A 72,089-nucleotide genomic window follows, 5' to 3' on the forward strand; every position below is an offset into this window, starting at 1 on the left:
TTTTGCAGCCTAGGTGCGCTAAGGGGCCCAACGTCCTATTCACGGGTCATTTTGAGGCATTTGTTTTCTAGACTACTCCTCTCGGTTTAGGGCCCCTAAAATGCCAGGGCAGTATAGGAACCCCACAAGTGACCCCATTTTAGAAAGAAGACACCCCAAGGTATTCCGTTAGGTGTATGGCGAGTTCATAGAAGATTTTATTTTTTGTCACAAGTTAGTGAAAAATGACACTTTGTGAAAAAAACCCAATAAAAATCAATTTCCGCTAACTTTTGACAAAAAATAAAATCTTCTATGAACTCGTCATACACCTAACAGAATACCTTGGGGTGTCTTTTTTTCTAAAATGGGGTCACTTGTGGGGTTCCTATACCGCCCTGGCATTTTACGGGCCCAAAACCGTGAGTAGTCTGGAAACCAAATGTCTCAAAATGACTGTTCAGGGGTATAAGCATCTGCAAATTTTGATGACAGGTGGTCTATGAGGGGGCGAATTTTGTGGAACCGGTCATAAGCAGGGTGGCCTTTTAGATGACAGGTTGTATTGGGCCTGATCTGATGGATAGGAGTGCTAGGGGGGTGACAGGAGGTGATTGATGGGTGTCTCAGGGGGTGGTTAGAGGGGAAAATAGATGCAATCAATGCACTGGGGAGGTGATCGGAAGGGGGTCTGAGGGGGATCTGAGGGTTTGGCCGAGTGATCAGGAGCCCACACGGGGCAAATTAGGGCCTGATCTGATGGGTAGGTGTGCTAGGGGGTGACAGGAGGTGATTGATGGGTGTCTCAAGGTGTGATTAGAGAGGGGAATAGATGCAAGCAATGCACTGGCGAGGTGATCAGGGCTGGGGTCTGAGGGCATTCTGAGGGTGTGGGCGGGTGATTGAGTGCCCTAGGGGCAGATAGGGGTCTAATCTGATAGGTAGCAGTGACAGGGGGTGATTGTGGGTAATTAGTGGGTGTTTAGGGTAGAGAACAGATGTGAACACTGCACTTGGGAGGTGATCGGACGTCGGATCTGCGGGCGATCTATTGGTGTGGGTGGGTGATCAGATTGCCCGCAAGGGGCAGGTTAGGGGCTGATTGATGGGTGGCAGTGACAGCGGGTGATTGATGGGTGGCAGTGACAGGGGGTGATTGATGGGTGATTGATAGGTGATTGACAGGTGATCAGTGGGTTATTACAGGGAAGGACAGATGTAAATAATGCCCTGGCGAATTGATAAGGGGGGGTCTGAGGGCAATCTGAGCGTGTAGGCGGGTGATTGGGTGCCCGCAAGGGGCAGATTAGGGTCTGATCTGATGGGTAACAGTGACAGGTGGTGATAGGGGGCGATTGATGGGTGATTGATGGGTAATTAGTGAGTGTTTAGAGGAGAGAATAGATGGAAACACTGCGCTTGGGTGGTGATCTGATGTCGGATCTGCGGGCGATCTATTGGTGTGGGTGGGTGATCAGTTTGCCCGCAAGGGGCAGGTTAGGGGCTGATTGTTGGGTGGCAGTGACAGGGGGTGATTGATGGGTGATAGGTGATTGGCAGGTGATTGACAGGTGATCAGTGGGTTATTACAGGGAAGGACAGATGTAATTAATGCACTGGTGAATTGATAAGGGGGGGGGGGGGGGGTCTGAGGGCATTCTGAGCGTGTGGGCGGGTGATTGGGTGCTCGCAAGGGGCAGCTTAGGGTCTGATCTGATAGGTAACAGTGACAGGTGGTGATAGGGGGTGATTGATGGGTAATTAGTGGGTGTTTAGAGAAGATAACAGATGTAAACAATACATTTGGGAGGTAATCTGACGGCGGGTTTGCGGGCGATCTAATGGTGTGGGTGGGTGATCAGATTGCCCGCAAGGGGCAGGTTAGGGGCTGATTGATGGGTGGCAGTGACAGGGGGTGACAGGGGGTGATTGATGGGTGATAGGTGATTGGCAGGTGATTGACAGGTGATCAGTGGGTTATTACAGGGAAGAACAGATGTAATTAATGCACTGGTGAATTGATAAGGGGGGGTCAGAGGGCAATCTGAGCGTGTGGGCGGGTGATTGGGTGCCCGCAAGGGGCAGATTAGGGTCTGATCTGATAGGTAAAAGTGACAGGTGGTGATAGGGGGTGATTGATGGGTGATTGATGGGTAATTAGTGGGTGTTTAGAGGAGAGAATAGATGTAAACAATGGATTTGGGAGGTGATCTGATGTCGGATCTGCGGGCGATCTATTGGTGTGGGGGGGTGATCAGATTGCCCGCAAGGGGCAGGTTAGGGGCTGATTGATGGGTGGCAGTGACAGGGGGTGATTGATGGGTGATTGACAGGTGATTGACAGGTGATTGACGGGTGATTGACAGGTTATCAGGGAAGATAGATGCATACAGTACACAGGGGGGGGGGGTCTGGGTGGGGGTCTGGGGAGAATCTGAGGGGTGGGGGGGGGGGGTGGGTGATCAGGAGGGGGCAGGGGGCAGGGGGGGGGATAAAAAAAAATAGCGTTGACAGATAGTGACAGGGAGTGATTGATGGGTTATTAGGGGGGTGATTGGGTGCAAACAGGGGTCTGGGGGGTGGGCAGGGGGGGGTCTGAGGGGTGCTCATACAACCTACCACCTAAATTAATTTTGGCTCCTTTTCTTGTCACTAATAAAGCTTTCTTTTGGTGCTTTTTGATTGCTCCTGCGATTTTTACTTTTTATTATATTCATCAAAAAAGACATGAATTTTGGCAAAAAAATGATTTTTTTAACTTTCTGTGCTGACAATTTTCAAATAAAGTAAAATTTCTGTATACATGCAGCGCGAAAAATGTGGACAAACATGTTTTTGATTAAAAAAAAAACATTCAGTGTATATTTATTGGTTTGGGTAAAAGTTATAGCGTTTACAAACTATGGTGCAAAAAGTGAATTTTGCCATTTTCAAGCATCTATGACTTTTCTGACCCCCTGTCATGTTTCATGAGGGGCTAGAATTCCAGGATAGTATAAATACCCCCCAAATGACCCCATTTTGGAAAGAAGACATTCCAAAGTATTCACTGAGAGGCATAGTGAGTTCATAGAAGATATTATTTTTTGTCACAAGTAAGCGGAAAATGACACTTTGTGACAAAAAAAAAGAAAAAAAAAAAGAATCCATTTCTTCTAACTTGCGACAAAAAAAAATGAAATCTGCCACGGACTCACCATGCCCCTCTCTGAATACCTTGAAGTGTCTACTTTCCAAAATGGGGTCATTTGTGGGGTGTGTTTACTGTCCTCGCATTTTGGGGGGTGCTAATTTGTAAGCACCCCTGTAAAGCCTAAAGGTGCTCATTGGACTTTGGGCCCCTTAGCGCAGTTAGGCTGCAAAAAAGTGCCACACATGTGGTATTGCCGTACTCAAGAGAGGTAGTAGAATGTGTTTTGGGGTGTATTTTTACACATACCCATGCTGGGTGGGAGAAATATCTCTGTAAATGACAATTTTAGAAAGAAGACACCCCAAGGTATTCCGTTAGGAGTATGGTGAGTTCATAGAAGATTTTATTTTTTGTCAAAAGTTAGCGGAAAATTGATTTTTATTGTTTTTTTCACAAAGTGTCATTTTCCACTAACTTGTGACAAAAAATAAAATCTTCTATGAACTCACCATACTCCTAACGGAATACCTTGAGGTGTCTTCTTTCTAAAATGGGGTCATTTGTGGGGTTCCTATACTGCCCTGGCATTTTAGGGGCCCTAAACCGTGAGGAGTAGTCTGGAAATCAAATTCCGCAAAATGACCTGTGAAATCCTAAAGGTACTCATTGGACTTTGGGCCCTTTAGCGCAGTTAGGGTGCAAAAAAGTGCCACACATGTGGTATCGCCGTACTCGGGAGAAGTAGTACAATGTGTTTTGGGGTGTATTTTTACACATACCCATGCTGGGTGGGAGAAATAACTCTGTAAATGGACAATTGTGTGTAAAAAAATCAAAAGATTGTCATTTACAGAGGTATTTCTCCCACCCAGCATGGGTATGTGTAAAAATACACCCCAAAACACATTGTACTACTTCTCCCGAGTATGGCAATACCACATGTGTGGCACTTTTTTGCACCCTAACTGCGCTAAAGGGCCCAAAGTCCAATGAGTACCTTTAGGATTTCACAGGTCATTTTGCGAAATTTGATTTCCAGACTACTCCTCACGGTTTAGGGCCCCTAAAATGCCAGTTCAGTATAGGAACCCCACAAATGACCCCATTTTAGAAAGAAGACACCCCAAGGTATTCCGTTAGGAGTATGGTGAGTTCATAGAAGATTTTATTTTTTGTCACAAGTTAGTGGAAAATGACACTTTGTGAAAAAAACAATAAAAATCAATTTTCCGCTAACTTTTGACAAAAAATAAAATCTTCTATGAACTCACCATACTCCTAACGGAATACCTTTGGGTGTCTTCTTTCTAGAATGGGGTCATTTGTGGGGTTACTATACTGCCCTGGCATTTTAGGGGCCCTAAACCGTGAGGAGTAGTCTTGAAACCAAATGTCGCAAAATGACCTGTGAAATCCTAAAGGTACTCATTGGACTTTGGGCCCCTTAGCGTACTTAGGGTGTAAAAAAGTGCCACACATGTGGTACCGCCGTACTCAGGAGAAGTAGTATAATGTGTTTTGGGGTGTATTTTTACACATACCCATGCTAAGTGGGAGAAATATCTCTGTAAATGACAATTGTTTGATTTGTTTTACACACAATTGACCATTTACATAGAAATTTCTCCCACCCAGCATGGGTATGTGTAAAAATACACCCCAAAACACATTATACTACTTTTCCTGAGTACGGCGGTACCACATGTGTGACACTTTTTTGCAGCCTAGGTGCGCTAAGGGGCCCAACGTCCTATTCACGGGTCATTTTGAGGCATTTGTTTTCTAGACTACTCCTCTCGGTTTAGGGCCCCTAAAATGCCAGGGCAGTATAGGAACCCCACAAGTGACCCCATTTTAGAAAGAAGACACCCCAAGGTATTCCGTTAGGTGTATGGCGAGTTCATAGAAGATTTTATTTTTTGTCACAAGTTAGTGAAAAATGACACTTTGTGAAAAAAACCCAATAAAAATCAATTTCCGCTAACTTTTGACAAAAAATAAAATCTTCTATGAACTCGTCATACACCTAACAGAATACCTTGGGGTGTCTTTTTTTCTAAAATGGGGTCACTTGTGGGGTTCCTATACCGCCCTGGCATTTTACGGGCCCAAAACCGTGAGTAGTCTGGAAACCAAATGTCTCAAAATGACTGTTCAGGGGTATAAGCATCTGCAAATTTTGATGACAGGTGGTCTATGAGGGGGCGAATTTTGTGGAACCGGTCATAAGCAGGGTGGCCTTTTAGATGACAGGTTGTATTGGGCCTGATCTGATGGATAGGAGTGCTAGGGGGGTGACAGGAGGTGATTGATGGGTGTCTCAGGGGGTGGTTAGAGGGGAAAATAGATGCAATCAATGCACTGGGGAGGTGATCGGAAGGGGGTCTGAGGGGGATCTGAGGGTTTGGCCGAGTGATCAGGAGCCCACACGGGGCAAATTAGGGCCTGATCTGATGGGTAGGTGTGCTAGGGGGTGACAGGAGGTGATTGATGGGTGTCTCAAGGTGTGATTAGAGAGGGGAATAGATGCAAGCAATGCACTGGCGAGGTGATCAGGGCTGGGGTCTGAGGGCATTCTGAGGGTGTGGGCGGGTGATTGAGTGCCCTAGGGGCAGATAGGGGTCTAATCTGATAGGTAGCAGTGACAGGGGGTGATTGTGGGTAATTAGTGGGTGTTTAGGGTAGAGAACAGATGTGAACACTGCACTTGGGAGGTGATCGGACGTCGGATCTGCGGGCGATCTATTGGTGTGGGTGGGTGATCAGATTGCCCGCAAGGGGCAGGTTAGGGGCTGATTGATGGGTGGCAGTGACAGCGGGTGATTGATGGGTGGCAGTGACAGGGGGTGATTGATGGGTGATTGATAGGTGATTGACAGGTGATCAGTGGGTTATTACAGGGAAGGACAGATGTAAATAATGCCCTGGCGAATTGATAAGGGGGGGTCTGAGGGCAATCTGAGCGTGTAGGCGGGTGATTGGGTGCCCGCAAGGGGCAGATTAGGGTCTGATCTGATGGGTAACAGTGACAGGTGGTGATAGGGGGCGATTGATGGGTGATTGATGGGTAATTAGTGAGTGTTTAGAGGAGAGAATAGATGGAAACACTGCGCTTGGGTGGTGATCTGATGTCGGATCTGCGGGCGATCTATTGGTGTGGGTGGGTGATCAGTTTGCCCGCAAGGGGCAGGTTAGGGGCTGATTGTTGGGTGGCAGTGACAGGGGGTGATTGATGGGTGATAGGTGATTGGCAGGTGATTGACAGGTGATCAGTGGGTTATTACAGGGAAGGACAGATGTAATTAATGCACTGGTGAATTGATAAGGGGGGGGGGGGGGGTCTGAGGGCATTCTGAGCGTGTGGGCGGGTGATTGGGTGCTCGCAAGGGGCAGCTTAGGGTCTGATCTGATAGGTAACAGTGACAGGTGGTGATAGGGGGTGATTGATGGGTAATTAGTGGGTGTTTAGAGAAGATAACAGATGTAAACAATACATTTGGGAGGTAATCTGACGGCGGGTTTGCGGGCGATCTAATGGTGTGGGTGGGTGATCAGATTGCCCGCAAGGGGCAGGTTAGGGGCTGATTGATGGGTGGCAGTGACAGGGGGTGACAGGGGGTGATTGATGGGTGATAGGTGATTGGCAGGTGATTGACAGGTGATCAGTGGGTTATTACAGGGAAGAACAGATGTAATTAATGCACTGGTGAATTGATAAGGGGGGGTCAGAGGGCAATCTGAGCGTGTGGGCGGGTGATTGGGTGCCCGCAAGGGGCAGATTAGGGTCTGATCTGATAGGTAAAAGTGACAGGTGGTGATAGGGGGTGATTGATGGGTGATTGATGGGTAATTAGTGGGTGTTTAGAGGAGAGAATAGATGTAAACAATGGATTTGGGAGGTGATCTGATGTCGGATCTGCGGGCGATCTATTGGTGTGGGGGGGTGATCAGATTGCCCGCAAGGGGCAGGTTAGGGGCTGATTGATGGGTGGCAGTGACAGGGGGTGATTGATGGGTGATTGACAGGTGATTGACAGGTGATTGACGGGTGATTGACAGGTTATCAGGGAAGATAGATGCATACAGTACACAGGGGGGGGGGGTCTGGGTGGGGGTCTGGGGAGAATCTGAGGGGTGGGGGGGGGGGTGATCAGGAGGGGGCAGGGGGCAGGGGGGGGGATAAAAAAAAAATAGCGTTGACAGATAGTGACAGGGAGTGATTGATGGGTTATTAGGGGGGTGATTGGGTGCAAACAGGGGTCTGGGGGGTGGGCAGGGGGGGGGTCTGAGGGGTGCTGTGGGCGATCAGTGGGCGGGGGGGGGGCAGATCAGTGTGTTTGGGTGCAGACTAGGGTGGCTGCAGCCTGCCCTGGTGGTCCCTCGGACACTGGGACCACCAGGGCAGGAGGCAGCCTGTATAATACACTTTGTATACATTACAAAGTGTATTATACACTTTGTAGCGGCGATCGCGGGGTTAACATCCCGCCGGCGCTTCCGTATGGCCGGCGGGATGTTACGGCGGGTGGGCGGAGCCAGTTGCCGGGGGAAGCGCGCGTCATCAATGACGCGATCGCTCCCCCGGCATGCCTAAAGGACGCGCCGCCTGAAGGCGTATTGCGGTCCTTTAGGCGTCCACTTTGCCGCCGCCCATGGGCTGTGGGCGGTCGGCAAGTGGTTAAATACAGAAAGCAAATTGAAGCCACCCGCCCAGAGGGCTGAACCAATCAGCAGCGTGTGATTGGCAGGACGGTGTCAGCTGACCACAAGATCAGCTGACCCGTCTCCTCAAGTTATAAAGGTACTGCCGCGAGCGTGCTGACCTAAACTGATGTGCAGAATAGAGGCCTGTCCTTTCAGAGCCGAGCAACGATGTCTGTGACGGTGCGACGGCGGATTCCGTGACGTCGGACGCGGAAGCAGCTGCCGTGCTGCTGTCCGCGGCAGAGGTAATATTGCTGTACCTGACATTTACGCTCTCATCAGGACTCTGCATAGGGAAGGAAGGCGCTCGGGTAGGGGAGTAAGCCGCCTTTCCATCATCAGGTGCCTGTAGGCATGTGCCTACAGTGTCTTATGGTAAATCCGGCCCTGATGGACTGTCTACAAATCTTTATCTGCAAAACCTTGTTGGATTCCTTATCAGTGACTGATCAGATTCAGTCATTAGAACAATTATGCAGAGAGCAGAAAGTTTTTTTCCTCACCGTGCCCTTAGTTGTCAATCTCTCAGGACAGGGAAAAGAAACTTCTCCCCTCCGTGGGGCCCCCCTGTGGCTGCATCCCTTGCAGGGTCTATTGTTACGCCCCTGACCACGATTCAGTGACAAACGCTGTGACAGCTACATGAGGCACGATTAACATACCTTTTCTTTAGTTTCGCTTGCTGGAGGGGGGAGCGCAGACAATATCTGCACAGGCATGTCCGTGTGTTTCTGGCATGGGACAATCAGCACGCGCACACACACACACACACACACACACACACACACACACACACACACACACACACACACACACACACACACACACACACACACACACACACACACACACACACACACACACACACACACACACACATATATACACACACACACACAGATACACACGCACACACACACATATATACACACACACACACACACACACACACACACAGGCACACACACACACACACACACACACACACATATATATACACACACACACACACACACACACACACACACACACACAGACACACACACACAGACACACACACACAGACACACACACACATATATACACACACACAGACACACACACACAGACACACACACACAGACACACACACACATATATACACACACACACACACACACACACACACACACAGACACACACACACATATATACACACACACAGACACACACACACAGACACACACACACAGACACACACACACATATATACACACACACACACACACACACACAGATACACACACACACACACACACACACTAATTTGGAATCCATGGAAAGGACATTCTTTTTCGTTACACTTTCAGCAGATATCCCCCTCCCCTTCCGCATTCAGTCAGGATTTTCCCAGCCTTGTCCCTGCTCCGCACTCTCTGGGGGACACATGTAATGAAGACCAGAGTGAGGAGATCATGTCAGACATACAGTCACGTGCTGAGAAGTTACTTTTTTTTCCTGAAAATTCAGTTCCAGGAAGGAATCTACACCAGTGTCTAGTTCAGAGAACTGAGTTCCCAATACAGGCACTTTCTTGTGTCCGACTGGTGTTCTGCTGCCACAAATCCTGATTTATTAGGGCTTATTCACACTAACAGAGCTTTTGGGGCACTTGCTGATCCTGGGCGATTGACAAAGCGTAAGTACACTGTAACCCTATGCATAGCTCCCATCTGTCCCTCTTTTGGAGGGACAGTCCCACTTTGGGAACCCTGTCCCTCTGTCCCTCTTTCTCCTTCATTTATCACTCTTTCAGGACTGAAGTACAGATCTGTGTAAATACATGTATTTTTCTAGTGAAAAGATGTGTTTCGCTGACTCTAAATGTTATTCCGATCAATTAAATTGATATATTTCTTATTTTCAAATATTAAAATGAAGAAAATTATGATAAAAAGGACCAGTGTGGTTTGAATGATAACACGACATCTTTTGATTCTGAATTCTTTTTGATATGCATGGCGAGCAGGCCTGGATTTACATCACAGGAGCCTATAGGCACAGATGGCCTGGCACCTGACTTTGCCTACCATTAACCTACAACCCCCCACCGGACCACAACACAAGTGTGCTGGCTGTTCCCGCTGTCACTTCTCCCTTACTACGCTTGCCCATCATATGAAGCTACAGGGGTCCTTTAGCATTAGTTATCCAGAGGTACCCTCAGTATTAAGTAGTTAGAGGTGCCCCCAACTGAAGGGAGATCTCATCAGTGGAATGCAGAGACCCAGGTGAGTAAACTCTCATTTAAGCTCGGGACTCTGCATAGGGAATTAGGGAGGGAGGCTATGCGGGAAGTGGAGTGAGTCGCCTTTCCATCATCAGGGCTCAGAGCCTGTAGGCATGTGCCTTCAGTGCCTTATGGTAAATCCGGCCCTGATGGTGAGGGATGTGGTAGTTAGAGGAGTGGCAGGGGGTGTGTCTTAAAGTGTCCCTCTTTCTTATTTCAGAAAGTTGGAAGGCATGCCTGTGAGGCCTGGTTCACATTTAGGGCTTGTTCACACTATCAGAGTTTGCTGATTTTTTTAAGCGCTGGCAATTTTGCAAATCGCCCCTAAAAGCGCTTGTGCAATGATTTCCTATGAGAGTGTTCACAAGTAAGCGTTTTGATTCCATTGAAATCGCAAACGCGCTACATGTCCCATTTTCTGAGCGCTTTGGCTTAATGGAAAGTATAGGGAAGTCGCAAAGCGCTTAAAAAATCGCTTTGTATAGGTATTTCCCATCAGCTTTTATGAATAAATACATTGTATTTATTCATTCCCGGGTTAAAGAGTTCACTTCCTGACTGATGTCTGGAAGTGAAAAAAATCATCGCTGAGCAAAAGCGCTTAGAAAAGTGCTTTTCTAAGTGCAAATCGCAGGGAAAAGCTCTTAGAAAAATCACAGTATAAATCGCTCAGAGCTTGCGTTAGCGCTGGTGATTTATAATGTGAGCAATGCCTCATTGAGCTTTTTCTAAGTGCTTAAGATTTTGTAAGCTCTTGCTAATGTAATGCTATAAGTCTGTTTTCACTGGAGTGATGTGTGTTTATAAAAATCCCCCATAGAATTTCATTAGCAAGAGCTTTTCAAATGACTAGCGCTAAAAAAGTTCTTGCAGTCTGAACCCGGCCTGAGGATGATCCCACTGCAGCGTTGCGATTTGTATTAAACTGTAATTGAACTGCATGCAGCATTTTCTGAGTTACTGCACTTGAAAGAATGCTGCAAAATCGCAAATTCCTTCAAAATTACTTGCAGAAAAATCGCAATTAGTAAGTTTTGCATTTTGCTAACTAAGCCTTAACCACTTGCCGACCGCGCACTCATACCGCGCGTCGGCAAAGTGGCAGCTGCAGGACCAGCGACGCAGTTCTGCGTCGCCCGCTGCAGGCTAATTAATCAGGAAGCAGCCGCTCGCGCGAGCGGCTGCTTCCTGTCAATTCACGGCGGGGGGCTCCGTGAATAGCCTGCGGGCCGCCGATCGCGGCTCGCAGGCTAAATGTAAACACAAGCGGAAATAATCCGCTTTGTTTACATTCGTACAACGCTGCTAAAAGTAGCAGCGTTGTACCAGATCAGTGATCCCCGGCCAATCAGCGGCCGGGGATCGCTGTCACATGACAGGCAGGAGCCTGTTAGAGGCTGCACAGGACAGATCCGTTCCTGTGCAGCCTCCGATCTCTCGGGGAAGGGAGGGATGAGAGGGAGGGGGGGAATTTCGCCGCGGAGGGGGGCTTTGAGGTGCCCCCCCCCCCCGCAACACCCAGGCAGGCAGGAGCGATCAGACCCCCCCAGCACATCATCCCCCTAGTGGGGAAAAAAGGGGCGCGATCTGGTCGCTCTGCCTGCACCCTGATCTGTGCTGGGGGCTGCACAGCCCACCCAGCACAGATCAGCTAAAACAGCGCTGGTCCTTAAGGGGGGGGGGGGGGGGTAAAGGGGGGGTCCTCAAGTGGTTAAGGTGGCCACACATCATACATTTTTTTAAATATCTGTTCAATTCAAGAATTGCAATCAATTTTTCTGACTGATTGTAACATTTCACCAAATATGACCAATGTACCACACACCTGTGTTAATTTTTTCCCCCAATTATGATAAAAAATGATTGGAAACTCTGAGAAAATTGCTAGGGTACGTTTACTAATAAACTGACAATCTTAGGCCCGGTTCACATTAGCGGTTGTTTGCCAAACGGACCGGATGACCTGACCGGATCCGGACCGGATCGGAACCGTACGGTTCTGATCCGGATCCGATCCGGATCCGGTCAGGTTGCATCAGGTGGTAATCAGGATGCGATCCGGATCCGTTTGGCAAAGTTAACGTAAAAAAAAAAAAATGTTGGGGTCTGGGAGGTCAGCAGAAGGGGGACCTGTGGAATCAGGCCCTCTGCTGTTTAGCACTCACCTCCACCTCCGACATGCTGCCAACATCCTGCCAACACCTCCAGCTCGTGCTGCTCCACTCCAAAATGCTTGCCCATGTGTCCCCAGCCAATATCGCCGCAAAAATCCGCATAGGAAGTGGGGTAGAACATCCAGATTTCTCAGCCAGTGTGTTGTGCGGCCTCCGGTTCCCATTTGTTTGTATTGGCCGGATGGTGCAGTCCGGCTCCGCCCCGGATACGGCTGCCGGAGGGGCCGGATGAAAAAATAGCGCATGTTGGAACGGAGGCCGGAGTCCGGATCCGGCCCGGATCCGGTCCGGCTCCGGTTCTGCAGAACGGACCCATGTGAACGGACGCATAGGCTTTAATTGCTATGCCGTGCGTCCGTTCCGTCAGTTCTGCAGGCGGTGCGGCTCCGGCACGGCGATTCCGGAGGGCCACCGCAAGTGTGAACCGGGCCTAACACACCATGCAATGTTTGGAAAAATGTAAGAAAAATTTGCATCATTCCGGATCGATAAAAATCGAAACAAAATGGGAAATCCAATTAGATTTTTCAGTCGGATGAAAAAAAAATCTTTCGACTTTTCGGGAGACACGATCATATTTATCGAATTGCCGTAAAATCGGTGTTTAGTGTCCCCCTCCTTCCTCTACACAGTTCCCTGGTGTCCAGTGGCCCTCTTACCTCACCTATACAATTCCATGGTATCTAGAGCTGTCCCCCTCCCCATAGAGCTTCACTAATGATCTAGGGCTTCATCTCCAACATTCTCTGGTGTTCTAGAGTGGACCAAATATAATGCAAAGTGGGGAAACCACCTGAGGTCCAAATCTAATGGATCCAAGGGCCAGATTTGGCCCAAGGGCCGGAGTTTGACATGTATGGACTAAACACTCTAAATACTCACAGGGAGCATATCTTTGTTTTCCTTCTTTGCTGTGCCAGAGTTCAGGTCCACTTTAAAATATCATATAGATAAAGTTGGAACATTGTGAATCATGTGGTCTGGAGCCTGCAGGACTTCCCTCCGCCGATTGATCTCTCCTCCCCTCCCCATCATTGTGGTTACTTCTATGTAACAAGATAAGGAAGATAAGGAAGAATTGCCTTGCTCAGTCAGCACTATCTGTATCCGCCAGTGACTGATGAGGTGCGAGCCACGCTGGTGACCACAGGCAACTTCCTCACAGAAGCATAGGGTGATACAGAGCTGCCGCTTTGTCCACGGCATTGTTAGGTAAGTCTAGAGTCACACTATGCCAGAGAGTTACTGTATGCGTATTACTGGATGTGTTGTATTCCCCTGATAGCTGAGCTGCAAGGAGTTTTAACAGATGCATTATTAATCCATTGGATTCTGTTTTGATTTCCCCTTGGCATTTGTTGATATCTACCTTTCAATGTGCTTTTGATTTTTATTTTTGTTTTGTTTAAAAATTATTTTACTGTTTCAAGCAACAAATACGTTTTATAACAGTCAACATGAATGAACAAATCCACTCAGAGCTCTGGTATGCTCAGTGACAAATCTGTTTTGAACACAGTATAGTAGAATCACTTTTGTAGTAAACGCCAAGGGATCAGAAAAAAAGAGAAGTCAGAACTATTTTGGTCACACATTGTATATTTATACAGACACATTTGCTGGGACCTGAGGACTGAGTTTGCTATATCAGAGTTTACTATAACGAGATTATACTGTAGTAGAAGAAGAGTATTGTACCATGTTAGCCATTAGCTAGCAACCCTGTGAGACCCTCCTGATGTTATTATGTTTGCAAAAGAAGATTTCTTATTTTAATGTCCAATATACAGTATATACCGTATTTTTTGTCATATGATATAAGACACACTTTCTTGGGGGGGGAGAGAAAAACTCACTGTGTCTTATATGCCAACTACAAGGAGTCTCCAACTTGTGAACGCTGACCCACCGCAATTTTGGGGATTCCCGCTCCCACCACTGCTCCCATCATGTCCCCCTCTGCTCCCCACGCAACAGCATGGCTCACCTAATACATTGGCTCCAGCAGTGTTCAGAGACCTCTCCTCTCCCTCACTGTTCCCCTAGTGTTGGCGTCTGATGATGACATCATCAGCACTAGGGGAACAGTGAGGGAGAGGAGAGATCTGATCAATGATGGATTAGGTGAGCTGTGCTGCCCCTGCTTATATTTAGGGGGAGCAATGGCAGGGACGGATCTAGGGGGGGCAGGTGGGTATCTTGCCCCAGGCGCAGTTTGTTGAATTCTTAAAAAGGCAGCAAAATGAATGGCAGTTTAGGCGCCAAAACCTGACCTTTAGGCGCCAAAACCTGACCTTTAGGCGCCAACACCTAACCTTGCCCCAGGCGCAACTTGGTCTTGATCCGTCCCTGAGCAATGGAAGAAACAGGGGAGCGGGGGACAGAAGGGGTCACATGGGGGACACAGGAAGACACATGAGGGACAAATGAGGTACAAGGGGGACCTAAGAAAATGGGGGTAGAACATCCACAAGAGACCCCTGTACCATCGACGCACCAGGTTTAGTATATTTTTTTTCTGGTTTCTGCCCTCTAAACCTGGGTGCATCTTATATTCCGGAGCGCCTTATATGCTGAAAGTACGGTAAGTTCACATCTTGTCAGCATACAGGAATCAACTCTGAAGAAGGCTTATTAGCCAAACACTAAAGGCCTTTATCCACTACCCTGCGATTTGCGATTTGATTCCAATCGCAAAATGCAAGGCACTTTAAACTAATGGAAACGGCAGCAGCAATTTCCATTAGTGTGATTAGATTGCAATGCGATTTTGATCCAAGCACAATCGTCGTCCTGCCGCGTTTTGGATGCGATATACGAGTATAGTAGCTCATTCGCAATCGCAATTGCATGGTGGAAACTGAAACGTGACTACGTTTGTGATTGCCATCGCGATCACATTTCACAGTGGAAAAGAGCCCTATACTCTTTTTTTTTTCTTCTTTTATGTCAGCCAATAAATAGCATCATCCTGATTCAAATATTCCTGCTTTTAAACACAGGACATGTCAAAAATTACAGAATAAACATACTAAAAGCAATTTTCTAATGAACATAACACCATTTTACCAATTATCTTAATCAGAGAAAAAGAAAAGGCTTATCAAGCATACAATATTACCGTATTTGCCGCTGTAGAAATTCTCCAGAATATAAGACGCATTTAGGTTTAGAAGAAAAAACCAGAGGAAAAATTAGATACTAAACCTGGTGTGTCCATGTTTCAGGAGAGTCTTGTAGATGTTCTCCACCAATTGTGTCCTCCTCTGTCCCCCATGTTCTGTTCCCATTGTGCCCCTTCTGTCTCCAGTGTGTCTCCTTCTGTCCCCCGTGTGTCCCCTTCTGTCCCCAACTGTCTCCAGTGTGTCCCCTTCTGTCCCCCGTGTGTCCCCATGTGTCCTCTTCTGTCCTCATCTGTCTCCAGTGTGTCACCTTCTGCCCCCAGTGGGTCCCGTTTGCCCTCTGCTCCCCCGTGTGTCTCCTGCTATACTTCTCTGCCCCCCATTTCACCCACTATACACTGCTCTGCCCCTTATGTCTCCCACATGTTCTTCTGTCCCCTCCCCCCTGTATGAATATGGACAAGCGGCAGCAGCAACTCACTTGTGTGTTTTTGCATTCAGCAAATATAGAGGCAGGGAGGGTGAATCCCCTGGTGGTGGGAGCATCGGGGCTCACCCATACTTTCCCTCTTGTTGTTACATGGGGACTTTGGGGGTCCCGGGCGTTGGCAGAGCTCGGAGCCCCCGTCTGCCATGTGCACCAGCATGTGTGTTTTTAATAATCAAAACTGGCAGCAACCTACTGGTTCCACATCCTATTCTTAGAAACTTTTATCCTACAGACAGTTCTTCTACCATGATCCAAGTTACGTGGGACTGCACAGACCACTACACCCCTGCCTCCACCTTCTGTGATGGATTTACCTGAGCAACCTGCGGCATTGTATAAAATCTTGCACACAAGTCGTAATTTAGAATAATCCTTTCGTTTTCATTTGATTAAAGTTAACCCGAGCACCTTTTTAAGCACTCAGGACATTTCTATAGCACATGAAAAATTACTATTATTAAAATAAACTTTCATTTTACCTTGTATTTTACATTCATAGTAGTTTTATTAGCCTGTTCCAGCAGGCCTGCCCGGCCGTCCCCGGCCGCAGAGATTTCATGAAGCTAATTGTTTTATTGAGCTGGCTCTCCCGTTAGCAGTCTATGACCGATGGGTCGGAGACTGCTCTTTCTGCTGCTGCCGGAGGCTTTCAGTAGTCTTCAGGAGCCTGAGTGCTCTCGAAGACGGGTCGCTCCATATTGTGCATGTGGGAACACGCTCTCTCGCAATAGAGCCGCCCATCTTCAATAGCACTCAAGCTCCTGAAGACTATTGAAGCATCACACAACGGAAGAGAGAGCAGTATCCGACCCATTGGTCATAGACTGCTGACAGGGGAGCCAGCGATAGAGCATGGGGACTGTAGGAGGAATGGGAGGGCTCTATAGGACCCAGAGTCTTCCCTCTCCTTAGGTGTGTATCTGGTTTTTGTTTTTTATTACCGCTTCAGACTAACTGTAATAAAACAGACAATGGTGTACACCAATCTAAGAAATACAGAATTGGTTAAAAATACAGGATTGGTAATTACAGTGGAAAAATTAATATAAATAAAATGTATAACAAATTCCAAGACACAAAAGGGTGAGAGAGCCCTGCCCTTGTGAGCTTACAATCTAAAGGAATGGAAGGGGGCGCCTATTAACAGAAAGTTTTTATTCTCCAGTGATCTGCAGCCTACGAGAGCCTTGGGAAGGGCCCATTCAAACTAGAAATCGCTGAATGCAAACACTGCACGATTTTTTGGCGGTTTTTTCCAAGTGATTTCCCAGCGATTTTTCACTGTATAGAAAGCGTTTTTCAAGTGTTTTTTTCAACGATTAGCATTTTGCAATTTCTAGTTCAATAATAAGCCTGAGGAATAGCTCCTGAATCGCTCAAATCGCTTAGATGAGAAAACTTCCATATGCTTTCATTGTACACGCGTTTTTCAAACCGCTAGCGATTTTCAGCAGCACTGAATCGCTCTGGAAACACATAAGTGTGAATGGGCCCTGACTCATGCCTCATTTTTCCAGAGGTAATTCCTGCATTGCTATTTTGTTGCTCAGAGACCTGCTGGTCTCAGGAATTTCCATACAGAGTTGACATAAGCGCTGGCAGGGCTAATGGGAAATGAGACAGTCATAGAAAGTGAAAGTGGATGTGAGTTTCGCAATAGAAAGGAGGAACTGGGGAGGTGCCACATTCCAGGCTATATACTGAGCAGACAAGCAGCTGCAATCACACATCTCCTCTGCCTCAGCCCCGCATTCACTGTGAGTATTTACTTCATTCATCCAGTGCTGACATATTCTGCGACAGACATTCACATCACTGGCTCATGCTTACACTCTAATGCCGTTACTCTTATTATTATACCTTTAGATTAGACTGATTCTGTGGGGCTACGCTGGAAAATCCCTGGACTTTCCACTGTGTCAGCAGAACTCAACGGCTGCTTCACACGGGTGGCAAATACGGCGTTTTCAAAAGCATCGCTGGAAAGCGATCTGCTGTCGCCCCATTCAAATGAACGAAAGCAGTTTTTAAACAACGGTAGCAGCTTTTGGCGTCCTTCGTGTAAGTGTCGCGGTAGATCTTGTTCGCTTGTCTTTGATGCTACCTGTAGCGTCCAGCGTTGGTTGTGTTCTTGTTGTTCCGTGTCCCCCTAGGGGCCCAAAACGCAACAACGAAAGACTGGGCACTGTCCAACTTGAGCATTGTCCTGTCTACCTCTGTTCTGAACCAATCCTAAGTTCTCGGAAGGATATTCACCATACATCCAGCTAGTTAGTAAAAGGCTCCACTAGTACACTGATGGACGGCTGAACTGAGCCCTTGTCAGGCATGTCAGCATCCTGTCAGCCGCCCGCGAGCCACTTGGCCACTTGGGCGCAATTTTAATGTAGCCAAATGGCAGCAGTTGTAAGACCACACATGTCAGCGCTTAACACACGGTGGTGTTACTCCATTGTAGAAAACCGCATCATGTCAGATGTGAGTCTATGGGGGTGAGTCACCTGACGACCAACAGCTAACAAGTGCCCAGCTGGTGGAAGGAGCACCTGACAGGTGGCGAGTTCAGGCTTTACTGCTCTGCTGACAATCTAATCCCTGCCATAGTCACAGTGAGTCTACAGCATACATGTCAAACTACGGCCCGCGGGCCAAATCTGGCCCTCAGAGCCATTAAATTTGGCGCCCAAGTGGTTTCTGTACTTTACATTATATTTGACCCACTAGACCACCAGGGAAGCTATATTGGAAGTGAAGCCCTAGAACATCAGGGAAGCCATATGGAGGAGGTAAGGGGAAAGCACTAAACACTAGGGAACTGTATAGGGGATGGTGGTGGCCCTATAGACACCAAGGAACTGTATAGGGGAGGGAGGACCACTAGACACCAGGGAACTGTATAGGGGAGGGAGGTGGACCACTAGACACCGGGGGACTGTATAGTGGTTGCTGGGCAGCCATTAGACACCAGAGAACTTTATAAGGGAAGAAGGTGGCCAGTAGACATTGAGGTTGGCCCGAGACTTGGTTCCAGTGTTCAATTCCGGCCCACTTTGTATTTGAGTTTGACACCCCTGGTCTACAGTTATTTTATTTTTATATTGCACCAGCATTTTCCGTTGTGCTGTACAAATTACACAGCAAAGAATAGTGGGGAGCATAGATGCACAAGTAGTTTGGGGTAATCACAATTGCTCCCATGGAATCCCCTTTATTGCATCTCATTAGCCTAATGTTTTTGGGATCACAATTCCAAAGGGCAGCTGAAACAGCTCCTGTGGGCCCCGCCCTGTGCTTTTTGTCTGTCTTAGGAAAAAGCTACTTACATTGCCAACTCACATTTCTGGTCGCTAAAAAATCTTAAAAATGCAACAAGCTAATGACAATTACTGCACTAATACACATTCCTGCTCGGGGAGGCTTCAGTCCAGCATCTCTGGCATTTTCAAGTCCCTTAGGCAGGGTTCAGACTTACTTGAAACAGCAAACTATTTTCCGACGTTACAGTAGATGCCCTTATAATGTTTTTCAAATGTGTTTTCTGATTTTCATGCATTCCTGGTGTGTGACTTGCCAATTTTCTGCCTTTTAATTGGGGCGGCAGGTAGCATGCTAAGTACTATTTGTGTTTCAATGCCGGTCAATGGAAATGCCAAATAATATCAAATTTTCATTTAAACTACCTTTATTGGTATTTACAAAAAAGTCTCTGAATGCCTACAAAAATCACAGAAATGAGCAAGAAAGTTTCAACAGACAAATCCTGCAAATTTGGGCATGTAGAATTTGGGCACCCAAATAGTGGGCGCCCAATTTTCCATTCATAGCCGGTATGAACACAGGTGCTTATATTTATAACATATAGCGGCGAAGGCGACACAGATATCGGCGAGTTTGTGGCAGGGAGAAAGTTTGGGTTATGTATGAGTTTGTGTGTGTGTGTGGGAGGGGGGTCAGTTATTAGAGATGGTCCGAACGGTTCCATGCGAACTTATTCGTGTGAACAACGCCGATTTGCGTTTGCATCGAGCTGCGAACCTTTAGCGTGTTCGACCCACCCCCTATACTACATCATTGGGCTAGACTTTTAGCCTCTACATCACAGTCAGCAGTCACATGGAAGCCAATCAGGCTGCACTCCCTTCTGGAGCCCCCCCTTATATAAGGCAGCAGCGTCAGCCATTTTCTCATTCTGTGTGCTGCTCTTTTAGTGAGAGAAGGGAGAGAGGTTGCTTCAGAGAAAGGGAAAGCTTAGTTAGGCTCTTGTTAGCGTGCTCCTTGCTGATATTTGCTGTTGAAAAGCACCACCAAAACAGCTCTTTTGAGAGCTAATGTTCTTGTGATGTGTTTTTTTTGTGTGTGTGTGGCCCACTGACACTGCATATACAGCCCTGTCTGTCGCAGCTGGCCCTTGCTAATTGCTATACTGTGCCAGGCCTAGCACATTCAGTGCATACCTTTTACTGCATCTGTGTCACGTTGTATTATACCACCAGCTGTCATTGCATACCTTTTCAGCGCGCCTGTGTGACTGCACATTGTATCATAGCACCAGCAGTCACTGCATGCCTTTTCAGTGCACCTATGTGACATTGTAATATACCACCAACAGTCACTGCATACCTTTTCAGTGCAGCTGTGTGACTGCACATTGTATCATACCACCAGCAGTCAGTGCATACCTTTTCAATGCACCTGTGTGACTGCACATTGTATCATACCACCAGCAGTCACTGCATACCTTTTCAGTGCACCTGTGTGACTGCACATTGTATCATACCACCAGCAGTCACTGCATACCTCTTCAGTGCACCTGTGTGACTGCACATTGTATCGTATCACCAGCAGTCACTGCATACATTTTCAGTGTACCTGTGTGACATTGTATCATACCACCAGCAGTCACTGCATACCTTTTCACTGCACCTGTGTGACTGCACATTGTATTATACCAGCAGTCAGTGCATACCTTTTCAGTGCACCTGTGTCACATTGTATCATACCACCAGCAGTCACTGCATACCTTTTCACTGCACCTGTGTGACTGCACGTTGTATTATAGCAGCAGTCAGTGCATACCTTTCACTGCATCTGTGTGACTGCACACTGTATTAGTCTAGTCAGTGCATACCTTTCACTGCATATGTGACTGCACATTGTATTATACCTGGCAGTCAGTGCATCCCTGTCACTTGAATGGATGGCAGACTTGCCCTCCATAACAGATTCTCGTTAAAGGATTTCAAGTGTATTCACCTCATCATTATACAGCAGGGCCTCGAAAGAGTCCTCCTGTATTGTTATTTTTCGTCACTACCTCCCTGAGTCGGGACTTGCGTGCCGTGCCTTCCTTGGATGTGTGGTGGTAGCCGTTTCTCAGGCTCCCACTCCGGACTTGAATCGAACCCTGATTCCCATACCTTTCACTGCATCTGTGTGACAGCACACTGTTTTATATACCAGTAAGTGCATACCTTTCACTGCATCTGTGAAGTTCACGTTTGAGGTTCGGAAGTTCGCGTTTGAGGTTCGTGAACCAAAAATCGGAGTTTGAGCCATCTCTATCAGTTACAGTTGGTGAGGGAATTGGTTAGGGTCAGGCATCGCTGGGAGGGTCGATTTGGATTAGGCATCAGTGGGGAGGGGGTGCGGTCGATTAGGGTTAGACATTGGTGCGAGGCTTGAGTAGGGTTAGAGATTGGTGGGGGTCAGTTAGTGTTAGGTATGGGGGGGTTGGTTAGGGTTAGGCATCGGTAGAGGTAGAGCTCATGTGAGAATGGAGTTAGGTTTTGAGATAAGTAATTATCGGAATTACCACTGCCCAATAGAAAAATATTGGTCATTTTAGCGTTTTGATTGTAAGAGTCTTTCACCAACCATCTCTGCTCATAACAGATCTTACAGTGGTAAAAATGTGACCAGGCAGCTTTAATGGGCCCATTAATAAATCAATTCTGCAGACGATCAGTTATTTCTGATCACCACGTTACTTGATTGAAATGATCAGTTGTGCCCATTAATGGTCGAAAACTCGTTAATTAATCAGATCAGATTGATAAGATTGATCAGAAAAAATGGATTGAGTCCAATAATCTGATCAAATTGATTAGTGCATTCTGGCCGTTAGTGCGCATGACAGATCAATAACCCAGTGATCGGGACACACCGATCGTCTGCATAATTGTATTATTAGTGGGCACCTTTAGATTTCCAGAAAAGATGGTTGGGAATGGGAAGCTCAGTGCTTAGCTGACGGTAGCTCTTTTGTTGCTGCTACTCTAGCACATGTACACTTCACATTATATCACTGACTATTTCTGTAATTACATATTTTTTTCAGGAGTTGGGTTTTAAAAGGTACCCAAACTCAAGAAGTGAAAACTATGGGTAAACTTCACTAATGAATATGATTCACTTAGCTGCTGCTTTGTCAATTAGAAATTCCTCTCTTTTTGACATTTCACCGTGCTGCGTCTGTCTTGTATAAACAAACCCCTGGGATTTTTTTACATAAGTGGCATAAACTTTTAAAGGACAGGTCCGAGGAAAGAAAAACAAAAAAACACAAGATCTACCGTACTTACCTAGGGCTTCCTCCAGCCCCTGGCAGCCCATTTGTCCCCCTCGCAGCAGCTCTGGTGTATCGGGGTCTCCCTCGCCAGGCCAGCACCTTCTGCACCTGCATTTGTTCATGTGGCCTGGGGTATTCTGCTCAGGTGCAGAACTACTGCCCCTGTGCAGAATGCTCCAGGCCATGGGAGCGCGACTGTGAGCGGCCCAGCCGCACGCTCGCACAGGCACAGAAGATGCTGACCTTACCTCGGATGTGTCCTTTAAAGCGCTCTAGCGCCCTCTGTAACTTTTCTTTTTGCACTTGCAGGAGATGGAAGTGCTGACTAATATTCTTAGTGTTGCACAAACCATCTACGACTTGTGTGACACGGCCAGTTCCAACAAACAGCAATGTCGCCGTCTAAAGAGGCGAATCAAAATGCTGGTGTTGACTGCGCAGACACTGAAAAAGCAGCCGAGTAAGTCAGCGGCATTGCAGATCGTGCTAGAGGACATGGAGCTCACCATAGACAATGCCAAGTGTTGGGTCATTAAATATTCCCATCATGCCTGGTGGAGACAGGTGATCCAGGCCAACAGCATCAAGGAAGAGTTCCAACTAATCAATGACCGCCTGGGAGATGCTGCCAACAGCATGTCGGACTTGTTGGTGGCTGAACATAGAGGTAAATTCAATCAGTTTTTTGATGAAACCACCAGGAGGAGGCAGAACGAGAAGGACATACAGCAAGACCTGGCGGAGCTCAAGGAATACCTTAAAAGTAAGACTACCTTGTTGTGCATACTACTAAAATTCTTTTACATGCTGTAATCATATCAAGTGTTGACTACTGTAACACCGTACTCTGCAGTCTACCAAAAAACAGACTGGCAAGCCTACTGAACTCTGCTGCCTTGCGAACTTGGGCTATTCGCGATTTGTGTTTTACGCAAATTATTTTGGAAAAAAAAATTACTTTCGCATTTTACATTAGTCAATGGCCACCGACTTTAGCGGTTAAAAACAAAGCCCCCTTACGTGCTAGAAACACCAAATTTGCAGGGTATGTGAAGGAGGACAGTGGGAACAAGAGGGAAACACCTTATAGTTTTGGAGAAAATCGATGTTAAAGTTAGAGGAAAAAAGTAGCAAAGTTACTGCTGTAAAAATGACAGATAATGTATTAACATGTATTAAATTAAGGTGAGAAAAGATTTTACATTGATTTTACAATGGACAAGCACTGACTAAATAATGTGTAAATGAATATTGTAAAAAAAAGTACATTTTACTCTTATTTTTATTTTATTCATTATGGTATTTTTGCTAAAGTTATTCTTTAAAGGAAACCTAAACCGAAATAAAAAAACAAAAACAAAGAGTTTCATTTACTTGGGGTTTCTACCAGCCCCCTGCAGCCGCTCTGCGCCCACGCTGTCAATCAACAATCCTCCAGTCCTCCGCAAACGCTACGTTTTGTTTTGGAGCGACTAGCCAGTTGATGGCCAGTGCGCCTGTGAGGTCCTAGCCTCACGCCTCCTCGCTCACGTCCCTGGGAGCATCCTGCGCAGGCGCAGTAAGAGATCTCCTTCTACTGCGCCTGTGCAGGAACGTCCCAGCGACGGCGACACAAGCAAGGACACGCGCGACTAGGGCCTCACAGGCGCACTGGCCATTGACTGGCTAGTCAGTCCAAAACGAAACCTAGCTGCAGAAAGGGACTGGAGGATCATTGATTGACGTCGCAGGGACAAGGCAGCTGCAGGGGGGCTGGTAGAAGCCCCAGGTAAGTGAAACTCTTTGTTTTCATTTCAGTTCAGGTTCACTTTAAGATCCTTTTGAAAGTGTGTTTCTGTGTCAAATTGGGACAAATATCTCTAAACAGAAGAGGGAGCCTTGGACAGCATTGATCATGAACACACAGTGCTGTCTTTTTCATCCTTGCCTAGATATTATAACAACAATAAACTTTAAAGCACACCCAAACTGGGAGATATGTGGAGGCTGACATATTTTTTTCCTTTTAAACAATGCCGATTGCCTGGCTGTCCAGCTGATCCTCTGCCTCTGATAATTTAAGAAGTAGACCCTGAACAAGCATGCAGATCAGGTGTTTTTGACTGAAATCTGACTGCATTAGTCACATGCTTATTTCAGGTGTGAGATTTAGATACTTCTGCGGCCAAAGAGATCAGCAGGGCTGCCAGGCAACTGGTATTGCTTAAAAGTAAATAAATTCACATCTCTCTCAGTTCAGGTGTCCTTTAAGTGTTTGATCTCTAATTGCTGTGTCCTGAGGTGCTTTGCCTGTTGCTCATCATTGCCAGTTGCTGCACTATGCCGGTCATCTCATGTACTCGTCTGTTTTAGGTCATGTGTCCGGCGTGGAGGATCGAATGGACAACATTGGGAACACTCTTGATGACATCAGTACCAGAATAGCTGAAATAAGTCTTGTGTGTGAGTATCTAGAGATCCCCATAGAGAATGTTGTAAGTCTGCCTTCCTTTTAAAGCGAGCACAAGTTTATTACAGGTCATTCAGAAAAGTAGATGTGGCTGACTTGACACTGTACATGCTATTCAATGAGCCTGAGTCACACACAACAGTAAAAACCCCTAGTTCCTTGCCTAGTGCCCCTAAAGCCTGGTACACACTATGCAATTTCCTGTCAAATAGTCGAATCTAAACGAAGAGTATTTAATGTCACTGGGAAGTAATGCAGCAGCGGGAAGAGACGTCAATCGGCTTGCCCTGCACCAAATTGCCCAGCGCCGTGACAATATGTACTCTTGAAGGGAACCCCGGGCCGGCGCTTCCATAGAGGCAAAAGGGGCATTTGTCCTGGGGTCCCGACCTCTGCTTGGGCCCCAGCAGCGCCGACCCTACGATATTTTCTTCCCCCCCCCCCCGACCCCCCTTCCTGCTCGCACTGCTCCTCGGGGCCCTGCTGCAAGTGTATTAGCAGCCATAATCACCTTATCTCCGTCAGGGGAGCGGGCGGCAGCCGCTGCACTCAGAGACACTCTGTCTCCCTCCCACTCTATGACCCGGCGTGTGTTTACACATGACATGCCGGGTCATAGAGTGGGAGGGAGACAGAGTGTCTCCGAGTGCAGCCGCTGCCCGCCCACTAACTCGACGGAGATAAGGTGATTATGGCTGCTAATATACTTGCAGCAGGGCCCCGGGGAGCAGAGGGGTAATGGGGGGGGGCAACGATGACGTTTGCCCCAGGGCCACAGGGCCCCTTGAACCGGCCCTGAAGGAACCCGAGGTGGGGATATGGAGGGTGCCATATTTATTATTTACTTGTAAACAATACCAGTTGCCTGTCAGCCCTGTTGATCTTCTGACATAAGTAGTGTCTGAGTCCAAACCCTGGAATAAGCATATGGCTAATCCAGTAAAACCCAAGTCAGAGTAACCGATCTGCTGCGTGCTTGTTCAAGGTCCATGGTTAAAAGTATTAGAAACACAGAATCAGGAGGACTGTCAGGCAACTGGTATTGATTGTGGGATGGTAGTCCTGATTGTGGGATACAGCAGAGAAGAAGTGATGTCACCTTGTCAACAAAGTTTCATACAGCCAAAGCCAGGGTTTTCCAGTAGTAATGCATGGTTTTGAGGGTTGGACTCTGAAGTATTGACGCCTTCAAATAGTGGTGCTGGAGAAGACTTTTGAGAGCGAACACTACGAATCCAGCGCAGGAGACTTGGGTGCAGCCGGCGCCACCACAGACCGTAATAGGTATTACAGCTATAGCAGCGCACAGAGTGCAACTTCGGCGCCATCAGAAGACGGAGCTGAAGTTATTTTTAAATCACTGTACTTCAGCCGCCAGCAATAGCTGGAAGCTGAATTACATCATTCCCCACCATCCACGTGGACCTAGAGAGGGAATAGTAATTAACGCCACCAGGACTTGTGCAGCAGCAGGATAAACCGTATAGCAGCTCTATCCTGCACCCAAGTCTCCCGGCAGCGAATTCTCTCGTACGCTCTCAGAGTCCCTTGGACTGAAAGAAGATCCAAACAAGTTGATCTTTAAAGAAATGAAGCTGAAATACTTTGGATGCATAATGGGCCATATCGTATAAACTTTTCTCCAGAGTTTTTGCCAATAGATAATTGTTCATCTTATATAAATAATAACTTTTCAGCACTTCAGCAACTGAAAAAGTACTAAAAAAGTAGGTAAAAAGGTAATATCCAACTCATTTTTGAGTCATTTCTTGCTTGGTGGAAGCTTTAAAAGTATTTTATTGATAATAAGGTTTGAAATTTCTATTTGGAGAAAACTCAAGAGAAAAGTTAATAGGATATAGCCCTATTGAGAAGGCAGGAAGACAGGCATTTTTTGGCATATAAGATGCACTTTTTTGCCCCAAAAAGGTCACTGTGTCTTATATGCCAAATACAGTGACTTCCAGACTTACGAATGCCTGCCGATATGAACCACCAACCCGCCGCGGACTTCCTGTATTGCCCCCATGTGTCCTTCCCCCCCCCACCCCTTGCAGAGCCGGGACAAGGTCCTCCAGCACCCAAGGCTGAGACACCAAAGTGCGCCCCTCCATCCCTCCACCCCAGCCGTCACACACTGATTGCTTTTAGACTAAGAGGCACCCCAGGGCCCCCAACACCTTAATCTCTAGTTATCTGGCTTGTAGTCACTTCCATGTATCTCCTTTTCTTATTTCTTTCTGCTTCAAACACAATTAGGAATGACAGCTGAATGAATTGTGCGCCCCCTCCTACACTGCGCCCTGAGGCTGGAGCCTCTCCAGCCTATGCCTCGGGTGGCCCTGCCCCCTTGTTTCCTTGCATCATAGCATTGAAGCTATGAGGGTGACCAGCTTTGATACTGAGCGCCGTGCGCCAAAGTTACCTGCTTTGCCTAGCGTGCTGTGGTCCATGGGGTCCCAAAGAGTCGGACATGACTGAATAGCGACTGAACAACAGGAGAATAATGCAGGCTATTGACTGTGCAGACCTTTTATTGTGTACTTGATATCTTATTATCTTCTACCTATCTATCTGCAGGTCATCGGCCTACCTGGAATATTGCTGAGATCAGGGTGACAGATCTGATACGCGGTGACCTAATGCTTGAGAGGCCCAGCCACTTCTTGTACCGAGGAGAGCTCCACCGCAGTCCTGTGGCCATCAAAGTGTTTAAAAGCCCAAAAATAGAAAGCGCAGAGTGAGTCACAAACAGGTTCTCTTATGGCCTCTGTTTTATGTCTAAGGCGAAAGCAGCAGAATGATGCCATACTTTTTTTTACCCAGCTATATAAGGAAGATATTCTTGTCTGAAAGCGAAATGATGAAGAAATTTGAATGCTTAAATATTTTACGACTTTATGGGATCTGCATTGATCATTCAGGTGAGTAAAATTATATTTGTTGTGTGTCCTAATATTCATGGTTACATTAAGAACCTCAGAGGGGGAGAGAGCACAGGGATTGGTTAGTAATATACGCCATTATGGGCACTGCCGTATCTATCATGATGCGACCTGAGGTAAATAAATCAGAGCGCCACTTTCTAGAGGTGGCAAACTGATAAGGGTCCCGTAAAAACTAGGAGTCCGTATTTGCTCTGTACCATTGTTCTAATGACTGTATGTGCCCACCACACAGATAAGGAATTATACAAACTTTGGAATTTGTACACTGTCCCTGCTCTCCTGGATTCATAAAAAACATCTGTCTTAGTCTGCAGCAATGTTCTGATGACTTCACGTACAAAGTTATAGGCAAAATAGTCATGGGTTGAAAAGACGTAAATGTAAAGTCAGACTCTGCTACATATTCACCAAAAAGCTTTATTCAGAAATGTAGAAAACACTGTATTGACACTTATGTGTCGCTTTAAAAACATAAAACACTCACTGCAAGATGTAATATTGCACAGCCGGCTGGGCTCACACAAGCAACACTTCTACCACACCAGTCACACCTGGGATCCCACCATCCACCTGCTGTAGCCAAAATAAGCTGATAAATATCACAGCATGCTCATAATGAGCAGAGTCCCCAAAAGGAGGAAACTTCCTCCCAACAAAGGTTAAGTATCCGCTCAAGGGCATGAAGGTTTCAAATGGCAAAGCTTATCACAGTTCCACTGGATTTTCAGCACTTGCAGAGTAATACAACTATATGGTTGTATTGCAAAAACAGGATTCCGCCTCACTGAGGCTCTCACCACTAAGTAGTACAGTCCATGGCCATGGAAGATGTTATATTGTGTTCACAGGATAGTTCCCACTACTATTTGCCAGCATTCGTGTTCATCAGCTTAAATAGGGTCCCTTTGGTGTTGCAGAGGACTGGTATGAGCGAGCGGGTTGAAAAGACGTGTAGACTGCCCCTATTCAGCCAGCCCTCTGAAGACATTTCTTATGGCCCATACTCACGAGGGACTTTTGTCGCCTCAACACGCGGGGCGCGCGTGTTGCGGCGACAGGTCGCCCGTGAGTATGGGCCGCGCGCACCCCGAACTGTCGCCCGCAACGGGCACGCACCCCGAACTGTCGCCCGTCGCTGATGTCGCCAGGCGATTGAAAAGTTCAATCGCCTGGCGACAGTCGCCGCCGCAACTCCGCCGCAGCTGTCGCTAGTCCGTGTGAGTACGCGGACTAGCGACAGCAACCTCCATTGAGGTATGAAGAGCTTCCGGCGGAGGGAGGAGGAACGTCGGCGACAGCTTCCGTCATGCCGCTGGTCCCTCTTCCGCGTGTGTACGCGGAGGGACCTGGCGAGGAGCTGTCGCCGGCCTGTCGCCCACACGCTCACGTGTGCTGGCGACAGGCAACATTTGCTGCCCGTGAGTATGGGCCATTAGATTCACACACATGCTAGTGACCTTATGGTGTCTGATTACAGACACAGTGGAGAGGGTAAGAGCAATCTGTATTACATGTCTGGAGATCAGAGTGATCGGATCTGCCTGGAATATTGACAAATGCATGGCCACCCTTATAAATATAAACACTAGAAACTATCAGAAATTGTTTATTTCATTTATAGCAGTGTCTTAAAATAAAATAAAGTCTTAAAAACAAGTACAGGGCAGATGGATATAGATCAGTGCTGATTAGCAGTCAGATAAATGTAGATATTGCAGGGCTTAATGTCTCAGTTGAAAAAACAATTATTCTCAATCTAATCGAACTTCTTGCTTTTTCATGCTAATTAATTCTCTTAGAAGCTTTGGTTACTAAACTGCTGTGTATGTGTAAGCATCCTGGAATATCCTTTGGTTTTAAAACAAAAATCTGCATGAAGTGTGAATACATGTTGAAACAGGCACTGTTTCTGACTTTCTGTAACTTTGAGTCATATGTGGGGTAACTATTGCATTTCAAATGTGTGGGGGCAGAATGGGGGGTCGTCCTCACAATGTTTGCTTGAGGCAGCAAAAAGTCTAGAACCAGCCCTGACTGTGGGATGCAGCAGAGATGTCACATTCCCAGCAAAGGTTCATATAGTCAAATCCATGGTTTTCCAGTAGTAATGTATAGTTAAACTATAAGAAAGGTTGAGCACCTAAGAATCAACGACTTCAAATTGTGGTGCTGGAGTAGACATCTGAGAGTCAATTGGACTGCAAAAAGATCAAAGTAGAAATAAATTAACCCTGACTGTTCATTGGAAGTAGCAATGCTGAAGGTAAAATGCTTTGGACACACAATTAGGAGGCAGGGCTCATTTAAGAAGAGGACACTGATTGTGGAAAAAAATGAGGGCAAAAGCAGGAGGGGATGGCAGAGAATGAGATAGCTAGATAGTATCATGGAAGCAAAAAACATGAGCTTGGACAGACAGAGGCTAGAGGGACCTGGCATGTTGTGGTCCATGGGTTTGAAAAAAATCAGACGTGACTGAATAGCGACTGAACAACAGGAGAATAGTATGCAGGAGGTTGCCCAATTGCAACCATGGATCTAGCTTGTGGCAGTGGCGTAGCAATAGGGGTTGCAGAGGTAGCGACTGCATCAGGGCCCTTGGGTCAGAGGGGCCCTGAGGGGTCCTCCCTCAAGCACAATATTAGCTCTCTATTGGCCCTGTGCTGGTAATAATCACTTCTATAGATGCTTTAAAGAGAGACTGAAGCGAGAATAAATCTCGCTTCAGACCTCAGAGTTAGCAGGGGCATGCGTGCCCCTGCTAAAACGCCGCTATAGCGCGGCTTAACGGGGGTCCCTTCACCCCCAAATCCCCCTCCGTAATGCGGGGGAGCGCTTCCTGGTTGGGGCACGGCTAACCGCCGCAGCCCTGCCCCACGCGCGTCTGACAGCGCGTATCTCCGCCTCTCCCCCGCCCCTCTCAGTCTTCCTTCACTGAGAGGGGCGGGGGAGAGGCGGGGGGAGAGGCGGCGATGCGCCGCTGACAGACGCGACTGGAGGCAGGGCTGCAGCCGTTAGCCCTGCCTCCAGGAGCGACCAAATGCACGACCAAGTCGTGCTGGGGTGGGTTTGGGGGTGAAGGGACCCCCTTTGTGCGGCGCGATAGCGGCGGTTTAGCAGGGGCACACGTGCCCCTGCTAACTTTGAGCTCTGAAGCGAGATTTATTCTCGCTTCAGAGTCTCTTTAAATAGTAGTATTGATTAACAAACTGTTTCCCATCCACTTGTTGCACCTCTGACACTGTGGAAATCCTTGGCAGGTTTTGGTGCGCCGTATCAATTGTTATGTACAGAGTGCTTGGAGGCCCCATGTAAAACTTGCACCGGGGCCCATAGCTCCTTAGCTACGCCACTGGCTTGTGGGGAATAGGCCGACATCCACTCGGGTCTTGTTTCCTGTGTGTCAGATTGGTTGAACTCTTAACTTTAATGAGCAGCTAATTAAGACTGCAAAGTACCCAGAGAAGTTTCAAAGGAGTAAGGAAGAGCCCAGGCAAATTTAAAATAATTAAGACCTTGAACAGGCTGTCATATTGTCACTTCCTGTTCCTGTTTCCGTTCTAATCCTGTGTTATTCTTTATTTCAGATCCACAAAGTTGCTACTCCTTGGTGATGGAGTTATGTGAGAAGGGAACTCTAAGAGATCTGCTGCAGAGGGAGCCAGATTTGTCTTGGGAACGGAGGGTCCTGATGGCTCTAGATGCTGCCAGAGCGCTGTACAGGTTAGTTCTTTTCGCTGTATTGAGTGACTAAAAAAAATGCGTACGGAAAGGGGCTCAGCTCAAAAGTCATTAGAGATTTTATAAAGTGATCAGGATCATTAGAAATTATCATGTCAGGCATAGAAGTTTGAATACACTGAATTAAGGCGTATAGTGGTTGAATAATATCATGGTAATTTAAGTGGTGCGTACATAAAAAACACCTTATGCTAATTAATAAGACACAAACAACCAAGGTTGAAGAAAATAGGCCGTAGGCACGGTTTATTGTGGTTTATATTAATATATTATATTATATTTATATCTTTTTTATCTTTATTATCTCAATAAAATGTATTAAAAACTCCAAACGATAACATAACCAATAAACGAAAATCAAATTGTATAAATGATACATATTCCAAGAATACAGTCTTTAGACTAGTAGATCTCGTCTTAAAAGTCCATACAAAGCTAGTCAACCCACAATCTAGGGCGACTTTAACCGCCAATAAAGTCAATCCGCCTACGACAATAGCTGAAAGAAAGGGGGGCGGGTGAGTGCTCCCAGCTCGCTTGACTGAAGACTGAGGAGCCAGGAAAAGAAACAGAGGTTTTGAGAGGACCTCCTCTCTGATTGGCCGAAGGGAAATTGGCTCCAATTGACAGCTGCCAATCAACAGAAAGCTCCACTTCACCTCTGCACAGCAACTGCTTCTCCACATGAGCTCAAGGGGCCGCCCAATATCTGTAAGAGAGGAAAAACACAGCAGCATCAAAAGGAAAAGACATATTAACTCTATGCCTACCTGAACCATTAAACCTTGTGTGTGTGTGTGTATATATATATATATATGTACTGTATATCTCTTACTAATATTATAAATGGGAAAGTTCGGATGTTTGGATGTTTGTTCCTCGATCACGCAACAACGCCTGAACGGATTTGATTGAAATTTGGCACACACATAGTATATTACATGGAATAACATATAGGATACTTTTTATTCCCATAACCAAAAAGTGGGCGGAGACAAATACAACTTTTACTGGGAAAATTTAAACAGCAGCCATTCTTACACTGTTAATGGCAGAGTTCTCAAACTGTGCACAGTTGGTCACTAGGTGATTAATATTGAGAAAAGTGGGTGGAGCCTACAAAAGCCAATCAAAATTCACCTATTGATTTTCAAGGGGAATATTTCATTGCTACCATTCTTGCACTGTTAATGGCACAACCCTCAAACCTGGTACAGTTTGTCATTGGGTGACTGGGTTTAAATTCAGAAAAGGGAGTGGAGCCACAAACAGCCAATCAGATTTGTTTCATTTCAATGCAAATTATTGTTGCCAAAGACCGCAGAGCTCACAAACTTAGTCATTGAATAATTGTGTGTTAAGGTTAGAAAAAGTGGGCGCAGCCAACACCAGCCCAATACATACCCGTGCAACGCTGGGTCACCAGTGAGCATAGACAAATACAAATTTCACTCGGAAAATATAAACTGCAGCCATTCTTACACTGTTAATGGCAGGGTTCTCAAACCTGGTACAGTTGGTGACTGGGGTTCAAATTCAGAAATGGGGGTGGAGCCACATCCAATCAGATTTGTTTCATTTCAATGCAAATTATTGATGCCAAAGACCGCAAAGCTCACAAACTTGGTCATTGAGTGTTTGTGTGTTAGAGTTAGAAAAAGTGGGTGGAGCCAACACCAACCAAATACATACCTGGGCAACGCCGGGCCATCAGCTAGTTTAACTACCCAAAATCAACCTCACATGTATATAGACCAATGAGGATTTCCCCATGTAAAAACCCAAGACATCACAAAATTACCAAGAGGCCTGCATTCTATACTGTCACTATGGCCTTACATTTGTTATGTTTTTTCCCCCTTAATTTTACCAAAGCACACGTGTATATTAACACTCTCCAGATACATTATATACAGTGCTTCTTGGTACAATCTAATCTGTAGTCTGAACGGTTAGAGGAAAGCAGGTCTTATTCCACTTCCTTGTGGAACATTATAGCAGATACAAGGGGCTTGATTCACAAAAGAGTGCTAACTGTTAGCACGGGCGTTTTCGCACGAATTTTCGCATTGCGCGTGATCTCGAATTTTCACGTGAAACAATAACGTTTTCGTGCGCAAACGGGAATTTTTGCGCGAAAACAATATTAATTTTGCGTGAAAATTCGCATTTGCGCGTGAAAATTCGCGATCGCGCGCAATGCGAAAATTCGCGAGAACACGGCCGTGCTAACAGTTAGCACTCTTTTGTGAATCAAGCCCATTGTGTACAGGGCTCTCGATACAATCTGATCTGTAGTCTGATCTGTTAGATAAAAACAGGTCTTATTCCTCTTCCTTGTGGAACATAATTATAGCAGATGCATTAAATACAGGGCAGGTCTCATTCCGCTTTCTTGTGGAACATAATTTTAACAGATACATTACATACAAGGCTCCTCAATATAATTTAATCTGTAGTCTCACCTATTAGATGAAAGCAGACCTTAATTCACTTCCTTGTGGAATATAAGTATAGCAGTTTTTTGTTTGTTTGCTTTTTTTATTTTGCAGTGTTTGAATTATATATTTTTGTAGAACACAACACCGAGACCTCCCTGTACTGACCTGTGTGGAAAAGTTTCTTAAGAGATCAAAAATATGTATGTTAAACCCAAGTAGCAAAATTGTGATTTAAGCGACCCAGATTTGGAACACATCCTTGGTAAATGAAGAACCTAACAGGATAAGCTCAATTATAGCAGGAGACCAGGAAGCCCAGGTTTGGTGGCCTTGGACTTTTTGGATTTCACTGGGGCAGGTTCTCAAATTTTCTGCATCAGCATTTAATTGACCTCAATGTATTCTCTAAGGAATCTGAGACTTCAAATTTTCTCGAATGAATTGAATAGTCTCCCACTGTGCTATAATTGAGCCAAATTCAGACACCTAGTTCTTGAGCCCCCAGGAACCCAGCAATCACAACCCTTGCATGGCAGTGGAAGGGGGGGGGGGGACTAGGCCCCAGCCACAGAATCTGAAATAACGGCCAGCTATTTTTTACTTTATCCAGGCTACATCAGACTGAACTAAAGGCCATACTACATGGAAGTTTGAGCAGTTCCAAGTTTTTAGTGGATGGAACCTACTGTGTGAAGGTAATGTGCACTTCCTGTATGTGGAATTTCCCTAGTTAAACCCAGTATTGGTCAAATGCCTCCTAGTATCTGCTACCATTATAGTCCTACTGTTTAAAGTATTGTGCCCAGCACCAAGTCACGTAGTTAAACAGCTGCAATATTCTATGGCTGGCATGGGCAGACTACAGCCAGTGGACCATATCAGTCCCATTTAGTTTTTAAAATCCGGTCTTTCGATGCAGGGCCAGATGCGTAGCTGCTGTGGAAGAGATGGCTCACTCACCCTCCCCAGTGCCTCTCTCATCTTCCTCTCTCCCTCCCTATCGGGGTCCTGTTAATCTCGGCACCGGTGATTGGTGTGGGCACTCCCAAGGTGTGGAGTCTAAGTGAGCATGGGTCTTCACCAATACACCATGCAAGGGATAATGGGCTGCCACCCCTAATAAGTGGCGGAGTACTTTGCTGCCTAGTACCCACCACGTCACGACCCTTAGGACTGCCCAACTAGAGAGAAGAAGATGGGGGAATGGCATGGAATGCACCACGGTTGTAACTTTGAAGCGGCAGCGATTGGTCAGGGTTTAATTACCTTGACCTGCTGAGGCCTCACCCCTGCCACACACACTAAAAGAACCATGGGGCGAGCATGACCAGAAAGACGCTCGAGTCCTGGACGACCACTGCGCTGGCATCCGTCAATGCCTGAGGACATTGCGCTGGAACCTGAAAGTGGTACCTAAACTCTGGGCACACTTTAGTCTGGGTGTGCATTTGGCTTCCAGTACTGGGTGGGGTGGGGGGGAGGAGATGCACATCTGCTACCTATACTGGGGGAGGGATTATTTAATTCTCCGGGTACACATGGCTATCTATATGGTAGAAGGCTCCTCTGCTACCTAAGGTGGGGGCTTAGATAAGACTGCCATGACTGCAGTGCTGACACATTTGGCTTCCAACAATGTGGAATGGGGGGTATATCTGCTACCTACACTGGCCAATCTCTAACAACAAGCCCTTGTCAATGAGCTTTGGGTGGGTTCCACCTCTGGAACGTCAAGGCGGAGGGGTAGGAGGAAGCCTCTAGATTATGCAGAGGCTTCCCTCTAGTTAGGTAAATATCTTTTTGGGGCACTTTTTCCCTTCAGGTACACGTTAACCCCTCCTGGTTACAGGCTTGTTTCAATAAAATGAATCAACTGTAACAAGTTAAATTACACCAAGCCGAAAATAAGTTCTCCATGGAGTATGAATATCATCTGCTGTGAACTTAGACCCTGGAGTATGCATGCTTTGGGCTGAAAACCTAGACCCTGGAGTATGCATGCTTTGCGCTGTGAACCTAAACCCTGGAGTATCCATACCATGGACTTAGAACCTAGACCCTGGAGTATGCATGCTTTGGGCTAGGAACCTAGACCCTGGAGTATGCATACCATGGACTTAGAACCTAGACCCTGGAGTATGCATACCATGGACTTAGAACCTAGACCCTGGAGTATGCATGCTTTGGGCTGGGAACCTAGACCCTGGAGTATGCATACCATACCTTTGGCTGATAACCTAGACCCTGGAGTATACATACCATGTGCTGGGAATCTAGATTCTGGAGTATACATACCGTGGGCTGAGAACCTAGACCCTGGAATATGCATACCGTGGGCTGGAAATCTAGACCCTAGAGTATACATACCGTAGGCTGAGAACCTAGACCCTGGAATATGCATACCGTGGGCTGGGAATCTAGACCCTGGAGTATGCATACCATGTGCTGGGAACCTAGACCCTGGAATATGCATACCGTGGGCTGAGAACCTAGACCCTGGAGTATGCATACCGTGTGCTGGGAACCTAGAACCTGGAGTATGCATACCGTGTGCTGGGAACCTAGAACCTGGAGTATGCATACTGTGGGCTGAGAACCTAGACCCTGGAGTATACATACCGTGGGCTGAGAACCTAGACCCTGGTATATGTATGTCATAGGTGGAGATCCTGGGCTGAGTATATGCCATTCCACATAGCACTTAAGTCACAAAACCTTTTCTCGCCTTTAGCTCTCTGGATTTGAGCTGTCTAAGACAGAATCGTCCATACGAAGGCCCAGCAATGTGGAGAGGAGGAGCAAGCACAGGGAGCTGGAGTACATCGCCCCCGAGACCTGGAAGGACATCAACGCCTATGACAAGCGCAGTGAGCTCTACAGGTATGCGTGAAGAAAATGCATTGTTCTTTTCCATGCTGGGATTTTTGTCAATTTTGCAGTGTTAGCATATAAGAGAAGTGGTTATGGTGACTTGGCACAACAATGCTGCTTCTCACGTCACTCACATGTTTCGCACAGTGACTCATGTCTTATCCTGTCATTGTGTAACACCAGCTTGTGCAATGTTCACTGCACAGTACTAGCTTTGCCACTGTGCTCAAACACCCGTATAATAAGGACAACTAGCAAAGTTAACTAAAATTCTAAATGCCACATATATTTCCAGTAATTACTAGTAAATAGCAATACAAAGGCTTTTTTCATCTTTTCATGTTTTATGTGAAGAAAATATGACATTTACAGAGAACAGTTTTCACAGTGGGTATTACTATGGAGTGTGTGTCCAGCACATCCAGCATACAGAAACAATCTTCACTGCCTGTAATCCTGTGAATCTGTTCAGAATGGTAGAAAGCAGAAATATAGCTTTAAATAATGTTTAAATAACTCATCAGCTGCAGCTCTGAGTGCCTGTGACTCTCTCTCTCTCTATCTGCCTCCCAGTGTAAAGTAAACAGTTTACAGACAGGATGTCTTTCTAATTTGGGTGGGGTGGGGGAGGGGTAAGCATGCAAGAACAGGAATAAAGGTTCTCAGCCCAAGGTATGCATACACCAGGGACTAAATTCCCAGCATACGGGAAACTGTGCTCCAACGATGCCCAAGATATGATTATGTTATTCAGTAATATTAAAGAGAACCCGAGGTGGCTTCCTAAGAATGAATCCGCACACAGAGGCTGGGTCTGCCTATACTGCCCAGCCTCTGTTGCTATCTCAATCCCACTAAGTTCCCCCTGCGCTCTGCTATGCCCCATAAATCACAGCCGCGCTGTGGACACGCAGTGGGCTGTGTTTACCTCTGTAGTGTCACTCTTGCCGCTCCCCCCGCCTTCTGCATAGCTCCAGTCCCCGCCCGCATCCCTTCCCTCCAATCAGCGGAGGCGGGGAGCATGCAGAGTGACACTACAGAGGTAAACACAGCCCGCTGCGACAGCGCGGCTGTGATTTATGGGGGATAGCAGAGCGCAGGGGGAACTTAGGGGGGATTGAGATAGCAACAGAGGCTGGGCAGTATAGGCAGACCCAGCCTCTGTGTGCGGATTTCATTCTTAGGAAGCCACCTCGGGTTCTCTTTAATATTACTGAATAACATAATCATATCTTAATCAAGGCATAGGGCAGAAAGACATATACATGTTATTTCCAGTTGCCTGGCAGCCCTGCTGATCTATTTGGCTGCAGAAGTGTCCGAATTACACCAGAAACAAGCACACAGCTAATCTTGTCAGTTCTGCATATGCTTGTTCAGGGTCTATGGTTGAAAGTATTAGAGGCAGAAGATCAGCAGGGCAGCCAGGCGGATCCATCTGAAAATGGCGCCTGAGAATAATGGCGCACGATGTTGCCGCTAATTCGTTTGCAGCTTATCGCTATTTAACGTTAAAGCCTTATTGTTATTTAACGTTAAAGCCTTATTGTTATTTAGCGTTAAAGCCTTATCGTTATTTAGCCTTAACACACAGAACCCTCTATGTACCTATCCCTAACCCCTAAAACCTCCCTGGTGGTGCCTAACCCTAACCACCCCCTCTGGTGGTGCCTAACCCTAACCACCCCCTGGTGGTGCCTAACCCTAAGACCCCCCTGGGGGTGCCTAACCCTAAGACCCCCCTGGTGGTGCCTAATACTAACCACCCCCCTGATGTTGCCTAACCCTAAGACCCCCCCAGTGGTGCCTAACCCTAACCTTGACAGTGTTACATTAAATCCATTCACCGTTTTGCAGTTAAATAACGTCTGCAGTTTGGCTTATGTAGGGCGCTATTGATAAATAACGTTACTGTGGGCAATAACGTCTGCTGTTTGGCAAATTAATGACGCTATTGATAAATAACGTTAGTGTGTGCCACTATTGATAAATAACGTTAGTGTGTGCCGTTTTTCTTCTTTTTTCCCCGTGCGCCATTATTATGCAGTACTAACGATAAATAGCGATAAGCGTATCTTTTTAATGCAGCGCCATTTTTATGCATAGGCGCTGTGCGCCATTATTCACTGATCTGCAGCCAGGCAACTGGTATTGCTTAAAAGGAAATATATATGGTAGCCTCCATATCACTCTCACCTCGGGTTCATTTTAAGGGAGGATTGGACCAGTTATCTCATCCACTCAGCGTTGCTCTCGTCTCTCTGTCAGTAGGGGGGGCTTAGACTCTTGCAGCCAGCCATCATCTGTTTCCTTTTTCCTGCTGACCACTATTCTGTGTGATACAGCAGGGCAGACAGGAGACACACTTGGCAGAAGTGCTGCTCGAAGGAATGTGGGGGGTCGTTGAAACAGATGCCTAGGGGAGAATTGAATGCACTTTGTCACTACTGGCAAACACAGGCAGAGTGCAGGGAGAAGGAGATTCTGTGAGAAAGTAGGGCAGCGAGGAGACACATAAGCAGTATACGTGTGCTGCTTGGAGATCTGGGGGGTGGGATTGGTAGCAGCATACTTACGGAGTGGGCCAGGCAGCAGCTGGATCAGTTCCAGTGAACTCCCCCGGTCTTCCCTTCACAGGTACAGGCCGCTCGGACTCGACTCTCCCCACTTAAAAACTGTACTGCTGCTCCACCTACAGGCTTGTTAGGGCAAGACGCCGGGACAGATGCTGCAATCGGTGCTTTGCTGGTATCAGGGTCGGATGGACTGCAGAGTGGGGCGGCTGTACTAACATCAGCAGCATGCACACTGATGCTGCCTCTCTGTGCCCATTGCACCTCTAGGCTCGTGCCTACAATGCCTCGTGCTAAATCCGGCCAATACGTAGTTATTATTAGTATTTTTCTATTATACATGTGTGATGTGTCACAGGCTGCGGCAATCACTGGAGTCAGGCTGGGTAATGTATAAGCGGATGGATCGCGGGCGATCGAGGGATGCCGGGTATCTATACTAACTAGCCTAGTGCTAGCTAAAGCTGTTGCAGCCATTGGATCTAATAAATTATTCATGGGAGACTCCTGAGGCTAGCGAGCGGTATGCCTGGCACAGAGTCGGGCATCCCGCTCAGGAGGTTAAGAACAATCAGGGATGGGTCAACTCGATTCACAGAAACTACAGGGACCAAGAAACAAGAAAAAAATCAGGTCCGCTTCTCTGTGAGGCTATTGAGGTCAACATAAGGTGGCCACACACCATACAATTTTTTAAATATCTGTTCAATTTAAGAATTGCAATACATTTTTCTGACTGATTGTAACATTTCAAAAATATGACCAATGTACCACACACCTATGTTCAATTTTTTCCTCAATTATGATCAAAATGATTGGAAACTCAGAGAAAATTGCTAGGGTGTGTATATTAATAAATTAACAATCCAACACACACCATACAATCTTTAGTAGAAATTGAAGAGAAATATCTTGCATTCCGGATCGATTTAAATCGAAAAAAACGGGAATTCCGATTGGATTTTTCAGTCGAATGAAAAAAAAGCTTTCAATTTTTTCGAGAGATACGATCGTTTTTATCGAATTACTGTAAAATCGGATCATTTTATTGTATGGTGTGTGGCCACCTATAGAGTCTGAAAGTCCAAAGGCAATATTACTGGGAGGAAGTACTTTCAGCAGAGCTTTATAACACCTTCCTTATTCACACAATAGACTGTCAATTCATTTGTAAACAAGTTATGCGCCAGTGCTATCTATGTTTGAATTGTGTACATTACATGTCTTGCCCAAATCTGCATGTACCAAAGTCCGCATTAGTCAGCAGGGCCGGATTTGGACTTCCCAGTGCCCTAGGCCCGGTACCACCAACCGCCCCCCCCCCCCCCCACACACACACACACACACACTCACACACACTCAGGGTGCATACACACATCAGACCATAGTCTTTGGAAAATGAAGGATCACAGACCAATTTTACCCCCTTCCATGTAGTATGAGGGCCATACCTACAAAGTCTATTCTATGGAGCTGCACTCCCCATCAGATAGAAATCTTTGCAAGATGCTGCACACAAAGATGCTGTACACATGCAACAGATCAGTATCTGCAAAAGATCTGTTCCTGCAAAAGATCCGTTTCTGCAAAATGCATTCATAGTCTATGATATCTGCAGATCCTCATACACACCTTGTTTAACAAACATTCATCTGCAGATCAGATCCACCAGGATGGATCTTCAGATCTGCAGATGATTGTCTGATCTGCAGATAATTGTCTGTTAAACAAGGTGTGTATGAGGATCTGCAGATATCATAGACTATGAATGCATTTTGCAGGAACGGATCTTTTGCAGGAACAGATCTTTTGCAGATATTGATCTTTTGAATGTGTTCAGCATCTTGCAAAGATTTTTATCTGATGGGGAGTTCAGCTCCATAGAATAGACTGTGTAGGTATGGCTCTCGGACTCCATGGAAGGGGGTAAAATTGGTCTGTGATCTTTCATTTTCCAAAGACTGTGGTCTGATGTGTGTATGAGCCTTTAGGAAAATGAAAGATCACAGACCAATTTTACCCCCTTCCATGTAGTATGAAAGCCATACCTACACAGTCTATTCTATGGAGCTGAACTCCCCATCAGACAGAAATCTTTGCAAGATGCTGCACACAAAGATGCTGTACACATGCAACAGATCAGTATCTGCAAAAGATCTGTTCCTGCAAAAGATCCGTTTCTGCAAAATGCATTCATAATCTATGATATCTGCAGATCCTCATACACACCTTGTTTAACAAACATTCATCTACAGATCAGATCCACCAGGATGAATCTTCAGATCTGCAGATGATTGTCTGATCTGCAGATAATTGTTTGTTAAACAAGGTGTGTATGAGGATCTGCAGATAACATAGACTATGAATGCATTTTGCAGGCATAAATCTTTTGCAGGAACAGATCTTTTGCAGATATTGATCTTTTGAACGTGTTCAGCATCTTGCAAAGATTTTTATCTGATGGGGAGTTCAGCTCCATAGAATAGACTGTGTAGGTATGGCTCTCGGACTCCATGGAAGGGGGTAAAATTGGTCTGTGATCTTTCATTTTCCAAAGACTGTGGTCTGATGTGTGTATGAGCCTTTAGGAAAATGAAAGATCACAGACCAATTTTACCCCCTTCCATGTAGTATGAGAGCCATACCTACACAGTCTATTCTATGGAGCTGAACTCCCCATCAGACAGAAATCTTTGCAAGATGCTGCACACAAAGATGCTGTACACATTCAAAAGATCAGTATCTGCAAAAGATCTGTTCCTGCAAAATGCATTCATAGGCTATGATATCTGCAGATCATCATACACACCTTGTTTAACAGACATTCATCTGCAGATCCGATCCACCAGGATGGATTTTCAGATCTGCAGATGATTGTCTGATCTGCAGATGAATGTCAGTTAAACAAGGTGTGTATGATGATCTGCAGATCTCATAGACTATGAATGCAATTTGCAGGAACGGATCTGTGGCAGGAACAGATTTTTTGCAGATACTGATCTTTTGTGTCTGTACAGCATCTGTGTGTGCAGCATCTTGCAAAGATTTTTTCTGATGGGGAGTTCAGCTCCATAGAAAAGACTGTGAAGGTATGGCTCTCATACTACATGAAGGGTGGTAAGATTGGACTGTGATCTTTCTTTTTCCAAAGACTATAGTCTGATATGTGTATGAGCCTTAACGATCACTTGTTTGCAGGATACCTATGAATGTTTTCTCTCTGAAAAATGATGAATGATTGATTTTCCTGTTAGAGCAGTGAGTCTCTAATGCCTGGTACGCACCAGATAGATGGGTTGAATCGATTTTCCGATCACTTATACAAAGTCGATTAGAAAAATGATCAGAAATCAGATTAGACCTGTCAGAAATAATCAATTTGAACCCATCTATCTGATGGCAAATTGCATGGTGTGTACCAGGCATGAAGTAGCAGAGCGGCATTCATCTCCCTCTCTGCTCTTCTGTAATAACAGATCTGTTGCATTTATTTTATAGTATTTATTGTACTGATTCTTTCACAGGTGTTTTTTTACTGTTTGCCAACACGGTACAAATATATATTTTTTTAATTTTTAGTGTATGTTATTACTTTTGGTATACAAAACAGAATGTAACAAATACAAAAGTATACAACAGTACATTTGTAATTATAATTATAGAGAAGTTGTCTATCTCATACTAGACTACTGCTGCCTTTAAAATGAGCCAGCAAGGGGTTAAGATTTAGCTTAGAAGGAGCTGCCATAAATCTCTCTAAGGAAAAAAAACCCTTATCTGTTTAAGATTTACAATCCAGGGGGAGAGAGGAGAAGGAATGGCTCAAGTCATTAACAGAGTCTGACCAGCAATACATTGTTTAGCCCAGCTTGAGTTGTAAAGTGGAAATAATTCTGTTAAAATGTTTACTTTTACTGGATCAGAAATTGTCTACATTGTGATCCATGTTTCTCTCACCCCTGGCAATAAACTGAAGCGTGTATGTTCAGTAGATAGCACTGTCTCATCGCACACCACGAAGTAAGGAAAATACACGAAGTAAGGAAAATACACGGAGCTCTGGAATTCTGACTGTGTGTGTGCAGCAAAGCCGGGGCGCTTTGGAGCAGGAGAAATGATTTATTTTGACATGCAGCCTCTTATCTCTCTCAGGTCCTGCCGCCCTTTTATCCTTCTGATTTTTTTCCGCCCTAGGCCATGACCTTTGTGGCCTTTGCAGAAATCCGGCCCTGTTAGTCAGTAGGAACTGTCACTGAGGTGCAAATAAATTGTAGATTGAGAATTATGCAAATTAGTATGCAAATTCAAAATGTAAATGGCCTAATCAAATCTAGCAGTGAGAGGATTTGATCGGTCCATTTTCAAGCTGCATAGATTTGCAGCTACATGTGCGTAGTTCTGCATCAACATGGAATTATTTGCATATTTCAAATAAAGTAGAAAGGTGGTACAAAGACAAAACTTTGTAGTAAACAAACTTTTTATGTCCGTGGCCCTGGAATACGGCGACTCGAAACTGCCCATAGGTGGAAGTGGTTTTGCACTAAAAAACACTTTTGAAGTCATTGATGGATATCCCCATATGGATGCGGATACACAGAACGGCCTGTAGATGTCGGCGGCAGGATTGTAAGCTGTTCTCTGGCATTTACTTGTTGACGTAAGCAGCTAGTTCTGTTTCTCAATGATGTTGTGTAATCAGCAATGTAGAATAAATATTCCTTTTGGTTTTGCAGCCTGGGTGTGATAATGTACGAGATCGCGACCGGGAAGAGGCCATTTCAGAGTAAGTTGTACACTCCACAATGTCCCAGTCCTTTTGTAATCTAGCATCATTAAAAATGATCTCTCCATTCCAATCTGCAGCCAGTTCAGCGTTTCTGACAGTAAGCTAAAATTGCTCCTTTTTTTTATTTTTGCAACCTTCTCTAATCCACTGATTGGCAGGAAACTCAGACACGTCACCCGCCTATGTTTCAGATATTTTAGCCATTCCATGGAACAACAGTTTTTACCACATTGAAATAGCAGAATGAAGCTGAAATACTGTTTGCCATGAATCCTTGCAAAATATAGAGCTGTATCGAAAACTTCAAATTTTTCTCAACAAAAGCAGAATTCTCCTTTAATGAAACTTACAGCAAGAAGGGATGTGGTCTGCCATCTTTATTCCTTGTATTGGTTTTGATAAAGCATTGGCTCTACACAGTACTGCAGAAATTAACGGGTGTCGGCCGGCATCACTAGTGACTGACAGGTGTTGGGCAGTCAGTTAGCTGATCACATGCTCCTGCATGATTTCTGCTACACACCGGCATCACTAGTGACTGGTAGGTGTCGGGCAGTCAGTTAGCTGATCACATGCTCCTGCATGATTTCTGATACACACCGGCCGGCATCACTAGTGACTGACGGGTGTCGGGCAGTCAGTTAGCTGATCACATGCTCCTGCATAATTTCTGGTACACATCGGCCGGCATCACTAGTTACTGACGGGTGTCGGGCAGTCAGTTAGCTGATCACATGCTCCTGCATGATTTCTGATACACACGGGCATCACTAGTAACTGACGGGTGTTGGGCAGTCAGTTAGCTGATCACATGCTCCTGCATGATTTCTGGTACACACTGGCATCACTAGTGACTGACGGGTGTTGGGCAGTCAGTTAGCTGATCACATGCTCCTGCATGATTTCTGGTACACACGGACATCACTAATGACTGATGACTTAAAAGGCCAAAATTCTTTAACAACTGACTATTTATTTCAGATGAAGAAGTCACAGCGAATAATTTGGAGATGTGGCAGGAGAAGTCATGGGCATCCCTGGATGAGGATCTGCCCCCATCTTGTCCTCGTATCTTGCGCAATCTCATCAAACGCCTCGTCCAAAAGAATCCCGCAAATCGCCCGTCTGCTGGAGGTATCTGAACTCCCATTGTATCTAAGCATATCTCCCAACTGTCCCTCCCTAGATAGTGTAGTATTGTCAGTGTAACAGCACGCCTGACACCACCTTAGTAGATTAAGTAGTCTGGAGGTTTGGGAACTCTTTATAAGCCAACATGGACATTTAAAGGGACCATGGGCAGGTTCTAAAATCAGAATTTCCACTTACCTGGGACTTCCTCCAGCCCACCGTAGGCCGTGAGGTCCCCTGGCGATCTCCTGGCTCCTTTCCCGGCCCCACTTGTTGGCTCCGTTATTGTACGACTTCGGCCTGAAGTTGTCAGGGCTGCTTCCAGCTTGGCCGATTTGCGTCATCACACCGGCTAGCTACGCGTCATAAAGCCGGCTGGCGTGAGAGTCCTGTGCATGAGCGGTTCAATATATTAGAGAACTGGGCATGCGCAGGACTCTCACGCCGGACAGCGTGATGACGCATAGTCGGCTGGGGGAATGACGCGTTTCGGCCAAGCAGGAAGCAGCCCTGACGACTTCAGGCCGAAGTCGTGCAGTAACAGAGCCAACAAGTGGGACCGGGAGAGGAGCCAGGAGGACGCTGTGGGACCTAGCAGCCTACGAAGGGCTGGAGGAAGCCCCAGGTAAGTGGAAATTCTGATTTTAGAACCTTCTCAGGGTCCCTTTAACAATGTTTACAGCAGATGTACCTTTTATATTTTAAACTTAGACTTGATGACAGTAACGGACATACTTTTTTTTTGTTTAGCACAATACCGGTAGTCCTCAGTAAACGAACAAGATACGGACTGTAGGTTCGTTCTTAACCTGAAACCATTTTTTAGTCGAAACACTGTGCCATCTCGGCCCCCTCCAGTGGGTGGATAGTGTACTGGTTAACCTTCTGCCTCTAACAGAAAGACCAGGGTTCAAATCTTGGCTCTTCCTGTTCAGTAAGCCAGAACCTATTCAGTAAGGAGACAAGACTCCCTGCTACTGCCTACTGAGCATACCTTAGTGGCTGCAGCTCTGGTGCTTTGAGTCCACCAGATGAAAACTGAGAACCTATTTTCTCAAAAACAACATGGTCTTTTTGAAGATTTTTTTACTTGTTCCCACAGAACCAAATTTCACATTTTGGGACACGGTCATGTCGGAGGGTCATTTGTAAGTTGGGGGCTACCTGTATACTCAGAGATGCTGATTATTTCATAATGTCTTTTCGTCTCATTGCAGTCATTGTGGATTTGCTGATGTCTCATCTGAACCAAAGAGATTCGAAGAGTGGGCTTCCAGAGGCCGTTGCTTAGAATTTACATAAAACTATCAAGAGGGCGCTGCTGTTCTGTAACCCGTGCAGCCAATCAGCTCCTAGCCTTGATCATGCTGTAAAACTGTCACTGCTCTGTGATTGGTGGACTAATCACTGGGTAGCATGGTCTGGTACTTTAGGACCACTAGGAGACACCAGATGCCACTGTGGGACTCTTCTCATATTCTGCTAGGATTCAGTACAAAGATTTCTAAACTGTCCAACAGTGCAGGAATGCGAAAGGTCAACACACTTCAATACATTAGAAGAATGAACACTTGAAAGAGGTACTCAGGATTGAACTCCATCCTAATCAGTAGCCAATAGCAGATCATCTGTGACATCTAAAATGTCTGATATATGTTGGTATCGAGGAGAAACCCTCACAGTGTGACAGTTTCCTGTCTGTGAACCTCACTGCATCGTGAAAAATAACTTCTTTTTCCAACTGCCAAGGAAGCATGATCTGCCTGTGTGCATAGAATTGACCATTCCGCAGTGATTACCGGACAGGACTTACCGTAAGATGTCACCACCAGTGATATATTTTAACAAGTAAATCAGGGTGAGGAAAGTTTTCTCAATGGGCAAACACTGACTAAATATTTCATAAATGGATATTGTAAAAAAATAAAACATTTTATTCATTAAGTTATTTTCACTCCAGTTCATCTTTTTAACCTCTGATTTTTACCAAATGTGCTTTAAAAAAATCATTGCTCTGAACTCTGAAAAAGTGTTTCAGTTATAGAGACAAATCAACTGTTCTATGCAATCATAACTGCAGTGAAACCGTCCGTATAACGTTTTTCATCGTGATGCGGCTTAAAAAAAATCATATCTCACTGCCAAATGGATCTTGCGAAAAGTTGTTTTACTGTTCAGAGTTTTGTCTTTGTGCCACGCTGGGACTCATGTTGCTGGTTATTAATAAAGTTACATGCATTCAAGTGACTATCTCTTTGCCTTTATGATGCAGATATTGGGCGACCTAGACAAGCCAATGCTTCAGTGTGCTAGCCCCAGGATCAAAAAGGAACCCAAATAGAAAAAAGAACATAAATCCTGTCAGATATGCGACTGCACCACCATGTATAAATCAGGGGCAAACCCAGGATTTTCAAAGGGGGGATTCCTGAAAGGTCTCCCTCAGCCATGCACAATACAGTATAATAATATGGTACGATATCATGCTGGGTACACATAAAGCAATTTCCTATCTGATAAACTAACAATGGGATCGTTTGCATACAGATAATAATGACAGCCGACATTGGTAATGAAGGGGGAAGCAGAGGCACAGGGCTGTGTTCATACCTGACTCTGTTAAGTTCCTTAGAGCTGCTCCATGCTCTGTACACACACTGCTGCTCCATGCTCTGTACACACACTGCTGCTCCATGCTCTGTACACACACTGCTGCTCCATGCTGTGTACACACACTGCTGCTCCATGCTGTGTACACACACTGCTGCTCTATGCTCTGTACACACGCTGCTGCTCCATGCTCTGTACACACACTGCTGCTCCATGCTGTGTACACACACTGCTGCTCTATGCTCTGTACACACGCTGCTGCTCCATGCTCTGTACACATGCTGCTGCTCCATGCTGTGTACACATGCTGCTGCTCCATGCCCTGTACACATGCTGCTTCTCCATGCTCTGTACACACTGCTGCTGCCTCATGCTCTGCACACACACTGCTGCTCCATGCTCTGTACACACACTGCTGCTCCATGCTCTGTACACACACTGCTGCTCCATGCTCTGTACACACACTGCTGCTCCATGCTCTGTACACATGCTGCTGCTCCATGCTGTGTACACATGCTGCTGCTCCATGCTGTGTACACATGCTGCTGCTCCATGCTCTGTACACATGCAGCTGCTCCATGCTCTGTACATACACTGCTGCCTCATGCTCTGCACACACACTGCTGCTCCATGCTCTGTACACACACTGCTGCTTCATGCTGTGTACACACACTGCTGCTCCATGCTCTGTACACACACTGCTGCTCCATGCTCTGTACACACACTGCTGCTCCATGCTGTGTACACACACAGCTGCCTCATGCTCTGCACACACACTGCTGCTCCATGCTCTGTACACACACTGCTGCTCCATGCAGTGTACACACACTGCTGCTCCATGCTCTGTACACACACTGCTGCTCCATGCTCTGTACACACACTGCTGCTCCATGCTGTGTACACACACTGCTGCTCCATGCTGTGTACACACACAGCTGTCTCATGCTCTGTACACACACTGCTGCTCCATGCTGTGTACACACGCTGCTGTTCCATGCTCTGTACACACGCTGCTGCTCCATGCTCTGTACACATGCTGCTGCTCCATGCTGTGTACACATGCTGCTGCTCCATGCTCTGTACACACGCTGCTGCTCCATGCTCTGTACACATGATGCTGCTCCATGCTGTGTACACATGCTGCTGCTCCATGCTCTGTACACATGCTGCTGCTCCATGCTCTCTACACACTGCTGCTGCCTCATGCTCTGCACACACACTGCTGCTCCATGCCCTGTACACACACTGCTGCTCCATGCTGTGTACACACACTGCTGCTCCATGCTCTGTACACACACTGCTGCTCCATGCTCTGTACACACACTGCTGCTCCATGCTGTGTACACACGCTGCTGCTCCATGCTCTGTACACATGCTGCTGCTCCATGCTCTGTACACATGCTGCTGCTCCATGCTCTGTACATACACTGCTGCCTCATGCTCTGCACACACACTGCTGCTCCATGCTCTGTACACACACTGCTGCTCCATGCTGTGTACACACACTGCTGCTCCATGCTCTGTACACACACTGCTGCTCCATGCTCTGTACACACACTGCTGCTCCATGCTGTGTACACACACTGCTGCTCCATGCTGTGTACACACACAGCTGCCTCATGCTCTGTACACACACTGCTGCTCCATGCTGTGTACACACGCTGCTGTTCCATGCTCTGTACACACGCTGCTGCTCCATGCTCTGTACACATGCTGCTGCTCCATGCTGTGTACACATGCTGCTGCTCCATGCTCTGTACACACGCTGCTGCTCCATGCTCTGTACACACGCTGCTGCTCCATGCTCTGTACACATGCTGCTGCTCCATGCTGTGTACACATGCTGCTGCTCCATGCTCTGTACACATGCTGCTGCTCCATGCTCTGTACACACGCTGCTGTTCCATGCTCTGTACACACGCTGCTGCTCCATACTCTGTACACACATTTGCTCGGGGAGTGTGGGTGTGTGTGTGGGGGGGGGGGGGGAGTTTGGTTCAGGGGACCCACTAGGTTACCTTTGCATTGTGGCTTGTTTCCAGTGGTGTAGCTAAGGAGCTGTGGGCCCCGATGCAAGTTTTACAATGGGGCCCCCCAGGCACTCTATACATAACAATTGATACGGCGCACCAAAACCTGACAATGGCAACTACAGTGTCAGAGGTGCAAGAAGGGGATGGGGAAGTGCTTGTTAATGTTTACCACTACTCAATGTATATATAGAAGTGATTATTATGAGCACAGGACCAATGGAGAGCGTATACTGTAGTTGAGGGAGGGCCCTTCGGGGCCCCTCTGGCCCAAGGGCCCCGATGCGGTCGCTACCGCTGCACCCCCTATTGCTACGCCCCTGCTTGTTCCCCCCCCCCCCCCAGTTGGGACTGGCCAATACTGATTGTATTATCTTGTTGAATGCAATTTTGCCTTCTTAAACAGAAGGTATGTCTTAATGTATGTTTTGTTTCAAGCAGGAAAAATTAAATTTTGCATTGCTTTTTGGTCTCTTTAGCTACTTCCATGGATACAGTACATCTACGTCCTCTGTGACATCATCCAAGCCGCAAGGACGTATATATACGATTTTACTTTGGTGGGCAGCTGTGCACGATTGGACACACTCCCATGTGCCCCCGGCACTTTTATCTGCAACACTAATTAGTGCATTGGAAAATATTTTCCATTAGCAAATTAGGGACCCCCCCCCCCCCCCCCCCCTGTGTAGCCAACAGCAGTGATCGTTCATCTCTCCCCCATTGTAAAGATCGCCTTTGAAAACCTTCTGGAAAAAGAATCTCTCACCTATGCTTGTTCCAGCGATGATCCTGCAGCCAGAGCTGGGATTCAGCTCTTCACTCAGCTCCGTGCTGCCGAATATCCAGGTCCCGGCTTGATGACGTCATCAAGCCGGTACCTGTGTATTCAGCAGTTCGGGACTGAGTGAAGAGCTGAATACCGAGGCTCTGGCTGCAGGATCCTGCCTAAAAGGGGAGAGGACACATCTGACTACACTGGGGGGTTGGTAATCCATACTGGGGGGAAGAGGGGACCTAATACTGAGGGGCACATCTGGCTGTACTGGGGGGGGGGGGGGGACTTGTATTAAGGGTACATTTGGCTATATGTAATTGGGGGTGGGGGGAGGCCTAATGGTGGGAGAACATCTGGCTATCTATACTGGGGGAAGGGGACTTCTCTGATTACACTGGGGCGGGGGAGGGGGGATAAAACTGGAAGGCACATCTAGTTACTTATACGGGGTGGAAACTAATACTGGAGGGGGGGGGGGGGGCGGAAGTCTGGCTATTCTGGTGGGGGGACCTAATATTGTGGGCATATCTGACTACCTAAACTGGGGGGCATTATACTGGGGGCACATCTGACAATGCTGATGGGGCCTAATACTGGGGGCACGTCTAGCTACCTATAGGGGGGGGCTAATACTGTGGAGGAGGAGACATACCTGGCTATCTATACTGGGGAGGAACCTAATACTGAGGACACATCTGGCTTTCTATTGTGGGGGGATAATGTTAAGAGCTCATCTGGCTACTTGGGGGGGCATACCCCATACAGGGGCACATCTGCTACCGCTACCGATTGGGGGGGTGCTCAGTTTGAAATCTCTAATGCTGGTGAACCTTGGTCGGCCCTGTCAGGGGACCAAAGGGGGCACTACTAGACTACCAGGGAAATTGGTATAAGGGAATGGGGCCAATGGTCAACAAGTGTAATATGATAAAACGTAATCATGGGGATGCAGGGATAACTATTACGATACTGTTTAATCACGTCCACTTTAACCCTTTCTGGACCGGCTGCCTAACCCCCCCTTAAGCACCAGGTGATTTTGCATGGGGGGGGGGGGGGTGCGTTTGGGGGGATCAGGCAGCCGAATCCTCACTGTGGCTAGCTGGGCATAATGTCCCTTTGGTAGTTAGGTGTCTCCCCTGCTGTAGCCAGCAGCCTTTACCCACCTCCCAGGCTCCAGCGATGAGCAGCTGTGGACCCCTCCACTCTGGTTCGGCATCCCCACTCGTACTGCTGCTCAGTTACGGGTTGCAGCTTGATGACATCATCAAGCTGGGACCCGGCACTTACGTCAGAGCGAGCGGGGATGCCGGTCAGAGCGGAGGGGAGCGCCAATCGCCGGGGGAACATCAACAAGGTGAGTGGATCCTCTTCTTTCCCCCTACTGCCACAGCTCTTATGGTGATCACTATGATCCCCCGCTGATCCTAGTGATCACGTGATCAGGAGCCAAGCGCGATGGCTCCTGATCACTGAGAAGAGATGTCAGCTGTCATATGACAGCTTAATCTCCCCTCTCGGGTACACACGATCGCGTTGGGAGCGGAAATGGCAAGTGGCATAAATCCTACGCAGCATCAGGCTTATCCCCAAAGGATTAAAGACCATGCCCCTTTTTAAGGCCATGCCCTCAACATAATAAAATTATTAATTAACTTCCCCCATTAACCTTCTCTCCATAATTTATAACATTGAAAATACTTTTTTATTTTCTCAGTTCAAAGTGAAAAGTACACATTGTAACAAAATCGCACCTTTGCTTCAGAATCAAATATTGTCACCATATATTGTTACAGGAACATAATATAAGTGCTCACTTGCGCCAGTAGTGGTGTTTTCCGCATGCGTGGAAGACCTCGACTGGCGCGACTGAGCCAGTTACTGGGGCTGATTGCAGTATGTGAAATGGGCGTGGCCATGACATTGTATGGGCAGAGCCAATGTAGTGATGTAACAGCGAGGCATAAGAAAGCAGTGTTTCCGCCATGATGTGGTGAAACGAGGATTCGCATCATGGGTGTGCAGAAATTCTATTTATTAGTATACGGTAACCCCAAAGCAGCAAATATAGCCAACTATGACCATTAAATAATCAATGCAGCAACAGACACCAGAAGATTTCAGTGAAGTTGCGGTGAATGGGTGTGACCATGGACCAGAATGTGGGTGTGGCCACGGGTGGAGACAAATTTACATGAATTTAGCAATGTGGGACATTAGATTAGGACAGTGGTGGCGAACCTTTTGGAGGCCGAGTGCCCAAACTGCAACCCAAAAGTCACTTTATCTATCGCAAAGTGGCAACAGCAATTTACACTACATACAAACCTTTTAACTCATACATGAACATTATGGAAAATCCAAGTTGAAAATAAACTGTGAAGATAAACAATTTCATCCATCCTACTCCTGAAAAATGTATTCTTTTTTTAGAATCTTCCAGTTTTATTTTCCGTTTTAAACAGCTAAAAAAGTAAAAAAAAAATCATATGATGATTCAGCTTTTCCCATAGTCTCGCAGTTAGCAATCATGTGAGCCCCAACAAGACAAATTCAGCAATCATGAGGCCCCCAACAAGACACATTCAGCAATCTTGAGACCCCCAAAAAATCATGAGGCCCCCAGCAAGACAAATTCAGCAATCAGGAGGCCCCCAACAAGACAAATTCAGCAGTCATGAGGCACATAAATAGACATCATTTCACATAAATAGGCAGAATGCCCCCTTAGGCCCGGTTCACACTTGCGGTGGCCCTCCGGAATCGCCGTGCCGGAGCCGCACCGCCTGCAGAACGGACGGAACGGACGCACGGCATAGCAATTAAAGCCTATGCGTCCGTTCACATGGGTCCGTTCTGCAGAACCGGAGCCGGACCGGATCCGGGCCGGATCCGGACTTTGGCCTCCGTTCCAACATGCGCTATTTTTTCATCCGGCCCCTCCGGCAGCCGTATCCGGGGCGGAGCCGGACTGCACCATCCGGCCAATACAAACAAATGGGAACCGGAGGCCGCACAACACACTGGCTGAGAAATCCGGATGTTCTACCCCACTTCCTATGCGGATTTTTGCGGCGATATTGGCTGGGGACACATGGGCAAGCATTTTGGAGTGGAGCAGCACGAGCTGGAGGTGTTGGCAGGATGTTGGCAGCATGTCGGAGGTGGAGGTGAGTGCTACACAGCAGAGGGCCTGATTCCACAGGTCCCCCTTCTGCTGACCTCCCAGACCCCAACATTTTTTTTTTTTTTTACGTATATTTTGCCAAACGGATCCGGATCGCATCCTGATTACCACCTGATGCAACCTGACCGGATCCGGATCGGATCCGGATCAGAACCGTACGGTTCCGATCCGGATCCGGTCAGGTCATCCGGTCCGTTTGGCAAACAACCGCTAATGTGAACCGGGCCTTAATATGGTAGTCACCTCTCACCTGGCTTCTCAATTCTCCTCTACTGGCTGCTGTGCCTGGCAATTCTGTTTTTGGCTGGATTGGGGATGACATGTGGGCTTAAAGGCCTTGCGGTGATGCTTTGATCAGGCTGACGCTGATGCTGGGCTGTGCTTGGCTGGTTGAAGTAAATGTTGGCCTGACTGGTGGTGATGCTGTGGCCTTTTTGACAGTGATTGTGGGCTGGTTGGCTGGTGGTGATGCTGGGCTGGCCGGCCTGGCTAGTTTAGGTAGTGACAGGTGCCCCCTAGTTTAGGTCGCCCTGGTGGCTGACCGCAATTGGCCTTCTAAACGGTACCAGCGCACAGATCGTGCGAACTCTGGTCGCAGTCAATGCGCAGGAACCGCTAAGAATTAGCCGCAGACAAACCAGAAGGGAGCCTGTGAGATACGGGTTATTACAACTCACACACGATTCAGTGTATACTGCCACCACCACGGGTAGGGGCCCGTGGACCCGACTGCCTGACTGATCCTGCGAATAAAACGGTTAAAACATGCTGTATTCTGTCTAGCCAAAAACAACCAATAGTAGCGTCTCTTCAGAGACCCGTGATCAGTTCTGTGTGTGCTGATAAGCAGGGTAGCGGACAGTGAATGACTTGGATAAAGTCGTTTATTTACGGCAATATAAATAATTAATATATATAGACAATTATTAAAATCAACAATTATTAAAACAGTAATAGCCAGTATAAAAAATAAAAGAAGGGAGAAAAATACTTAGTTCCTGGAAAGATGTCCTTTTTGTGGGAAAAATCAGAGTTCTGGGTTTCAATCAAAGTTCAGAGTTCAGACCAGGTGGATGCCAGCATATCCTCAAGCTGGCACAGATGAGTTCAAGATGTTTTCAGGGTGGAGGACACTGAGTTTGGGTCCTCTGCCATTCTTATGTCCCTGATTCAGTAGGAGGGAGTGAGGGCGGGCCCACACACCCCCTTAGAACATGAGATGAGTCCTCCCCTTGTCCTGGGGACCAGAAGTCATACCTTAACCATATATGGGCTCTATCTCACAGAACCGTACAGGTCAGGGCAGATTTACTAATATTTTCAGGTCTGCCTCGATGTACCCAGCAGCCTGATACCAAACATGAGGGGTGGGACCCCTGTGGTATCATTAGGGCACTGTTGAACTGCCTAACGGGCAGTCTTTACCTCAGAAGGTTCTGAAATGTTCTCAGAACCAACGCCAGACCGGTCCCTCCCTGCTCTGTTAATTTGGAGGGTCTGCCAGCCTGGCAACACAGAAAATATGATACATATAGCAGTTTATGGAATATGAGATACCTCTGGGATTTATAGCAGGTCATTCCCAGGCAAAGGCTCTTTGAAGTTTGGGGCAGCTAGCTAGGTGTCAGCTCCCCTGCTGGGAGGGAGCCAGAGGGTCTGGCTTTTCCCCCAACTAGATTGCTGCTGTCATGGTGCTTGTCACCTGTACCTGATGGATGGGCCATCAGCACAGCTTGAAGCCAGGGACTCTCTGTGGCAGATTAGGCTCAGGCTCATTAGCATCTCAAAAGAGCCATCCAGCAGTTAGGCTGGTGCTATCTCTCTGCTGAGAAAAGACTTCGCTGCTCCTACACACTCAATCCAGATTGTATCGATTTGAAGCGCAATTGATGCCGAGAATCGAGTGCGATCGCTTTTTCTTCACGGGCGGTTACAGGACGCGCCTGCGGCCCCGCAACCGTCCGTGACAGGTAGTAACAGCCCTCCCCAGGTTAGGAAGTGACGGGACCCCCAGTAAGGTAGTGGCAGGCACCCCCAAGGTTAGTAAGTGACAGGGGCCCCCTGTTTAGGTAGTGAGTGACAGGGACACCAAGTCCAGTTAGGTAGTGACAGGTGTCCCCAGGTTAGGAAGTGACAGGGACCCCCATTTAGGTAGTGAGTAACAGGGACAACCGTTTAGGTAGTGAGTGACAGGGACCCCAAGTTAGGAAGTGAAAGGGACCCCCATTTAGGTAGTGAGTGACAGGGACCCCCATTTAGGTAGTGAGTGACAGCAGGGACCCCCATTTAGGTAGTGAGTGACAGCAGGGACCCCCGTTTAGGTAGTGACAGCAGGGACCCCCATTTAGGTAGTGAGTGACAAGGACCCCCATTTAGGTAGTGAGTGACAGCAGGGACCCCCATTTAGGTAGTGAGTGAGAGGCACCCCCGTTTAGGTAGTGAGTGACAGGGACCCCCATTTAGGTAGTGAGTGACAGAAGGGACCCCCATTTAGGTAGTGAGTGACAGGGACCCCCATTTAGGTAGTGAGTGACAGGGACCCCCATTTAAGTAGTGAGTGGCAGCAGGGACCCACCCCCGTTTAGGTCGTGAGTGACAGGGACCCCCATTTAGGTAGTGAGTGACAGGGACCCCCATTTAGGTAGTGAGTGACAGCAGGGACCCCCATTTAAGTAGTGAGTGACAGCAGGGACCCCCATTTAGGTAGTGAGTGACAGCAGGGACCCCCATTTAGGTAGTGAGTGACAGGCGCCCCCGTTTAGGTAGTGAGTGACAGGGACCCTCATTTAGGTAGTGAGTGACAGCAGGGACCCCCATTTAGGTAGTGAGTGACAGGGACCCAAGTTTAGGTAGTGAGTGACAGGGACCCCGTTTAGGTAGTGAGTGACAGGGACCCCCGTTCAGGTAGTGAGTGACAGGGACCCCCGCTTAGGTAGTGAGTGACAGGGACCCCCCTGGCCGCCACTCCCACCTACCTCGCAGCCAGCACAGCAGCGTCAGACCTCAATCAGCCGGCGACCCGACTAGTAAGAGCGGGCGCCGGGTGCATCGCTCTATATGCAGAAGTGATGTCACTTCCGCATATCAGTGCTGTGTGCTAGGTCCTAGCGCCCGCGCTATTGGTCGCCGCCTGATCGAGGTCTGACGTGGGGCAGCGGCGGCTGGGGGGGAAAGCGGCAGCTAGGAGGGGGGCCAGGCGCTGCGGGCAATGAACTGGCACGGCGTCCGCAGCCGTTTCATGCATACTTTGGTCAGAGTCCCGAGGCCGGGACGTCCCGCTGCTAAAAGCGGGACGTTTCCCGGGACCTCATGCAGCCTGGGACAGCACCCCCCGAAGGCGGGACGCGTCCCGGGTAAAGCGGGACGTATGGTCACCGTACTTTATACCTTCCAGGCAGAGCCGGATTAAGGCTAAATGGGGCCCTAAGCAAAGTAACTGATTTGGGCCCCCCCATGTCGTAGTAGAATCAGAAGAAACAGCTGCACAGCAACATACCGCACACACCAGGGCAGCCAAGCTGCTGGTTGCTATGGGCAACATCTCGCTTTCCTCTGTGGGTGCACAATGCAGGGAATAGCAGCAGCAAAATGCAGAGTGAGAGATGAATGGCTGGGACATTTGCACTCAGGGGGCTGGGGCACCCCTGTGAAGAGGGCGCCAGATATCACAGCAGCAGCACTTTCCCCCTGCATTTCCAGTCTGGCAATAGCAAAAAGCTCTGGACACCGCCAAACCGGAAGCTGTTCCCCAGACAGAATTACATAACCACCCCCACCACTGAACAACCGATTTCCTCCCAAACTAGACAGCCACCATGCAGCCTCCATCCCAGTGAATACGATAGTCCAGCAGAGAAGGCAGCCGCAGTGGGGGAGAATGACAGCACCAGATGACTCACATTCACCTATTGCGATCCAAGCAATAGAGGTCCCATCAGACTCCTATAGAGTGCCACTGCTCTGTTACTACTACTATTACTACTTCCTACTTCCTGTCTGATCTGAGAATCAGGAAGTTCAGAGCGAGCGGCTGCACTGTAGAAGAGACAGATGGGTTTCAGATGACGGGATCTCTATCGCTTGGATCATGGATAGGTGAGTGAGCGTTTGCCATCTGCTGCTATCATTCTTGCTGCAGCTGTGGTTCTCTGTGGGAAGGGAGGGAGGAATGGGCAGTGGCAGAGCGCACAGTAGCAGGAGGGGGACCTAGGAGGAGAGCCTGGCTCTGAAGACAATCAGCAGCGCACGGCATCATTTGACAAGACAAGACAAATAACATTTATATTGCGCTTTTCTCCTGGCGGACTCAAAGCGCCAGAGCTGCAGCCACTAGGACGCGCCCTATAGGCAGTAGCTGTGTTAGAGAGACTTGCCTAAGGTCTCCTACTGAATAGGTGCTTACTGAACAGGCAGAGCCGAAATTCGAACCCTGGTCTCCTGTGTCAGAGGCAGAGCCCTTAAAGGGACTCCGAGCAGTGCCTGTGGGTATGCCTTTAAGTATACCCACAACTAATTAATTACATCCTCACACCTACCAGCATGATGTTTGTAATTATATCCCCCTGGGTTCCTTATATTTCATTGCATTGTGCTGAATCGAGCTGCCGAATTTGGAGAAAAGTCGTCCTGTGTAATACAATGTAACTATGGAAAGATGCATATCATTTTGAAGCTCTCTTTCTCCTCTTTCCAATGATAAATAAACTGCCACCCTACGCCTTTTAGTTTTCGTTATTTTCGCGCTCGAAATTGCCCTGGCCGCGATTTCGATCTCGAAAATAGCGAAAAACTAAAAGGCATAGGGCGGAGGTTTATATATCATTGGAAAGAGGAGAAAGAGAGCTTTACAATGATATGCATCTTTCCATAGTTACTGCACTGCTCAGAGTCCCTTTAACCATTATACCATCCAGCCACCGCTGATAGGATGGCGAGGGCTGGTTTATGTGCTGATGGGGCCCCTTTGACTCTGAATGGGGGCCCCAAGCGACTGCTTTTGTTGCCCGGTCGGTAATCCGGCCCTGCTTTCAGGTGGTTTTGGGCCACCATGAGCTGTCTGGATATCGCTCCTTTATTACCTTGAGTCAGAGCTGCACATAATAATCTCAAACAGTAGGTGGCAGTATGAGACCTCTGCTGAGAAAGTAGATGAAATTGGCTCCTTACCTTGCTGAAAAAGCAGATGATTTTTTCTGTATCTTTGTACTGCTTGCTGGGTGTAATTCTCAGTACCTGTCCCTATATGGGTGCACACTGCACAGTACCACATCTCTTGTCCTTCATGCTGGGTGTAATTCTCAGTACCTGTCCCTATATGGGTGCACACTGCACAGAACCACTTCTCTTGTCCTTCATGCTGGGTGTAATTCCCAGTACCTGACCCTATATACAATAATAATAATACAATACAATAACATTTCTATAGCGCTTTTCTCCCATAGGACTCAAAGCGCTTAGGCTCTCTCAGATTCAGTAATTAGTAGGATGAAGTATTCACACAACAAAAGTTATATTTCTGCAAATGCCAAACTGAACAGGAGGGTTTTCAGTCTGGATTTAACCACTTCACCACTGAGGGGTTTTACCCCCTGAGCACCAGAGCAATTTTCACCTTTCAGCGCTCCTTCCATTCATTCGTCTATAACTTTATTATTACTTATCGCAATAAAATGAACTATATCTTGTTTTTTTCGCCACCAATTAGGCTTTCTTTAGGTGGGACATTATGCCAAGAATTATTTTTTTCTAAATGTGTTTTAATGGGAAAATAGGAAAAATGTGGGGAAAAAAATAATTATTTTTCAGTTTTCGGCCATTATAGTTTTTAAATAATGCATGCTACTGTAATTAAAACCCATGAAACGTATTTGCCCTTTTGTCCCGGTTATAAAACCATTTAAATTATGTCCCTATCACAATGTTTGGCGCCAATATTTTATTTGGAAATAAAGGTGCATTTTTTTCAGTTTTGCGTCCATCCCTAATTACAAGCCCATAGTTTATAAAGTAACAATGTTATACCCTCTTGACATAAATATTTAAAAAGTTCAGTCCCTAAGGTAACTATTTATGTATTTTTTTTAATTGTAAATTTTTTATTTTTTTTTTAATTACAAAAAAAAAAAAAAAAGGGGAGTGTGGGAGGTAATGAGTTAATTTTATGTGTAAAAGTCATTTATTTGTATGTGAAAAATGTGTAGGGTGTAGTTTACTATTTGGCCACAAGATGGCCACAGTAACTTTTTGTTTTAATGCGACCTCCAAGCTTCCTTCCGGAAGCTTGGAGGAAGTATAATGAGCATGGACACGTGAGTTTTTTCTCACAATGATCGCGCTGCCCATAGGAGAGCAGCTGATCATTGCAGGGCTTAGATCAACGAACGGGAATGGATTTTCCAGTTCATTGATCTCTGGGCGAGCGGGCGGCGGCGGTTTTACTAGCGGCGGGCGGCGTGTTTACGAGCGGGAGCGCGGGCAGCGTCGGGAACGCGGAAAGTACGTGTTTCTCCGTCCCTGGTTTTTAAAGGATGGAAAAAGGGGCGGAGAAATACGTACGGGCGGGGGTAAAGTGGTTAAACACGTCCAGGGATGGAGCTGTCCTGATCTGTTGAGGTAAGGAGTTCCAAAACGTAGGGGCAGCATGACAGAAGGCTCTGGGACCAAAAGTTTCCAAGTGGACTCTGGGTATGACTAGATTATTAGAACCTGTTGATCTGAGAATGTGGGGATTGCTACGCAGCTGCAACATATCTTTCATGTATCCAGGGCCTAAATTATTCAGGGATTTAAATGTCAGTAGGCCGATCTTGAATAGGACCCTCCATTCTATAGGTAGCCAGTGAAGGGAGTGCAGGACTGGCGTTATGTGGCAGTGACGGGGTTGGTTGGTTAGCAGTCTGGCAGCAGTATTCTGTATCAGCTGTAGTCGGTACAGGACCTTTTTTGGAAGGCCAGTGTAGAGAGCATTGCAGTAGTCCAGTCGAGATGTGATGAAGGCGTGGACTAAGGTTGGCAGATCTTCTGGGGGTATGAGGTGCTTGATTTTTGCAATGTTCTTCAGGTGAAAATAGGATGATTTCACCACAGCAGAGATTTGAGTTCTAAAGTTTAAATCCCAATCAATTAGAACTCCCAGGCTACGCACATGATCAGAGCTGCGCAGATCCGTGCCTCCTATTCCCAGTGGTGAAGACTGCAAGTTAAGTTGTTTTGTTATCATGCTCTGCCCTCCTATCAGAAGGACTTCAGTTTTGTCTGCATTTAGTTTCAGCCAGTTGTCATTCATCCATTGCTGTAGTTCACGTAAGCAGGCGTTTATAGTTAGAGTTGGGTCTGTCACACCAGGCTTGAAGGAAAGATATAGTTGAGTGTCGTCTGCATAGCAGTGGTATGTCAGGCCATGTTTTTGGATTAGTTTTCCCAGCGGTAACATGTAAATCGTGAAAAGCAGGGGAGAGAGGATTGAGCCCTGGGGCACCCCATACCTAAGTGATACAGGGGTGGACAGGAAGGGCCCCATAGACACTTTGTGGGTTCTGCCACTCAAGAAGGATTGGAACCACTGAAGAACTATGCCATCAATGCCGCAGTATTCCTGTAGCCTGTTTATCAAGATGTCATGGTCAACTGTATCAAAGGCTGCAGAAAGGTCTAGCAGTATGAGGATGGAGCACTCTCCTCTGTCTCTTGCCATGAGCAGGTGGTTGCATATTTGGATGAGGGCCGTTTCAGTGCTGTGGTGTTTCCTGAAGCCAGACTGGAATGGGTGCACACTGCACAGTACCACTTCTCTTGTCCTTCATGCTGGGTGTAATTCTCAGTACCTGTCCCTATATGGGTGCACACTGCACAGTACCACTTCTCTTGTCCTTCATGCTGGGTGTAATTCCCAGTACCTGTCCCTATATGGGTGCACACTGCACAGAACCACTTCTCTTGTCCTACATGCTGGGTGTAATTCTCAGTACCTATTCCTATATGGGTGCACACTGCACAGTACCACTTCTATTGTCCTTCATGCTGGGTGTAATTCTCAGTACCTGTCCCTATATGGGTGCACACTGCACAGAACCACTTCTCTTGTCCTTCATGCTGGGTGTAATTCTCAGTACCTGTCCCTATATGGGTGCACACTGCACAGAACCACTTCACTTGTCCTACATGCTGGGTATAATTCCCAGTACCTGTCCCTATATGGGTGCACACTGCACAGAACCACTTCTCTTGTCCTTCATGCTGGGTGTAATTCTCAGTATCTGTATCAATAGGTGTGCACACTGCACAGTGCCACTTCTCTTGTCCTGCATGCTGGGTGTAATTCCCAGTATCTACTCCTACATGTGTTTACAATGCAGTGCCCATTTTCTTGTCCTGCATTCTGGATGTAATTCTCAGTACCTGTTCCTATATGTGTGCACACTGTACAGTACCACTTCTCTTGTCCTGCATGCTGAGTGTAATTCCCAGTAACAATAATAATAACAATAATATTTATATGGCACTTTTCTCCCTGGGGACTCAAAAGCGCTGTGACCCTGCATTATGCAGTCTCAAAGGCTCAGGAAAAGAGGTGAGTTTTTAGCCTTTTTTTAAAGCTGTCCAGAGAAGGAGCCTCTCGTACTGATAGAGTAGGGGCTGCATAGGAAAAGGCTCGAGCACCAAATGTTAAGTGTATCCTGGGAATAACCAGCTTCATCTTGTTGGCAGAGCGGAGGGTGCGTGGAGGGGCATAAAGTTCCAATAGATCCGCTTTGGCTTTGTATTTGGGTCCCATGTGGTGTAGAGCCTTGAATGTCAGCAGGCAGATCTTAAAATTGATTCTCCATTTTACTGGCAGCCAGTGAAGAGTTTGCAGTACTGGGGTGATGTGTGAGCTGCGGGGGGCATTGGCTAGGAGTCTGGCTGCTGCATTCTGTACTAGCTGTAAGGGGCGCAGAACCTTTTCTGTAGATCCGATGTACAGGGCATTGCAGTAGTCTAGGCGGGAGGATACAAATGCATGAACCAGGGCATGTAATGCATTGTAAACACATGAAGGGCAGATCTCGCATGAAAGTGGAGGACACAGCTATGAGTCATCAGGGGATGGGGGATAATGTGTTATTAAATTCTATTTATTGCCGTTAATGGCTTGATGAAAGCAAACAATGGCTTAACAGCGCTTGTCTGTTCCTGAGTGACGCAGCGACAACCAGCCTTCTGAAAACGTCTCTGTGATTCATCTCACTTGCACTACATGTGTTTACAATGCAGTGCCCATTCTGGGTGTAATTCTCAGGTGTAAATTCTGGGTGTAAATCCTGTTCCTATAACTGTGTACACTGCACATTGCCACTTCTCTTGTGTAATAAGCTGGATGTTTTCTCCTCACTCTCTAGGTGTGGCCAATAATGCACAGTAGTACCTCTCTTACGCCATGCGCTTTGTGTGATCCATTAAGAGACTTCAGCAATGGCGTTCCATTGTTCCCATTATTATTCATTCAACTTTATTTGTCGGTGAGATGAATCACAGAGACGTTTTCAGAAGGCTGGTTGTCGCTGCGTCACTCAGGAACAGACAAGCGCTGTTTAAGCCATTGTTTGCTTTCATCAAGCCATTAACGGCAATAAACAGAATATAATAATGCATTATCCCCCATCCCCTGATGACTCATAGCAGTGTCCTCCACATTCATGCGAGATCTGCCCTCCATTGCCCCACAATCCATCTTCTGTCACTAGCAACGTTATGAAGCGATAGACATAATCGCCACTTAGCGTAAACGCTTTTGACATGTTAAGAGAGGAGATGCTTTATGGGAAGGAATATTTCTATCAACGCAGCATAAAATTAGATTCTAGACCTTGCTGAACCCTCCGTGAAGCGTCCGGAGGTTACGGGGGCTGCCAACTATCTGCTCTTATTTGTTTTCCCGCACAATATCGTTATTCGTAAAAGCAATTACTGTTTCTGAATGAATGTCTCGGCAGTTTGTTCCTGTCAAGCACCTGGTTACATCTGAGGTGGTGACGTCATAGGTATCAATGTATCATGCAAATCAATGGGGACATCAAGGGCAGTGTATTTCTGGAAGACATTCAAATTCACATTAAAGTGGACTACCGGTTTAAATAACATACACTATCAGCACAAGCAGCAGAAGTTAGGAAAGTGTGTCATCTGTGAGTGGGAGCGGTACTCTGCTTCTACCTTGCCACTGAGTCAGCCTATCACAGAGAGCTGCACTGCTTCTACCTTTGCCACTGAGTCAGCCTATCACAGAAAGGTGCTCTGCTTCTACCTTTGCCACTGAGTCAGCCTATCACAGAGAGGTGCTCTGCTTCTACCTGTGCCACTGAGTCAGCCTATCACATAAGGGTACTCTGCTTCTACCTGTGCCACTGAGTCAGCCTATCACAGAGAGGTGCTCTGCTTCTACCTTTGCCACTGAGTCAGCCTATCACAGAAAGGTGCTCTGCTTCTACCTTGCCACTGAGTCAGCCTATCACAGAGAGCTGCACTGCTTCTACCTTTGCCACTGAGTCAGCCTATCACAGAGAGGTGCTCTGCTTCTACCTTTGCCACTGAGTCAGCCTATCACAGAAAGGTGCTCTGCTTCTACCTTTGCCACTGAGGCAGCCTATCACAGAGAGGTGCTCTGCTTCTACCTGTGCCACTGAGTCAGCCTATCACATAAGGGTACTCTGCTTCTACCTGTCCCACTGAGTCAGCCTATCACAGGGAGGTACTTTGCCTCTATCTGTGCCACTGAGCCAGCCTATAGGGGCCCATACACTCAGCCGATTTTCTGGCCGACCGATCGATCCCGATCGATCGTTCGATTGCAAAACGGTTGGCTAATCGACCGATCGATGGCCGATTTCGATCGATTTTGATGGATTTCCATCGAACTGGCAGGGTCGAAAATTTAGGTCGATCTGATGAGATTGCTTATCATTTTGCATTGGCCTTAATGGAAATCTGATGGCAAAAAAATGCCATCAGATCGAATTTCAATAGATTTCAAACTGAAATCTATTGGAATTCTATCCTGGTAAAAAATGTTCTAAAAACACATCAGATAGATCATCAGATGCATTTCTTATCTATCTGCTGCCAATCTGACGAGTGTATGGGCACCTTATAACAGAGAGGTTTTCTGCTTCTACCTGTGTCACTGAGCCAGCCTATCACAGAGGGGTACTCTGCTCCTACCTGTGCCACTGAGCCAGCAAATCGCAGAGAGGTACTCTGCTTCTACCTGTGCCACTGAGGGCTGGTGCACACCAAGAGTGGTTCTGAGCATTTTAAAAAACGCTTTTGGGCTTAAAACTGCTTGGATAATTTATTTCAATGGGATGGTGCACACAAGAGCGTTTCGGTTTTTTTCCTCAAACGCAAACTCGGGTCCTGCAGCAATTTTGCGGTTTTCTGAGGCGTTTCTGCCTCAATGTAAAGTATAGGTAAGTGGAAAACTGCTCTGAAAAACTCTAGATCAGAGTAGTTTTCCAAGTGTTTTTGTTACAGAAGCTGTTCAGTAACAGCTTTACTGTAACAAAATATAAAATTTGTTTGTGGATCCGCTAGCGGCTTTTGGTGTGCACTGACCCTCTGCCAGCCTATCACAGAGAGTTACTCTGCTTCTACCTGTGCCACTGAGCCAGACTATCCCAGAGGGGTGCTCTGCTTCCTTCTGTGCCACTGAGCCAGCGTATCACAGGGAGGTCCTCTGCTTCTACCTGTGCCACTGAACCAGCGTATCACAGGGAGGTCCTCTGCTTCTACATGTGCCACTGAGCCAGCCTGTCAGAGAGAGGTACTCTGCTTCTACCTGTGCCACTGAGCCAGCCTATCACAGGGAGGTGCTCTGCTTCTTCCTGTGCCACTGAGCTAGAGTATCACAGGGAAGTCCTCTGCTTCTACCTGTGCCACTGAGCCAGCCTATCACAGAGAGGTACTCTACTTCTACTTGTGCCACTGAGCTAGCCTTTCACTGAGAGGTCCTCTGCTTCTACCTGTGCCACTGAGTCAGCCTATCACAGAGAGGTACTCTGCTTCTACCTGTGCCACTGAGCCAGCCTATTACAGGGAGGTGCTCTGCTTCTTCCTGTGCCACTGAGCCAGAGTATCACAGGGAAGTCCTCTGCTTCTACCTGTGCCACTGAGCCAGCCTATCACAGAGAGGTACTCCACTTCTACCTGTGCCACTGAGCTAGCCTATCACTGGGAGGTCCTCTGCTTCTACCTGTGCCACTGAGCAAGCCTATCACAGAGGTGTACTCTGCTTCTACCTGTGCCACTGAGTCAGCCTATCACAGGTAGGTATGCTTTGGTTCAGTACAGTGCTCTACATCAGCCAAAATTAAAAGTCTAAGTTCAGACACAGCACAGTTCCTTTGTACAGCAAACAAAGTCCACTTTAAGGTCCACAATGAAAGATCCTCACAACAGTGGTAGGTATCACGCTCACCAGATGCGATGGCTGATTAGTTACGATCAGCATATACAACGTTTTTCAGATGACACCTCATGATCCCTCAGCCTTCTTCCTATACATAACTAACAGAAAAGAGGTACATAGCGTAATACTGCCTTCTATACATGAATGTGCGCCTTCACCTGTGCAACTGGTCACCCGTGTGCTTGATGTGCTACAACCTCCCTCCCAGTGTGCACACCCGTTTTAGTTGCGGGCTCACCAGATATGATTGCTGACCGTATAACAGACCAGCTTTTTGCGCATATGTAGCTCAATCATCCTCCTCTGTACAGAAAACGGAGCCTTCTGCCTTAATAAACTCAGAATAGAACTACTATAGTGTAATACCGTTTAATAGAAATTTTAAAGCCCCTGATGAGTCATATGACGAAACCGGTAGGGCGTGGCCTCGTAGCGCTAAGTGGAGACGCGAGACTGGCGGCAGAGAGAACGTCCTGGTGTTTTTATTACATGCGCATTGTTTGATACTAAAATGTGAGTGCACTACTTGATTTTAAAATTTCTATTAAACGGTATTACACTATAGTTAGTAGTTCTATTCTGAGTTTATTAAGGGAGAAGGTTTAGTTTTCTGTACAGAGGAGGATGATTGAGCTACATATGCGCAAAAAGCTGATCTGTCATACGGTCAGCAATCATATCTGGTGAGCCCGCAACTAAAACGGGTGTGCACACTGGGAAGGAGGTTGTAGCACATCAAGCACACGGGTGACCAGTTGCACAGGTGGAGGCGCACATTCATGTATAGAAGGCAGTATTACGCTATGTACCTCTTTTCTGTCTGAGTTATGTATAGGAAGAAGGCTGAGGGATCGTGAGGTGTCATCTGAAAAACGTTGTATATGCTGATCGTAACTAATCAGCCATCGCATCTGGTGAGCGTGATACCTACCACTGTTGTGAGGATCTTTCATTGTGGACATTAGAGTGGACTTTGTTTGCTGTACAAAGGAACTGTGCTGTGTCTGAACTTAGACTTTTAATTCTGGCTGATGTAGAGCGCTGTACTGAACCAAAGTATATTCTATTAGGGTGCTAATACTCACCCATTTGTACGGCGATCCACCGAGCCAGATCTACTTGTTATTTATTTATAGTGGTTCTGAGAGGAGCGCATATACCACTGTATCTCTATATCACAGGTAGGTGCTCTGCTTCTACCTGTGCCACTGAGCCGGCGTATCACAGGGAGGTCCTTTGTTCTTACCTGTGCCACTGAGCCAACCTTTCAGAGAGAGGTACTCTGCTTCTACCTGTGCCACTGAGCCAGCCTATCACAGAGCGGTATTCTGCTTCTACCTGTGCCACTGAGCCAGACTATCCCAGAGAGGTGCTCTGCTTCTACCTGTGCCACTGAGCCAGCCTATCACAGAGAGGCACTCTGCTTCTACATGGGCCACTGAGCCAGACTATCCCAGAGAGGTGCTCTGCTTCTACCTGTGCCACTGAGCCAACGTATCATAGGGAGGTGCTACCTGTGCCACTGAGCTAGCCTATCAGAGAGAGGTACTCTGCTTCTACCTGTGCCACTAAGCCAGCCTATCACAGAGAGGTACTCTGCTTCTACCTTTGCCACTGAGCCAGCCTATCAGAGAGGGGTATTCTGCTTCTACCTGTGCCACTGAGCCAGCCTATCACAGAGAGGTACTCTGCTTCTACCTGTGCCACTGAGCCAGCGTATCATAGGGAGGTACTCTGCTTCTACCTGTGCCACTGACCCCGACTATCCCAGAGAAGTGCTCTGCTTCTATCGGCTTACTATGCATTTTCTGTTTCTACCACATATTCTCTTGACAGCTGGTGAAAACTTGAATGTTTAATCCCATCTTTTAGTCTTACCCCCATCTCCAAACCCCAATAATGCTAGAACCCCGTAATCTGGGAATCTTTACCAAGCAATAAAGGAAAGATGAGCACAGAATTGGTGATGATCTGCAGATTGCTGCTGCCTCTTTAGGACGAGGCCCCCGTGGTGCTGATGCTGCTGGTCATACATTTCTCCTGCGGGAATTATACCACCGACACTCAGCAACAAAGAAAAATAATCCATCCTTGCCTTGCTTCTTTCTATAAACAGATCCATATTTCAAGTAATCTAAAATTGCTGCTGAAGTATTTTCTGTGACACAAAAGATGGATCCATCAGCTCCAGGAGCTACCTATCTGCTTGGCGTTGGCCGCTGGTTAGTGAGGCATGACTCCATCTTGCTCCCCTTCCCAGCATGCCCCACTGCTGACTGTGGTTCTATATTGCTGACATGATCCGGAAAAGATATTAATAGTTTCCTCGTTCTGCTCCGTTCAGCAGGTCGGAGTGTTATATTCATAGCAAGGCAATTTTAGCACAGCCTTTTTTTTTCAATAACTGACATTAATAATTTAGCCGAGTCAACTCTCTGTGATTGAACCGTTGTGTTCCGATGCTTTGCCTGCAGATCCCAAATTAGTCTGAGTTTGCACATTCAACTCCCCAGAAGTAGTTTTGTGCACACATTTAACACCCCCCTGAAGTAACCTACTTCCACCCCTCAGATCTAGCAGTGGAGCGTGATACTTTACCTGCTTCTGGGGGGCAGATCTCCACTCTCTGACACAGAAGACAAGGGTTCAAATTTTGTCCCTTCCTGTTCAACGTAGAGGTTTTGAATCAGGATGATACCATTTATTGGCTAACTTAGAAGAGGAGTAAACTTTCAGCTATGAAGCCTTCCTCAGACTTGATTCCTGTATCCTCTTTCTGTTCAGTAAGCCAGCACCTATTAAGTAGGGAGCCCTTGGGCAAGACTTCCTGACACTGCTACTGCCTATATAGAGCGTACTCTAGTGGCTGAAGCCAGGGCTGGGCCGAGGCATAGGCTGGAGAGGCTCCAGCCTCAGGGCGCAGTGTAAGAGGGGGCGCAGAATTCATTCAGCTGTCATTCCTAATTGTGTTTGAAGCAGAAAGAAATAAGAAAAGGGGATTCATAGCAGTGACTGCAAGCCAGATAACTACATATTAAGGTGTTGGGGAGGTTGTGGGCCCTGTGGCGCCTCTTAGTCTAATAGCAATCAGTGTGGGACGGCTGGGGTGGCAGGGATGGAGGGGCGCACTTTGGTGTCTCAGCCTTGGGTGCTGGAGGACCTTGTCCCGGCTCTGGCTGAAGCTGTGGCGCTTTGAGTCCGCCAGGAGAAAAGCGTGATATAAAGGTCTTGTGTCAGTTATTTGTGGAACCACTTTCTGCTGTAATCACAGTCTGGCGGTGAGATAGATTAATTCCCCATAGCCTTGACAGTCAATTAATTGCATCATCATGCTGTGCGTAAGCTGCCTGCGAGCCGAGCGTAGCCAGGAGCCCCCTTATCAACAACTGCAAGTCCAGAATACCAATGAAGTCCTGCAGCAAGGTAAGAAAGACAAAACACTCCCCCTTCCCCCCTTCCCTACATGGTTTCATATTATTTAGTATCTTGCAAGTAGTGATGGGCTCATGGGTAGAAAAGTATCCGAATCCATGAGTCTAATAAGGCTTAATTGCCTCAGGTGTGTCCATGGGGGACAGGGGGTTACCTAATTTGATGTTTTTTGAAAGAGATCAGCAGGACTGACAAGCAACTGGTATTGTTTAACAGGAAATAAATATGGTAGTAGAGATGCTCACTCACATTTAGCAAGAATGAGTCACCACATTTCTGATCGGAAATTGGCATTTCGGAAAACAGAAATTGGATTTCTGCAGAAATACTGTATTACTCAACTTAGCAATTTTAGCCCAATCATAGAACTCGGAAGCATTGGACAAATCAGAGAGTGCGGAGTCAACTCTGAAGTATTTGGCCAATCAGAGGATGCAAAAAATGACCAAAAAAGACTCCTTGGGAAATTTAAAAAGGATTTCTGTGGAAATACAGCATTAACGCAATTCTGTTATTTGAGCCCAATCACATAACTAGGACGCATTAGAGCAATCAGTGCAAGCAAACAATGACCCCAAAAATGACTCCTTGGAAATCAGTAATCCGTGGAACCGGTAACTGGCATTGTCAGAAATCGGAATTTCCGTGGAATAGAAAGTTCAGGTGTACTTTAAGGTGTAGACAGGGTGACATGTGACCTGATGAGATAGGCATGTGTATGTACAGTACAAATAACAACTAGGCTGTGTTCCTTTTTTTTTTCTTTTTCTGCCTAAAAAAGTTAACCTTCAGGCATGAAAATTACAGTTTCTCTCCAGTCAGACACATGTCAGATTACAGCATAACATTCACAGATAAGGAATTACAGCCATAAAACTTTTTTCCTGCAAAAAAACCCTTCTGAATACAGAGAATAGATAAAAAGGTCAATAGGTCAACAGTTTGTATATTTTAGCTCTGGGGTACTTTATAGACTGCCATTGAGCAAAGACAAAAAAATGAAATCTGCTTTGTAAATGTTTAAAATTAATGTATTTTGGGAGGGGGAATGAGACTTCTACCATCCTCTTCAGCCTCAGGGATCTAACACTGGCAGACGGCAGGCCCCGAATGTCACACGCAGCAATATTTATTCTGCGCTCCTGCACAGGCGCAGTGCAAGCTTCCCTCTGCGAAAGGCTGAAATAGCCGAGCACGGAGTCGGGTATTTCCGCCAAAGCCAAGGGAAGCTTGTACTGCGCCTGTGCAGGAGCGCAGAATGTAAATATTGCCGCACGCAGCAGCCGCTACTGCGCCTGCGCGCACTGCAGACAAGCTTTTTGGCAGATTTTTAAGGGCTGCCAGCTCTGGATTCCTAAGGTGGAAGAGGAAGGGGGAAATGGGTTCTTTTTCTCCTTACAGGTACACTTTAATAAGACACCCGAAGCAAAAATAAACTAATGAAATAAACAATTGTATTTATCTTCCTTCTCCTAAAAATGACTTTTTAAGATATTCCACAGTTTTATGTTTAAATCTACTTTTTAAGTTTTAACTTTTTTATTGTTTTTGGTCAATGACACAATAAGGGAAAGAGGCGCCCTGATTTGAACAAAAGCGTTTAAAACCAGTTTAAAAACGAAAAAGAAAAATGAGGTATCTTACCTCAATGACGAAATCTCTGTAAACTTACAAAAGATTTTTATTTGAGCACAGGCAAAGCGTTTCGCGGGTCTGAGCCCGCTTCCTCAGGCTAATACAGTGCCAAATGACAGAAATCATGTAGCATAGTGAGGCTCCCTATGCTACATGATTTCTGTCATTTGGCACTGTATTGGCCTGAGGAAGCGGGCTCAATGCGTTGCCTGTGCTCAAATAAAAATCTTTTGTAAGTTTACAGAGATTTCGTCATTGAGGTAAGATACCTCATTTTTCTTTTTCGTTTTTAAACTGGTTTTAAACGCTTTTGTTCAAATCAGGGCGCCTCTTTCCCTTATTGTGCATAGTTATACCCCCGTACATGTTTGTCCGAGGGGTGGTGACAGAACACAATGTTTTGTCCATCCTTTTTCATCTAAGATTGCGACCGCAACCAGGTCCGTCCAGGACCACCCCGAGTGGAGTCGGGTTTATGGTCTCCACCTGCTTCCTGTGGTCGGTTGCCCCTTGCAACCCACCTTTGTGAGTAGCCCTTTCAATCAATTGATTTCTCCACACACCTACTATTGACATACTGCACTATCGGGCTC

General features: G+C 46.7%; 1 protein-coding gene across 2 annotated transcripts; it reads left to right on the forward strand.

The window, feature by feature from the left end:
- The first annotated feature begins 9,292 nt into the window (after positions 1 to 9,292).
- Positions 9,293 to 47,625, forward strand: LOC137539161 (mixed lineage kinase domain-like protein). 2 transcript variants are annotated; one of them, XM_068261658.1, is made up of 11 exons: positions 9,293 to 9,494; positions 22,749 to 23,202; positions 24,792 to 24,881; positions 27,469 to 27,628; positions 27,715 to 27,812; positions 31,424 to 31,559; positions 34,629 to 34,713; positions 36,750 to 36,898; positions 44,199 to 44,248; positions 45,233 to 45,385; positions 46,600 to 47,625. In XM_068261658.1, exons 2-11 carry the CDS (start codon positions 22,752 to 22,754, stop codon positions 46,671 to 46,673), a joined length of 1,446 nt encoding a protein of 481 aa, XP_068117759.1. In that variant the 5' UTR covers positions 9,293 to 9,494; positions 22,749 to 22,751; the 3' UTR covers positions 46,674 to 47,625. The 2 variants fall into 2 exon arrangements, with proteins under 2 accessions (XP_068117759.1, XP_068117760.1); XM_068261659.1 differs by lacking the exon at positions 9,293 to 9,494 and adding an exon at positions 17,578 to 17,628.
- Positions 47,626 to 72,089: the final 24,464 nt, after the last annotated feature.

Source organism: Hyperolius riggenbachi, chromosome 11, assembly GCF_040937935.1.
Source record: "Hyperolius riggenbachi isolate aHypRig1 chromosome 11, aHypRig1.pri, whole genome shotgun sequence".
NCBI lineage: Eukaryota > Metazoa > Chordata > Amphibia > Anura > Hyperoliidae > Hyperolius > Hyperolius riggenbachi.

What these genes read in the sequence shown, in the direction of transcription:
- LOC137539161 (XM_068261658.1), top strand. Translation starts at nt 22,752, where the DNA reads ATGGAAGTGCTGACTAATATTCTTAGTGTTGCACAAACCATCTACGAC. An exon ending in ATGGAACCTACTGTGTGAAG is followed by an intron (nt 34,714 to 36,749) that starts GTAATGTGCACT and finishes TCTCGCCTTTAG; the next exon opens with CTCTCTGGATTTGAGCTGTC. An exon ending in AAATCGCCCGTCTGCTGGAG is followed by an intron (nt 45,386 to 46,599) that starts GTATCTGAACTC and finishes GTCTCATTGCAG; the next exon opens with TCATTGTGGATTTGCTGATG.